The sequence below is a fragment of the Actinia tenebrosa genome, unplaced genomic scaffold, assembly GCF_029948245.1.
Source record: "Actinia tenebrosa isolate PJP-AT-01 unplaced genomic scaffold, QUT_ActTen_1.0 PGA_scaffold12__29_contigs__length_12842862, whole genome shotgun sequence".
NCBI lineage: Eukaryota > Metazoa > Cnidaria > Anthozoa > Actiniaria > Actiniidae > Actinia > Actinia tenebrosa.
In genome coordinates, this window is record NW_028292572.1 from 3413681 (window position 1) to 3484413 (window position 70733).

At 35.6% G+C, this 70733-nt stretch overlaps 8 protein-coding genes across 11 annotated transcripts in view; 4 read left to right on the top strand and 4 right to left on the bottom strand.

The window, feature by feature from the left end:
* Positions 1–9833: 9833 nt before the first annotated feature.
* LOC116303358 (uncharacterized) lies at positions 9834–20041 on the top strand. Its single transcript, XM_031712886.2, has 15 exons — positions 9834–10033; positions 10508–10619; positions 11308–11430; positions 12189–12259; positions 12694–12784; positions 12904–12967; positions 13250–13313; positions 14101–14198; positions 14588–14767; positions 15238–15399; positions 15644–15711; positions 16896–16929; positions 17673–17739; positions 18272–18348; positions 18840–20041. Exons 1-15 carry the CDS (start codon positions 9904–9906, stop codon positions 18873–18875), a joined length of 1377 nt encoding a protein of 458 aa, XP_031568746.1. The 5' UTR covers positions 9834–9903; the 3' UTR covers positions 18876–20041.
* A 10794-nt stretch (positions 20042–30835) lies between these two features.
* LOC148911980 (uncharacterized) lies at positions 30836–36018 on the top strand. 3 transcript variants are annotated; one of them, XM_089028436.1, is made up of 10 exons: positions 30840–31333; positions 31420–31955; positions 32032–32389; positions 32528–32725; positions 32915–33101; positions 33367–33618; positions 33888–34059; positions 34321–34469; positions 34556–34756; positions 35155–36018. In XM_089028436.1, the coding sequence occupies exons 1-10, from the start codon at positions 30980–30982 to the stop codon at positions 35319–35321; spliced, it is 2574 nt and encodes an 857-aa protein (XP_088884562.1). In that variant the 5' UTR covers positions 30840–30979; the 3' UTR covers positions 35322–36018. The 3 variants fall into 3 exon arrangements, with proteins under 3 accessions (XP_088884564.1, XP_088884563.1, XP_088884562.1); XM_089028438.1 differs by lacking the exon at positions 35155–36018 and having other exon boundaries at positions 30836–31333; positions 34321–34396; positions 34556–34750; XM_089028437.1 differs by lacking the exon at positions 34556–34756 and having other exon boundaries at positions 30838–31333.
* Positions 35533–37142, bottom strand: LOC148911981 (uncharacterized). Its single transcript, XM_089028444.1, has 3 exons — positions 36565–37142; positions 36204–36458; positions 35533–35931 (listed from the first exon to the last, which is right to left on the bottom strand). Exons 1-3 carry the CDS (start codon positions 36855–36857, stop codon positions 35775–35777), a joined length of 705 nt encoding a protein of 234 aa, XP_088884570.1. The 5' UTR covers positions 36858–37142; the 3' UTR covers positions 35533–35774.
* Positions 37143–42983: 5841 nt separating this feature from the next.
* Positions 42984–44652, top strand: LOC116303368 (thyrotropin-releasing hormone receptor-like). The gene is made up of 2 exons (XM_089028386.1): positions 42984–43922; positions 44575–44652. The coding sequence occupies exons 1-2, from the start codon at positions 42984–42986 to the stop codon at positions 44650–44652; spliced, it is 1017 nt and encodes a 338-aa protein (XP_088884512.1).
* A 5364-nt stretch (positions 44653–50016) lies between these two features.
* On the bottom strand, positions 50017–53195 carry LOC116303360 (uncharacterized). Its single transcript, XM_031712888.2, has one exon. It carries the CDS (start codon positions 53068–53070, stop codon positions 51517–51519), a length of 1554 nt encoding a protein of 517 aa, XP_031568748.2. The 5' UTR covers positions 53071–53195; the 3' UTR covers positions 50017–51516.
* Positions 53196–60845: 7650 nt separating this feature from the next.
* Positions 60846–65329, bottom strand: LOC116303361 (beta-1,3-galactosyltransferase 6). The gene is made up of 2 exons (XM_031712889.2): positions 64835–65329; positions 60846–61589 (listed from the first exon to the last, which is right to left on the bottom strand). The coding sequence occupies exons 1-2, from the start codon at positions 65317–65319 to the stop codon at positions 61031–61033; spliced, it is 1044 nt and encodes a 347-aa protein (XP_031568749.1). The 5' UTR covers positions 65320–65329; the 3' UTR covers positions 60846–61030.
* A 251-nt stretch (positions 65330–65580) lies between these two features.
* On the top strand, positions 65581–68737 carry LOC116303364 (TIM double twin CX3C motif protein). Its single transcript, XM_031712893.2, has 3 exons — positions 65581–65667; positions 66960–67100; positions 68233–68737. The coding sequence occupies exons 1-3, from the start codon at positions 65581–65583 to the stop codon at positions 68440–68442; spliced, it is 438 nt and encodes a 145-aa protein (XP_031568753.2). The 3' UTR covers positions 68443–68737.
* LOC116303363 (exocyst complex component 4) overlaps positions 68726–70733 on the bottom strand; it is a 35895-nt gene continuing 33887 nt past the window's right edge. For both annotated transcript variants that reach the window (XM_031712892.2, XM_031712891.2), the window contains 2 exons: positions 70477–70588; positions 68726–69976 (listed from right to left, as the gene is read on the bottom strand). In XM_031712892.2, coding sequence (XP_031568752.2) covers positions 69806–69976; positions 70477–70588 — 283 coding nt within the window. In that variant the 3' untranslated portion in view covers positions 68726–69805. The remainder of the gene's footprint in view (positions 69977–70476; positions 70589–70733) is intronic.

Below are 70733 nucleotides of genomic sequence, written 5' to 3' on the forward strand. Positions count from 1 at the left end.
AGTCGGGTAATAAAAAAACCATCGTGAAAGATCTTTCCGAGGAATCTCGCAAAAAGATCTACCAGGAGGCAAAAGAGGAGCTCCAAAGAAAACTCGCTCAGTAGACATCTGCTTCCAAAGAAATGTAGGTGGATTTCGACTGCACATTTCATCTTCTCGGAATCCATCCTAATAGGGGGGGGGTTGGAGTCAATTTTGTAAAATATTTCGTAAATTACGTCAGGGTAATAAGGAATATCCTTATCCAGCCGACAAAACATCCACTCGGCTCTGCTCATATCAGAAACCTCGGGAATAGACTTACCGGTAATTTCAGACAAAATGTAAGAGATGTCTTTGTAATATTTCCCTAGTCTTAATTTTTTCAATGTCTTCCGTAGACTTCGTGGGGTTGGCTCTTCTAAATGGTCTATGATTTTCTTCCTTACTTCATCGTCTAAATATACCGGCCGAAGACCTTGGATATGACTCATCCAGTCTCGGAAGTATTTTATCCTCTTATAAGGTGTTTTCGTACGACCTCCATTGGCGTAATATTGCTCTTTGGTAGCATTTGGTACGGCATTACGAATATTCTTACCACACTCGTAACACTGTGCTGACGTGTCGTCTTCTATTTGCATTTTTTTACCACAACACCAAAAGGGTTCTGGCTTAGGTACGATAACTTTAGGTCTTAGACAAATTATGCAAAAGTCATTGGTAAACTTTTTACATTCATGCATCGTATATTTATAAGATATTTTTAACCTCCGTTTGAGTTACAGCAGCAGTAAGGGACTTTTCGCGCTGCCACCGGATCGCGCAAGACCCCCTGTAGGGCCTCGTCACTGCGGGTTATACCCGTGTCATTTTTGGGGGTGTGCCGGCGATTCGCGTGTCCCCCTTACTGCTGCTTCTTACGACCTCCATTTGCGTAATATTGCTCTCTGGTAGCACTAGCCACGGCATTAGCAATGTTCTTACCACATTCATAACATTGCGCTGATGTGTCATCTTCTATTTGCATCTTCTTACCATAGCAAATATACTTATTTGGCTTGGAAGGCTTAAAGCGTGGTTTAAGACATTCCATACAAAAGTCGTAAATTGGACTGAATTCTTTACATTCGCGCATTGTATATAGAACGAATATCTTAATTCTTTTGCAGCTTAGTACTCTCGGGCACCGATGAAACCCGTAGAGAGCTTTTCGAATCGAATTACGCAGGCAATACCCAGACCGACCTTACGGGTAATACCCACTGCCGCAGCACGTACGTGAGCGCTGGTAGTACCCGCATAATTCCGGGAGGTGACCGCGGTTCCCCCTTACTGCTGCTTCTTCGAATTGAATACATTTCTGGTTCTTTGAAGGCTTGAAATATTGCTTTTTCTTCAGTTTTCCTCCTGCTTGTAAAACCACGAAGAGAGGAAGGATTTGCTGCAAAACGCCAAAAACAGAGCTGGTCATGCTGTTTCACAACGCCGCGTCACGCTTGTCACGCTTTTAGCAGACGATTTATCCTCAAAAAAATACTTCAAAACATAATAACTTTTTAAAACGCGGTGGTACCCCCAGTTTTTTTCCCTCCAAGATATAAGAGAAATATTCAGATAATTTTTTACACTAGAATTTCTAAAATAAAAATGGTTTTGGAAGCAAATGCAAGCAAAAATGTAGTATCCCTTCAGAACCAAACTTTACAACTTTGACATTGTTTCTTCTCTAAAATTAACGTAATTTCTAATTACTGAGTAAGTGAACTAGATTATGAAAGCTATAAGGAGCTTTAAACTTAACAATGAAAAAAGTAAATCGTGCAAATTGTAATTTTCTAAAAAAAAAACTTTCTCCACATGCAGAAAACGAGAGACACCTTTCATTCACAAAATAACATATTCCTGTTAACTGAAACTGTAACGATTGAGGTTATAAGATATCTTTATAACCAACTTGGTCCTATTTTACAAAAGCATCTCTCCAATAATTTAATGACTACGATAGTAATTACGATGTAACACGCCATCCTTCTCGGATATTTCAGTTCGAACGTGTTGAACTGCGCCACTGCTGCTGTATAGATGGTGGTGAATACCGATAATTTAATTTCTTTTTTATTACGAAAACGTCATGGTTTACAGAATAAACTTTAACAAACAAGTTAAAAACTTACCTGTCTTATCTGCTTTAAAGATGAGAACGATCAACGTTAAATAGAAAAACAAGGTTATATACATGTTTACAATAGGAAATTCTCTATTTAAGCTTGGATTTCCAAACTTGTACAACCGACTGAGGTGTCGTACGCATCCTAACTGGCTCAACGCAAAGGCGGAAGGATTTAAAATACGAGATAAGGGAGTAAATAACTTTAAATATCAAGTCTTGATTACAATATGCCAGGTGATTTGACAAAATATATAGATAACTAGCAGGTTAAGCTTGTCGTCAGGCACCCGTTGCCATGCAATACATTTGAACGTCATTTGGGGTTTGTTCTACACCCGTGGATATTTGCATTGGTTTAGAAACAATTCTTAGCATATTTTTGAAAACAAATATCAAGGAAAGGACATAAAAATTTTAAAAAAAACTCATGAATAAGTCGTCAATCAAGCTTTTCTTCAAAACAAAAAAAGACGGTGTAAAGTAGGTTCGTAGTTTTTGTTTTGTAAGGACGACAGGTATGGCGTGACACATATTAATGACAATTGTCTCTTTCATAGTTAGAGACCCTTTTTTACAACTTGGATAGCTATTTACATCCCTCTATCATCGCAAGGTCACCGCCGTTCTCTCTTCAATGCACAGGCACGGTTACCTTTCTTGGTGGTGCAGAGAACTGCTTCGGGAGATTTTCTCCGTTATTCACAAAAGTGATACAGCTAAATAAGGACATTCCTAATTGATGTTTCCCCACTTCAGATTGTATCTTATGATTCTTGAAAGTCAAATATCCAGACATTTTCTAAATTCCAATGGACTATTTCGACGATACGGCGGCCATCTTGCCAGGGGGCAAAACAAAACAAAGGTCACAGAGAATATATAGAGTTTTGGTCTTTGTCTTTCTTTTTTGTGTAAAAATGATCGATGTACCGTCTTAAGGAAGTTCATGGGCATTGTTTGCGCGCAGCCTTTCTAACCTCGAATTTAGTGAGCGCGCGCTTATCGTGATGACGTCATTCCAATGTTTTGATAAGAAAAAAATGTTGAAAACGTCTTTGATCTCTTATAGCTCTAAAACAAAGTCGGGGATCCCCCTTTTTCACTTCATTTTTTGAAAGTACTTAATGATACCCAACTTTAAAAATCGAAATTACATATTTTATGTATAATTAGAAAAGAATTTCACGTAACGTGAAGGCTTCATGTCCACACTTGTAGCACAATAACATATCATAATCATAATTGCTAACACAAATGCTAACTAGGAATTAGGTTATTTTTTAGACTTCTGTGAAAGATGGCTACGATACTGGTTAATTTTTTCAGTAAAATATATTTTAATATCAATCGACGTTATTACTTCAGCAAAGCTGTATTTTCTCTCTGAACGCCACATAACGGCCAGCAATATGTGACGGTCATGTATCGTTGAAGTAGGACGTCCATTGCGCATGGTAATGTAATCCGAAATGAAGGGCAAATGAAAACAAGGAAAATTTTTTTTTTCTGGTTTCATTAGGTATATGCATTTTTATGGTTGGATTGAACTTCTTTGTTTATGTGAAATGAGCTGATTTTGCTGTGATGGATGAAGTAATCATAAAAACATTAAGGGAATAAAGTATAATTTTGCATTTGGCGGGACTCGAGCCCACGCATTCTATTCCTATCGTTGCTAACCACCAAGGACAGACTAAGTATACGAAGTTGGACTATCAAATATAGGACAGCTTTGGATATTCCAAGGCCATACTTTACTTTAATAGAATGTACTCAGAATACATAATTGTCGTTCGAGATCACGAATCGAGCTTGACTTGAATTTCTAGCTATTCTTTCCTTGCTTGTTGCCGAAAGGTAGTCGTATATATTACATTATTTTACTCCTACCGATGAGTGTATTTGGAGCTCCATGTATTTGAAATATTCATGGAGTACTCAGTGTACGACTAAGACTTCGCAAGGTCAAGTTCGAATTTAAAAGGGACTCTGAGGTGCCAGACACATCATAGCTTAAAATGTACATCAAACCTTGTTGATTTTGAAAATCGAAATGAAAATTCCATGAAATGCGTTTTTTGGGGTGATATCGTCCGTCAAAGTTGCGAAATGACTTAAGCTGGGCTCCCTGTGGAATATCGCGGATTTGATGGCTTGGGATGCCAGGGCTGTGATGACGTCAGATAGTGGAACGTGTTGGATAGCTGGAGCTGAATCAACCAAATTTCGCTATTGAAGTATGGCTGTTCTTTATCAATTTGAGCCGGAAATTGCTTGAGGAGAAGAATTTTATATAATACACCCGATGAAAGTGTGAGCGAGGACAGTGAGCTAGAAGAAGTGGCGAACGAGGAAAGGCTTCTAGGAATCGATCTTAAAGTCAACAATGTGTCGTGATGAAAACAGCTAGCTGATATGTGTTTATGTTGTTAAATGAGCTTATTAGGTAAAAGATTATGAGGTAAATGAAACATTTTATTTCACTTAAGATTTCAATATTTTCTGATGTTCAACTCAACGTAATTATTAGACATGACATGCATCACGACTATTGTGTCTGAACCGAGATGTGCTTAGGACTGCATTTAATAGTTTCTCTTCATGACAGAGAAGGCTCATTCCAAATTGAACAAATATTACAAATAAGTGAGTTTTTTTAAGTATTTTCTATTACGTTCTTATATTCCAAATACGTTCAATGCATATTCATTTCGTTGAAATGATTTTTCAGCCCTCTGCGTTGTGCTAGTTCTGATATCGCCAATTTATAATTACATGGTGAATGCACGGTTATCTTAGCAAAAAGATCAGCATGTGTGGTATCTAAGATATTAAAGATCTACCTTCCCTGAATGGATGAGGAAGATACTGGCTTTAAAGAAGATGGAAGTGAAGATGAAGTTGCTGACACGTACACCACATCGATTCCTAGAAGCCTTTCCTCGTTCGCCACTTCTTCTAGCTCACTGTCCTCGCTCACACTTTCATCGGGTGTATTATATAAAATTCTTCTCCTCAAGCAATTTCCGGCTCAAATTGATAAAGAACAGCCATACTTCAATAGCGAAATTTGGTTGATTCAGCTCCAGCTATCCAACATGTTCCACTATCTGACGTCATCACAGCCCAGACATCCCAAGCCATCAAATCCGCGATATTCCACAGGGAGCCCAGCTTAAGTCATTTCGCAACTTTGACGGACGATATCACCCCAAAAAACGCATTTCATGGAATTTTCATTTCGATTTTCAAAATCAACAAGGTTTGATGTACATTTTAAGCTATGATGTGTCTGGCACCTCAGAGTCCCTTTAAGATATTGATATTGATATTGATATTGATATGGATATTGATATTGATATTTGACGGGTTACTTTCGATTCCACGTACTGTTATTAATTATAAGGCTTGATCTGGGTTGACCTTTGCATTTTATTTAAATCACAACACTGATGAGTGATTTGAGGATTTGAGGACGAAAATCCAAAGAGAAACAGTGAACAAGAATGATCCTACCGGAAGTGTAATTAATTGCTCTTTATTAGTCTCATGTAAAAAGAAACAAAACATACAAATATAAAAAGAATCAGTTTAATAATTTACCTATAAGATTATTTATAAACCCCACAACGGTATAAGTTATATTGAAATTGCAATATTTTATGAAAACTGCAACCATGTAAACTCATCTGTATTGCTGAATATGGAAGATACGACGATAAACTTTTAAAGCACCTAGCTTATTAAGCTTTCGGCTCAACGCTAGTCACGATATCTTGGCTTTCTCAACCTTGAAACACGTGACTGCATGAACTGGTCCCAGATCAGGTGAGGATGTTGATGGCTGCCTTCTTCCCGATTAAGATAAGGACTTTCTATTCTGATTTGGAGGGCCTATCAAAGTCCGAATTAATGAAAAAAAAAAAAAAAAAAAAAAAATTTAAAGCATGTCGTATTTAATTTAGGCTAACATTAATGTCTTAAATTATATATTACGGTTTCTTGTTTAGGGAGAATAGATGATTAACATTATTTTTGAAATTACTAAGGCCACGTTAACATTCTCCCGGATGTTTTGCCTGGCCTTTCGTACACAAAAAACGGCTAATACGCCACTTGAAAAAGCAACTTTTCGCCACGTTTACGATATATAAAAATATAAAAAACAATATAAAAACCTATACGTGTTGACGAGAGATTATTTTGAAAACGCATATAAATAATTCAGAATATTCGTATACGTTGCGTAGATGGGTCCTAAATATCGGATTTCTGACTATTTGATATGGCTATTATTGTTTTTAATGCCTTTTAAAACTTAAAGTGCCTATGACACCTAACTTAAAATGCTTGAAGCATTGATTCGAAATGAAGTAAAAAGTTGTAAAATAGTAAAATATCTTTATATGGTTTGAGTAATGCATCTTGGAGATATCAAGGTTTATACTTCCAATATGTTAATGATACGACGTCAAAGGAGGCACCATTAAATATTCAAATCGTTTCTGGGGCAGCAAAATGTCCTTTATAAAACATCATTGTCTTAATCAAGATTTAAAGAAAGGTTCTAGCAAAAAAAAAAAAAAGAAAAAAAAAAGATAAATAAATAAATAAAATATCATTAGTAATTAGTGTCGGATTTTAACATGTGAAGGCAGATAAACTGTAATGGCTCTTTTGAAGTCACGTCATAAGAGAATACTATTCAACTCTTCACTTTCTTTAGAATCCATATGTAATGCTGAAAATCTTGAAATTAATGCCATAGGCACTTTCAAGGCATGATTTTGAAACGTGTTTTTGTGAAAAGGAAGTTTTAACGTTTTATTACCCTCAGGGGACGTGTTTTTTTGTCTTGACAGGTTTGTTTAATTGGCCCATTTTTTCCGTTTGCGCCAAGGCAGATCTGTCACTTTATTTCTTCATTTACATGAAAACATTTTATGAATTTTAAAAAATATATATTTGTTATGAAATACTTTCCATATTATTGACGAGTATTAGATTTGTTAGTTGGTTCGGCTCTTATTTAGTTTAGGTTAGTAAATTGAATATATATATAGTTTTTACTTTTCATTGGAAAAATTGCCCATACATTTGGAATATTTGCAGTTTTCGGTCTTTTTCCTCTCTTTCCAAAGCAAAAGGTTGTTCTTAAAAGTAAAGTTATATAGCACAAGTAAACTGCGTGACGAAACATCCTAAATGACCCTATAAATCTTCTGTTCTTCGCGAACTACTGTACTAAGAAAACATAAGAGGCGAATGTATAGGCCAACAAATAGTATGAGCTTATAAAATCAGCAAAAATACGGTTCTAAATTTTAACAAATTCCTATGCATTATATACCAAAATGTTCAGGAAAGCCCGGGGTTTTTAAATCCACTTCTGTTTTTTTGACAGGTTCTGCTTTATATAAAGGAGAGACGATTTTTTAGCTTGACCCCGGTTATGCCATGCATTTTCTCTTGAAAATACTTCCAATAGCGTACATTCAACTCAAAAAGTACGGTGGTTTTTTTCAACGGAATTCAATCTAAACCATATCATACAATCCGTGAATAGTTGAATTAACTGAATCGATTTCTGTTTTTTGCCTAGATAGCCATTATTTTAAGAAAATATCCATGAGACATAATTTGTATGGGCTCACATGAGGGGGCGTGAGCTTGAAATCGTAGCTGACCAAATGTTAACAGATTTTTTCTGATGTATAAAGCTGGCGAACAAGCGCACTGCAAGCTTAGTAAGAAGTTCGAAGCTCGATTCCCACTGCTCAGGTAATTTCACATTTTTTCAACTTGCTTCCAATCCTGGTTAAGCAGGACTCGGAAATACCCTTAAAATGGCATTTTTGCCAATTCTTTCTCTGCATGTCATTCACTCCAAAACTATAGATTTGCTTGAACGTCACCCTAAACGCTTTATACTTTTAAAAGAATGTTGTTTTGACACATGTCAATGTTGGGTCGATGACCCGAAAGCTTGGACAACAATTATGGCAATTATCAATTGCCTAAAAAATTTGAAGTGAAGGGACCAAATAAAGAAAGCTATAAAGGAACCCTATAACGTTGAATCCTACGTACGAGAATAGATGATTCCCAACCCTATTAAAAAAAGAAACGCCATAATGCCGGAAACGCGCCCAAAGAGGAATACGACGACGATGATGATGAACAATGAATCCTTAAACTTATACGTGAATAAATCTAAAGTGTTGTGAGCAAGCTCAAAATTAATTAGTTGAATTTTGGATTTTCTTTTAGGCACTTTGCTTGCAGTTTTTTTCTCTTCCATATCTGTTGAGGCAAGTATTTATTCTAATTAACTTTCGAGGTAAGCATGTACTACACAATAAATCTAAAGTGTCGTGAGCAAGGTCGAAATTAATTAGTTTATTTTTGGATTTTCTTTTAGACACTTTGCTTGCAGAATGTTTTAATTTGGTTAAGCTTGATGACCATCATGGCGTCGATAGCCGGATATAGCGATGGCTTTCGTTAATAGCAGTTCAACAATAAACTTCCTTATTCGCTTTAACCCAGTTATTAGGTATCAAATTCCTACATAAGTACAACTCGCAATTTTAGCAGCAATACCATTTGTTAATCCCTAAATGTATTTAACCGAATGACCCTTGGGAATATAACATGACTGCTTAAGTACTACCTCTTCTCACGTGTATATTAATGATTTTAAAAGTGACTTTAGTATTTTCTGGAATTTTTCTGTTAAAACAGGTTTGACGAAGTCTCATCTTCTTCTATATCAGTTGAGGCAAGTATTTGTTCTAATTAACTTTCGAGGTAAGCGTGTTCTTTGAAGGAGTCTCGCCATCAACTGTTAAACGGATTTGTTTGTTTGTTTAATTTGGGGGTGGGGGTTAGACTGTTTCACAAAATTCCCAGCAAAGTAAATTTGGGTAACTAAGCTATCCAGACCTTGCGTGTTCCATTGAAATATGGAAATGAAAATGTTGTCAATGTTTATACATTTTCTCTCTTTTTTCACATCATTTGAGTTGCAAAAGCTTTGGTTAGCCTATAGGGCTGTTATCCTTTAGATATATTATTAAATTGATATACTTACCGCCTAGTTTCGTTTATTGTGAAAATAATTAAACCACTAGCCGTTTACAGCAGACTTTAATTATAATGATATTGATTTAGGCTCATACAGGCGAGATCACTACCCGGAATAAAAGAAGAGCAAAAGTAAAGGACAAAGAAAGCCGTGAATGAAAGGAATAAGATTAAGGAAAGAAGCAAGAAAAGAAAAAGAAAAAGAAGGAAAGAAGAAAAAAGGGGGTACCCTCGAAGTTATTATGATAACGTTAACTTCCATTTCGGGATATAAACTAGCAAAGCCTAATTTCGCAGACCCCGAGGGTTGTTCACTTCAAATCGCTGTTTAACAAGAAATGAAATCGATATGACCATATTTCGTTTCACTCAAACGGCAATTAATGACGACAATAAACCCGAGGCCAATTGAGGGTTAAGTACATGATCAAACACGCTCGGCAATTAGAAGGAAACCCCGCGTCTTTTAATATTTTCTTCCGCTCTTTTTCCTCTACGAATCATTCATCACCAACTCCAGTATTTGGAAAAGTGCCTACAACGTGACTTGCAAGAAGCCCATAAATATCGCGAAAAATCGCCTTCTTATTCAATTCACAATTGCAGGAATAGAAGACTCGTTGGATCTATCGAAGTTTTGCTTATTCTAACAAGTTTGCTCAAGCATGGTCAGGATGTGGCTGATAGTTTGTTTAGTCTTTCTTGGTGTTTGTTTTGACGGAGTTCGTTCATCTTTGCCTCCTCCATCTAAGGCTAGTGTTGGTGCCTACTTCACCATGAAAGGAGCAGAATATGGTAAGAAATGGTATATCAACAACTCGTATATTAACCCCTCATAACTTGTCTTTAATTGTTTGATTCTCTACTTGTTCATTGACGTTACAATTTTACCGTAAAAAAATTGCTTTTAAGACTCTCGTTTTACTATTCCTATGTACACCAGGACCTACGTTGAGTGATTTACAAATTCCTAGTTGTTATATCTACTACAAAAGCTAAGAATGCCTTCATCGTGCAACGCACTGATATCAACAACTTGGCTGACCTCTAAAAGATCAATTATCATAATTGATCTTTTAGAGGTCAGCCAAGTGGTTGATATCATTGCGTTGCACGATGAAGGCATTCTTAGCTTTTGTAGTAGAGCAAATATGAAATTTTATATTTTATAATTTCTATAACTATTATTATTCTTGTTGTTTGTTCCGTTTATATATCCCCTCCTCGTATGCTATCTGTTTTATTTCAGTTCTTTCCTTTGTCTTTCAGTGAACCTCATTCTAGTCAATAAGACCAAATCCACAATGGAAGGTCAAAAGGTCCCCCCTGTAAGCATAAGCAAGTCTATATGGTGGAATACTATCCGCCTGTCTCTTGCAAAGTAAGTACCTACTTTGTTATGTTACTTTGTCTTCCCCTTTTCTTTTTTCCTTTTTTTAAATTTTCTTTCTCTTTTTTTCTTTTCCTTTTTCTTGTTCTCTTTTTCTTGTTCTTGTTCTTTTTCTTTTTTTCTCTTTTTTCTTTTTCTTTTTCTTTTTCTTTTTCTTTTTCTTGTTCTTGTTCTTTTTCTTTTTTTCTCTTTTTTCTTTTTCTTTTTCTTTTTCTTTTTCTTTTTCTTTTTCTTTTCTTTTTCTTTTTCTTTTCTTTTTCTTTTTCTTTTTCTTTTTCTTTTTCTTTTTCTTTTTCTTTTTCTTTTTCTTTTTCTTTTTCTTTTTCTTTGTCTTCTTCTTTTCCTCATGCTTTTTTCTTTCTTCTTGTATCACTTCAAAGCAGAAAACAAAACACGAAAGTATAGTTTACATTTGTCCAACTGTCATCGTTTTGGCACTTGATCATATCACACTTACGGCTCCAATTTTCTTCGGATTTTATGGTTTCTGATTTGTATATGAGATTTTTTTCCAATTTGTTTTCGACTCTAACGACTTTCAAAGCAGACGTGAGCCACTCCATTTGTCATGACTTTAAAAACCTTATTAGTTGTTCACTGAGTCAGGATACACTGGCAATAGAACACCATTACCCGAATAATGATAATAGTAATGAACTTCTTTTTTGTTTCTACACAGTTCCAAGATCAGATCTGTGTCCTTGGGAACTTCTTCAATCCAGTTTCAAAAAGGCTTCATAAAGGTGGTAATACACATAGACTCAGCTGAGGTTGCTGGTGAATATAATTATAATGGAGGCATGTAAGTATAGAGAATGAATATGATGTTATATTATGATATACACTCAATATACACTCAATTGCAAAATCGTATCACTGTCGGGTTCAAACGTATACATAGAAGCCGAGATCGAAAGGCATGCTTGGAATAATAGCAAAATTCTCCACTGTAGTATTCATTTAAGATACACAGACGACATGAAACATGTTATAAACCTCCATGCTCTCTGTCCGTGCTACAATTATTAACATTCCACGAGTCGTATCACTAGTAAGCTCTAATTACTGTGCGACTACACCAACCAATGCACCCAGGAAAATTTTCATACAAATTAGCCAATCACGGTAGAGTATTTAAACAATAGAATTTATACAAATTTCCACATTTTCCTCTTTAAAATCATATATTTTACTTTATACGAGTGTGTGTATGATTAAGAGTGAACAAGACAAAACAGTTTAAACTCCAAAATTCTCTAATTCATCTGTTACGCAGCGTTGAAAATATAATTTGTGAATTTGATTTAAAATTTGCTAGGATGACCTTGGTTGATGTAGTCGCACTGTAACGTATTTCTCAGGTATCATTTTTTTGTTTCGGCTTCTATTTTCTATTTTTTTCCCCTCGATAACTTTAAGTGCGATTGCCTTTTTCACATCACATTCCAATCTATTTCAATCATATTTCTATATACGTATGTATTTTGCTTGATGCTGAAAACGGCCGATGTCGATTAATGTAAATGATTATGACGATTCCATATTGTTTGTGGTTTTAAGACTCGGCAGTGGAAGAGGAACGTACGTCGTTAAATTGAAGAATGTTTGGATCACCAAATATCTCTCCGTAGGTAAGGGAAAAAAATTATTTTTTTAAGCGACTTCCGTATGAGTGAAATGCTTAAAGCACGTACGACATACGACGTGCCATAACATTGAAGGGGCTTCTCCTTTAGTTCAAAGTGAACATCAATGAACTATGATATTTCATTAATATTGTAACATACGTCTGGTATTTATTTTATTTCTTATTGTGAAGCGCCATGAATTTTGATATGTGCGCTATATAAGTTCCATTAATATTATCATTATTATCATTATTATTATTATTATTATTATTATTATTATCTTCCAATAATTCAAACAATCAAAACGCGTAGTTACGGTTACGGAAACGTACGGTATGGCAGATCTACGTATTTGACGTATCGTTCCCTATATACTCATACTAGAAACCACTCTATCAATAAGCTAAGTCTTCAGTACCCCTTTTTTATATTTAAAGGTGTTAGGGCTGATGGAAAACCAATTTTGATAAATGGAAAATGTTCAAACTGGATAGAAGACACATCTCCAGAATTTACAGGTGGATCAAGGTATGATTCTTATTATCACTGATAAAGGGTTTCAACACTTAACCTCTTGGCTGATGTACTTCAGGACATGGTATACTTAGGTGTCTCTTTCTAATGCTTTCATTTTCTTCTTCAATTAGTTTTATCATCAACCTGCTTGTTTCTCTGGTGAAAAGCTCCGTTAACAATGACGTCAGGAAAAAGGTAAAAATTTGAATGCACAAAACACGTCCAATGGCGGGCCTTTTCCTTTCTTATTTTGTTATACTAACTAGAACTAGGTTTCAAATGCCAAGCAGAATATGTTAATTATACGTGCGTGTACATATATGCTTTCACTCAAAGCCAGCCAGAGGGCAATTTGTGATGGAAGCAAGATCGTTCTGCACAACCTTGGACATTTACGGGAAGCCCGAGTAACCGCATTACTATAAAATCCGCCGCATAACTTCATTGTTTAGGCTTATCGGATTTAATTTTTTTTAGATCTGTACCTCGATCAATGAAGCTATCCAAAAGAGAGAGAAAATGTTAACAACGTTATATCCAGGTAAAGCACAATATTATATACTAACTTAATAAGTTTTGCTATTAGCTATTCCGAGGTTGAGGGGAAGAATGCGTCGAGCTGGCATTGAAGGGCATTGTGGGACTGTTTTTGGCATGCTTGCAAAACAGCATCGGTTTTTTACCCTAAAACAACCCCAAAATGCACTGCGATTCAATGCCAAATCGACCCAATTTTTCTCAATCTCAAAATGGCTAATAGTAATTAAATTCTGTGTCGGGGAAATTCTTAGGTTCTGAGGAGTCAAATAAAGATAGCAAACATATAGTGCATTGTGACCTAGCTTCTCAAACACTTTTTAAACACATAAGGTATCCTGTGAAGAAGTATTCACACTCATGCACGAAGAAAAAGGGAAGAGAAAAAAGATGGAGAGAAGTCGGAGAAAAAGAAAAAAAAAAGCATGACATGTATAGCTTTTATATGGGTAGCATGAATGGCGTAGTGATTTACCGCTCACCTCTCAGTGTCATACGTGAGTTGAGTTTGTTGGATGTGTTGTTCTCTCCCTTGCCATGAGGGTTTTTTCGGGATCTCCGGTTTCCTCCCTCCTTCAAAAGCAACATGTAAGTTGTGTGTTTGTATGTTGGAAATATAGAATGCAATGGTAGTGTGTGTGGAGGGAACCTCATGGAAGAGCCCCGCATGAGGAGTGGCGGTTGTAAAATATGCGTTTTTTTTTTTTGTATCAACCGGCCACTACCTCTAAATAATGACTGCTCCCTTGAATATACTGAACTGATACGAACAATTGCATTCCCACTTTTAGAAAGATACAACGTCAGTCGTGTCCAGTGCGCACAAATCAGAATTCCAATTTTGCAGCAGCCTTTGATTCTTACAAGCTACATTAAGGTCTTGGTGGAGGTAACAAAATATTTAATTCTATTTCTCTAATTCACCAGTATAATGGTGTAATCCGGTAATTCTTTGATTGTTAGAAGTGTAACAAATTCATGCAACCCAAGTTGTATTATTCTTTTTACTGATTATGTCTGTTTTAGTGGTAAAAATAAATTAAGGGGCCGAAAAAACATACAAAAAAGAATAAGAAACGAAAAAGACACAGAAAAAAAGGAAATAAGAAAAAAATTAATGCGGATTTTCATGGTTATTTACTAATATTAAAAATGATAATTAATAATTCACGGACTGCAACGTTAGTATTAGACGTGTATTAATGCAGAGCTTATCAATCCTTCATTAGAAAATCAACAGCCCTGACGTACATTTTTTCTTTTTGTCGTGTTTGCCAGGGAGGTATTAACTCAAGTTGTTACCAACTCAATAATTCTTCCCGAGGAAGAGGAGTTCATCAAATCAAGTACATCCCAAATCCATCCAAGATGATAAGTGCCGTGCTGTCTGATCGAATCATCAACTCCATGGCTGATTTGTATTACAAGGCTGGGCTCATGAAGCTGGTTGAAATCCAGGTAAAACTCCGAACGTTTGAATGAATGATTTTATGATAATAGGTTGCTATAGATAGACTACATGTTCAGTCTTGCATTCGATAAGCATGTCCATGAAAAATTGAAAACAAATAATAGGGATCAGTGTTTGCCCTTCAGCTGATTGATACCAAGCAATAGAATACTCTCTGGCTGATAGCACGTGACGGACAATTATTGCTCTTCACTAACGGCTGGTAATGAGATTCATGAGATTCATCACCCTGGTCGATACAAAGCAATAGAATACTCTCTGGTTGATAGCACGTGACGGACAATGATTGTCCTTCGCTAACTAAGTAATAGAAGCTCTCTAATCGATTGGCAGTGCCTTTCATTGCATGCTGGTGTGCTAACAAATACTGTATGCGTAAGTTGGGTTATGGAATAAATAGGATGCATTTATATTTTATATCTTTTGCATTGTTCTCTTTATGTTTATATGGCTACAGTCTAAAGATTTGTTAGATCCACTACGAGTTGCTCTTCACGTGACCAGCCCACCACGGATCAACACAACAGACAACAGTTCACTCGCTGTCTTCAAGATGCAGGCAAATTTGACTACCACGTCTGCAGTCGATGAAACTTCTCAAACATTCTTAGTGCCAGTGGTAAGTACAAAAACGAAGAATTTATGCTTTGCATGTGAACATCAGCAAGATTTTTGATTTCGCGAGTCAACTACAAATTTATACTGATTACCTTATAAGAATAATTAGACAGCTCGTACTCATTGACTGAACAAAACGAAGACGTGTGCATGAGAGTATGTAAGTGGTAGTAAATGAGTAGTTAATTTGTTTGCATTAGCTTTAATAATAACTTACCAAATGTACGTTTATTTCTTTAAAATAGGAAATGACTTGTGATTTCTATCTGGAGAAAGAAGAAAAGGATATCTCAGGAAAAGTAAAGAACCTCAGGTTTGTGACATTGTGACTATGCCCGCCTACTTCGATTCAAAAGCCACATGGTTACATAACACTTATTGACTGGGATTGAGGGACACTTTGTGTTTTGTGGCCACGAGAAGCGCAACGCTGAAGTAACATCGCCGTCAAGCGACCACAATGCACACAGCTTTGCAGAACTTTCAGTCAATAGGTGTTTTGTTATTTACCAAGTGTAATACCTAATACCAAGCAACCAAGCAATTATATATATATATATATATATATATATACACTCGATTGCAGAAACGTTGTAGCATGCATTTATACATTTATACAAATACCTAATGAGATGCATATGCAAAATAACCATTTTCAGCGCTTAAAAACAACTGATTTATAATCTGTACGATCTAATAGACAAGAAAAAAATATTTTGACAGTCTTTGAATGAAACAAACAATAAATAAAGCGATTTTTCTGTTTTGCATATCATTAAATATACTGAATAAATTAGATATATGTATAAATGTATACTACAACGTTTCTGCAATCGAGTGTATATATATATATACACACCTATCCAAAATAACTGTAACTGTAACTGTAACTTCAGATATATATATGTCTTCTGTTCTCGAGAGACGAAACAATAGAGGAACAAAAGACATATATATATATATGTATACAGCCTTTTGCAAAAATTATGGCTGCTTCCAATATATATACAAGTATATCAAAAGCATATCAAAAATTATGGGATATCATCCCTGATATTTTTTTCGAGTTGTCTATCACTAGGGCTTTGTGAAAAAAATATCAAGAAAGATATCCCGCCCTGTCTGATATACGTTCGATATACTTGTACTTATATTTGAAACGGCCATAATTTTTGCAATTGGCTGTATATATATATATATATATATATATATATATATATAAAGTTGCAGAAATGTTTATGGTTACTTATATATATATATATATATCGCTTGTAAAACTTAGAAAAACTTACAATTCCTGTGAAATGCCTTCCGATTTTGTTATCTATCGGGGAATACCAAAGCTACGTTGCCCACTCAGAACATTGCCCAGAAAATAAAAGTAAAATTGTATGACAATCACGCAATCACGTGGCACCCACTTGGGCAAGAAGAAGATAGAGAAAATGGACTTTATAACACAATTTATATAGCAACAAACTATATTTTACGTTTCAGGTTCCAACTGTTCTTTACCAAAGATATTCCAGAGGTGAGTGAAACAAGTTTACTTAGTTCTTCGAAGTTCTTCATAATTAATTCGCTTTCAAACCTCTTAAAAACAAAAATCTTTGATTTTCTTCTTACAAGGCTACGCGTAAAGAAAAGAAAATAGTTCTAGTGCAGTTTTCGTATGACTGTGAAAAGTTCACGGCACGAACACGGTCGTGACACAGCAAGGGATACGTCAGACAAATCACACTGCACGAGAATTTACTCTCCATCCAATCAAATACCCGGAACATGACATAAACACGGCGCGGACACGGTCACGCCAAGATCACGGGAGTTTTAGGCCAATCATATTGCGCGTGAAAAAAATCAGCCAATTAAAATTCTAGAAAGTATCACGGTCACGGCACGTCACGCTTACGGCACTGAGCTTTTCACAGTCATACGAAAACTGCACTAATCTTTGGGTGTATGTTACGTCAACGCCGCCTTGTTGGTTGAAGATAGCAAATCATTGCTCATTAACTTAGCTTTTTTTAACAACATCACGGCTGCATGTTTCATAGCTATTTACATCTCGAGGATTTTTTAGTCGTGTGGTAGCACTCCTAGAATTGGCCGGGAATTTGGATATTATTTTTATGAACGTTAATACCTATGATTTATATTTGCGTGTTTTATATATTGTGTGTTTTTTCTTCTTCTTCTTTTTTCGTTTGACGGATATATCATTATAATAATATATACGTTGCCTTTCTTTAATCGCTCTAAATTTCATTTTAGGAAATCAAGTCCCTTGTTTTACCAGTTTTAAAAACCCACAACAGTCAAATTACCAACAATGTCAACGGTGAGTTCGATAATCAAAATTGCAAGTTTTGGTTATTTTGTTATTGGGCCAAATACATTTATACTGGATAAAACGTGGTGAATAGTTAAAACTCGTATGTAGTGCCTCCAAAAGCCCCTTCATCGATAGAGTACCTCGAGTCACCAACTACGTGATTGGCCTTTCTAAAATACTAATCAAGCTCGTGTTCCAAGCATGGGTCACTGAGAGCTATTGATATGCTAGACATAAGCGAAAAACTTCATGCTTTGTATACAAATTAGTCCAAAACGTCTACTATGATACTCCATTTCCATCTCTCAATAGACCCCTTGCATGTGACGTCAAAGCAGCTCGATCTGAGGTATAAAACAAAAGAATTTCAATCTCCTGAGAATTGGAACCTATTGTTTTGTCCCCGCTCAGATTGAGCTGCATTCCAAAGTACTGCAAGGGGTCTACTGGAGGGCATTGGCCGAGAGATGTCTGATAAAATAGTAATTAAAAAAGATAAAATCAAACTTAATATGTTCTTGGTCGTAATTTTTTAAAGGATTTTTCAACAAATTGGTACCTCTTCCAATGATATATTACATACACTTCACCAACAAGCAATTTATACGTAAAGAGGTGAGTCTTATAGGAATGGGCGACTTGTACTAACACGTCACGTGACCTTGCCCCAGCAATTGACCTTGACCTGTGAGTGCAATTGCCTGCCAAATAACAAAAGACACAGCGGCCATGTTGGTTGTTTATAACAAAATAATTACTTCATTGTAATGTCATTGATAATTCTTTTGTTAAATGATAATATGTTAATAGGTACTAGTATTAGCAAAGCATAGGGACCAAAAATGACATCTTTAAACTTTGGAGGAAATGAAATTGCAGTAGAATCAGTGCGCGTAATATTCAATGTTCAAAACCAAGTCAATTCTTAGATTGCACGCTACGTCATCGCGGCCTCTCGGGGAATCGTTGATGCTATTTAACGAAAGATTTCTTATTAGCATCCATTGTTAACGGCACCAACATGGCCGCCATGCTTTTGTCTTTTAACTCTATTGGGAATGCTTGCAAACCATTAATTGATAATATTAATACTATTATTATTTCAGGGTTACACGGTCTTCGAGTCAGATGTTACAATGTAAACAAGTGCGCCCACAGTGCTTCGAAATTCATCAATTCATTTTATTTTCATTTTGCTCTGATTGGTCTGTATGATTGGACTTTTTCCAGTTCGTAAAATATCACTTGTGATTACAGTCTAATTACTCGGGGTTAAAATCATTTCAGTGTCAAAATATTTACCAAGTATAGAATACACAACTATGATAATACGAACACTTTGAAATTAATTCCACGGACCTTCACTGGAACACATGCTTATTCTACACAGAATTTAGATTTCGTACATGACTGTAACACGGTATGGTACACAGCACGAATACGGCATGGAAGTGGCGATATATGAACCAATAACAGAACACCAAATCACTATTATCCTATTAAAAGGCATATGTTTGGAAAGCGTCACGGTCAAGGAACACGTCCATACCATCCGACAGTAGTACGAAATCTCCTCTAATTGTATCTTGGATGCAGTTTAAATTTCGTCTTACCCTACTCCCCTGCATCAACTAGCGCGCGCGCGCTCTTTCCGTTTGTTGTTTAGATCACCAAAAACGAGATCAAAATAACAAACGAAAGCGGCGCTTGTTGATGCACGGAACTAGGAGGGGGAGGCATCGTTTATCACTGAGAGTGTCGATAAAGACAATAGCAGATATCAGAGTTACACTCTATTCGCTTTTGGGCGCCAGTTTCTATAATATTCATCGAATAGACTTATCCCAAATTCGCTTGACTGACCACAAAACAATGGTTTGAAATCGGGACTAAACTTGATTCTTTTATTCATCAAGTTCAACCTCGACTTGAAACCATTGTTTCGTGACCAGTCAAGCGAATTCGGGAAAGGTCTATTGACCAATGCTTCGAATTGATTTGAAACATTTGTTCGGAAGTAATAGAGTGTAATATCATCCCCTATTTCATCATTCTGGTATACAAATAAGCACCTTGTTTACTGTATATAGCATTTGAAATTTAGTCAAACCAAATTCTAAACTTTAACTGTATCAGACAAATGGGGACTTATTAGGGCAACTGTAGCATTTTGAGACAAAAAAATTCCATCCGTACCATACTTCAACAAATATTATATCATATTTATTCATATTTTTTGTATTATTATGTGAGCATGTTTTGGGGTATACATCAATTTACTATCGGGTTAAAATGATTTCAAATATGAACCACATTTAATAAAAGTGTTTTAAATCAAATTTAGTTTTGGAACTGTATGGATTCATAAATGAAGACTTCATTAAAAAAAAATTGAATTTGAAAGTTTTTTGTTTGTTTTTTTTATTTATTTATTTATTTATTTTTTGTTTTTTTGTTTTTTGTTTTTGTTTTTGTTTTTGTTTTTTTGTTTTTTTGTTTTTTTGTTTTTTGTTTTTTGTTTATTGTTTTTCGTTTTTCGTTTTTCGTTTTTTGTTTTTGTTTTTTTTGTTTTTGTTTTTGTTTTTTGAAAATTACCGTGAAATCAAAACTCTTAATCGAGTAACTAAAATATCAAAAGAAAAAATCGAAACATTACTGCTATAATTATAATCTGTTATTTTGAAATGCTTAAACTCAAGAAAACTAGCTTTTGACAAAAAGTGCTAAAGAATAAATAAAATAATAAGAAATAATACGTTTTCAACAGACTTTATTCTTAAAGAGAATCTATATTTTTTAACAACCAGGGTTTTATGAATTAGGGAAATTCTGTATTCCTCACCAGCATATCTGCATGTTTCCTGTTTCTCTACTCTCTCTACTCTCTCTCTACTGTCTCTCTACTGTCTCTCTACTCTCTCTCTCTCTCTCTCTCTCTCTCTCTCTCTCTCTCTCTCTCTCTCTCTCTCTCTCTCTCTCTCTCTCTCACCCGCACACCCGCATGCACGCATGCACGCACTCATTAAAAAATATATAAAGTTCTGAGTTTTTCTTGTGGTAATATCAGTGCCTCTTTTCTTAGCTTCCACAGTTAAACTGAACAGTACACCTTCTGGAATTTCAAAATACATAAAAATCATAAAAATAGGTATCAAACTTATTAATTAATAATATTTATTTTTTAAACTGGTATTCCAAAACCTATGTCAGTTGTACGCAGAAAGACAAAAGACTAAGATTCTGGTGTGTTGTACTTGAGTTGAAAGTGCATGTAAAACGAAGCCTAATTGATGCACATTTCTGGCTTTCATAATTATTGAAAATGAACAAATCGGTTCAATATTTTTTTGGAATTTTCATTTTTATAGCTCGAAGCTTAAGACGTCTTATTTAATGTGAAGCTATAATGTTCAAAACACGGAAACAAAGATTGAGTACCTCAAACAGATGTTTCGATGGCACCAAGTAGCACTTCCATCGCCATGGTGATATTATCCAACAAAGAGGTTCTATGACTAGATGATCGTTCCTTGATCAAATGACGTCGGTGGAAAGCATTTTCATTCCTTTCTTTGTCATCGTTTGATGGTAAAATCACATTCTTGGCAAACTGAATCTATAAAGACAGTTCAAGCAAAAATTACATGACTTTCATGGAATTTTTTCAATCGTTAGATAAAAACTAGAGTACAAAAACGTTCTTGACATTACAAACGTTCAACAAAGCCGATTGAAAGCTGCCGGCGTACATTATTTATCATTTTTTAACTCGTGGATACGCGAATCGTAGAAACGAGTTATTCAGTGTGAAGGATCTGAATATGCAAATGTGTCACTCACTCACTCACTAAGATATTAGCAAATCGATAATTAAACGTTTATCGATCGTATTATGTCATCTGCTTACGAACGTTACACGACACTAACAAGTACAAAGCTCTTATATTCAGATAGACTACTTTTGCTATTTGCATGACGAAATGAACTGCTGTTGTTTCATGTGGGACATTTTTATCAATTTGAAGACTCGTAGGTCGAAAGATTCATGGGAAAAAGCATTCTTCAGTAGATATTTAAAAAATCTCCAGACTTCATCTTTTGGAGGAATTTGGTCTTCATTGAGAAAGGTCAGAAAGTCACCCTTACAATGAGCAAAACAAGTGATAAGCGATCAGAGCCGTCTATCACACCAAGTGTGAAGTTCGATTCTGAAATATCGATTTATTTATAGGATTTGCTTTAAAACTCAATAAAATAACAAAGAAATAAACAAAGTACAGATTGGAAGCAAAATATACGGTCGATTACCCATCTTTTTACCAGTTAAATTGAGCATTTAAATCAAGCGAATTACTTTGATCTGTATAATTACGAAGGTAAGTCAACAAAATGCACAGAAAGGGCACAGGGTAGTGTCCACGAGTTCGCCAAAAGTCAGATTGATTTACGAGGGCAGCACTTGATAGCCAGTGGATAATAAACCTGTGGCTATCGTTCCATGAATGAATTAATTTTACGAAGGTTGAAGAATATAATGCCACAAAGGAAGCTTATTTATATTAAAAAAATGTGTCATAGTCATATAGACAGATTATGTTACCTCTTCCAGAAGTGATGCCCTCCTCTCGTTAGCAGCCACATTCTTGATGACTTTTCTCCTTTCATGGCCCTTTGAGAGGAACGAATTGAACCATTAGTAACTATATCATTTAGGAAGCAACGATACTTCTATTTAAAACTTTTTGATAGACTTTTGGAATTATAAAATAATAAGCGAAAGTAACCCACCCCTTACTTTTAATTAGTAGTTGGACTGTAAGATACCTGAGAGATAGTAAGAGATTAAGGGGAGAACGAACAAGCACAATAAACAGCACGTGCGAAATCATTAAAATTCAAGAAATTGTAGGTTCATTGTGTTGACTTCAGTAAAATGGTACACCGCACTAAATACAGTAGTTGCAAACTTTACACCTCTCAGCAAATCATCGGAGGTACTTGAATATCAACTTGATTGCATACATTTTCTGTAAAGCTTTTATTCTATCTAACTACGTGCCTTATCGTTGGACGCTCTTCTATCCATGATGACCTCTTTAGCAATTTCAATTTCATCGAGTAGTGATGGTCTGCCAATGGAAGACGAAAGCTTTCGGATAACTTTCACTTTCTCTGAAGCTCGTCGCTGTGATGTTTCCATATCGCAATCCACGTCACTCTTGAATGTAACCTTTTTGGTAGTCATTTTCGCGGAGACATGTTTTTCTTCTTTTTCAAATACCAAGATTTTGGGCATTGGAGGAAGTAGGGGAGGACAGCTCGTTAAACCTTCTTTTTCTATTGTCTCTTTTTGTGTGGTCAATGAAGGAAGGCTCGTTAAATCCTCTTCGTGAATAGTCTCTACATGACAGTATCCGGTTGGTCTTCTATCATGTTTTTCGTAAATCGACACTTCATTCTGTTTGTTTTCGGTTTGGTTTTCTTGTCCCGATTCAAGATCTTCCATGTGACGTATGCAACGGCAAACATGTGCCCCTGATGTATCTTCATTCTCACACTTTCCGCGACAGATCCACCTGCACTCGGTAAATAAACACAAGACAATCATACAATTATTACGTTCATAAATAATTATGGAATAAATGGAATAAATTATTAGTCAATGCTAAAGTATTTTAGGCTTTTCTGAAATTTTCCGTGCTATATCTTTGTTTGCTTCCTTCTATGACTGATATTATATGACTGAGAATAAATGGAATTAGTGGAATGAACAGAAATTATTTAACGCCCAGGAGTTCCGGATAAGGTAGAAAATATTGGCCCAAGCTCTTGATATACAAGGAAGATTTTCAATGCCGAGGGCACAGTTTTTTTCCTTATCCGTACCTTACTAGGACGGTAAATAACTTATTTTAATGTTCTCTCAATTTACGTTTCTACTTTGTTCTACTATTTGTTTTGTTGCTTAACAATCCGTTATCCAATGGGATGGCGTCAGAATATATTCGGAGCGCGGATAGAGATAAAATAGCAACCGCTGGCGCAGCTAATCTGAATGCACGATTTGGAGGATACAGGACGCTATTTTTATTAGTCTAATTATGAAGATTGCTTTTTCCCCGGTAAATTTACAATGTCATAAGTATTATTTTACTTCATCAGTTCTAAGGCCAGTAAACAAACCTATATCAACCACAAAGACTGTCATGTCTATGTCTTATATTTCCTTAGGAATGATTTCAAACTTAACGTTCGAGGCATGACCGTCACGTCATTTATAACATCTTACCCAAACTTTAGGCAGCATACGACCATCATGAAGGCAGCAAATAGCCATCCAGTAATGGCCAAGACTACGTACACAGTCCTTGACAATTCGTTATAGCAATCATTCTTGGTAAATAACGATAATAATGATAGTAATGAAACATTTGATTAATAAATGACATTAAAGATAACATTCCATATAGCTTTTTTCAACCATTGTTTAAAAGAAGCAAATTTTTTAAATTTCGATTCAAAATTGCTAGATATGGTTTCTGATATTGTGCCTTGTCTCCGACGAAGGAATAACGCCAGAGCCGTCAATTAAGGCTATCTCTTTTATTTCACGGTTTTCTAGCTAGCCATGTCATTCATTATATTACTTAATATGCACCGACATAGACTTGTTAGACATGGTCGAGCTAAGTAACTGCTCGTAATTTGCATGCCTGCAATTCACTTGCCTATCTGTAGTCTTCTGAAAATTTCTTACCGCTCTATTAAAGTTTATCAAGCGATACCTGGACGATCTCCTTACATCTTCATTTTCTTCCTAAAACAAATGACTGGGTTATCTCTAAAGTATATTTATTCCATAAGATCACTATTGGGTGTGCCACGCTTAATACTGGAATAGAAATTGATGGTTGGTCATGTCAGTGAGGTGGGAGTTGTCACTGAGGTTGGTCTCGCCAGTGCCTAGCTTTCTTTGCGTCCTTATGAGTATTTCTATTACGTCTTTTATATTGGAAAGTGATGATGGAGTGTAGAGGGTCTTAAGGTGGCTGGACCCCCTCACGCTTGACCGCTACCTTCCACTTTTGGAACGCTGGTGCATAAACGTCTTTTATCCGATTGCAAATCTTTTTTGCACATAAGTCACATAAAGATTGAATTAATGTTTGATGCAGTTTTTAGTGAGATCGGACGTCATAACACGTGATTATGATGAAATATTTGTTTTCGTTTAGAAAATAATTTTAGCCTTGCAGAGCGTTCAACACTAAAATGCTTCGTACCACATAATTATATACTGGATACCTCCATTTGTGGGGATTTTTGAAAAAATCTATCTAGCTGATTACGAGATATTTGAGATTATTTAAATATAGTGCATAATCTACTTCAAAACTAAACAATGGATTTCATACGGCCGAAATTAATATTTCAGAGCTATATATTCACAAAAGTTATTGCTCATTTAGTTTTACTCTGTGTCTAGTTTTATAAGGAACATTTTGAAGGTAATCGACTTATGCGATTTTGTGAAAACGTATAGTGCAGTAGACGGGGTAAACATTTGATGCGCACTTTTCATCGTAGTTTTCTAGTCAATCTTACTAGGTCTTCCATTATTCTAAAATTCGCTGATCATTTCTCTCAAAACTACGTCAGGATACAAATTAGAACTTAAACTAATATTACACAAAATTGCAAGACTAATGAACTCATTTAAAGCCGCTTTCCGATTTACTCCCGAAGCATGGTAATACACAGTTTTTTTTATTCAAACGTGGGACGTTTGTCAAAACTGTGTATTACCATGCTTCGGGAGTAAATCGGAAAGCGGCCAAGCGAGATCAGACCGTGCATGGTGCGAAAGAATTTGGTGTTATGGTCATTAGCAAACAATAGAATTCCCAGAGCATCAAATCGTTGGAAAACGATCAATGTTTTCTGTATTTCTCGTTCGCTTTAGACAGCTTTAAATGAGTTCAATAGTCTTGCAATTTTGTGTAATATTAGTTTAAGTTCTAATTTGTATCCTGACGTAGTTTTGAGAGAAATGATCAGCGAATTTTAGAATAATGGAAGATCTAGTAAGATTGACTAGAAAACTGCGATGAAAAGTGCGCATCAAACGGTTTACCCCGTCTACTGCACTATACGTTTTCACAAAATCGCATAAGTCGATTACCTTCAAAATGTTCCTTATAAAACTAGATACAGAGTAAAACTAAATGAGCAATGACTTTTGTGAATATATAGCTCTGAAATATTGATTTCGGCCGTATGAAATCCATTGTTTAGTTTTGAAGTAGATTATGCATTATATTTAAATAATCTCAAATATCTCATAAATAGCTAGATAGATTTTTTCAAAAATCCCCACAAATGGAGGTATCCAGTATATAATTATGTGGTACGAAGCATTTTAGTGTTGAACGCTCTGCAAGGCTAAAATTATTTTCTAAACGAAAACAAATATTTCATCATAATCACGTGTTATGACGTCCGATCTCACTAAAAACTGCATCAAACATTAATTCAATCTTTATGTGACTTATGTGCAAAAAAGATTTGCAATCGGATAAAAGACGTTTATGCACCAGCGTTCCAAAAGTGGAAGGTAGCGGTCAAGCGTGAGGGGATCCAGCCACCTTAAAAGCCACTCGAAAGTCGAGCCATTGGTAGATCCTGACCGTTGGTAAGGCCGGGAAATTTAAATAAAACAGAGAATTCATTGCTGATTCTCCCTTGGCAGACGGTGATGTTCAAACGTATTCCACTCTCCACACCCACTATATCTACCACTAGATTTAATGTTTTAAGCACACTCTCTCAACTAACATATTGATTTAACCGGACGAAGAAAAAATTGGTGAAACTGAAGAAAAACTCCTTTGGCTTGCCGGGGAAGAACGATACATCATACAAACCCTATTCACATGTGGCGTGATCGTGGCCATAGCCTCCTGAACAACAACTGAGGCCTCCATTAGAAGGCTATTAGAAATGAGCAACGTAACTCTTTAATAAATGGTTATACGGGATCTACAGCTTGTTACAGCGTAGATGTTGCTGCATGATACAAAGTTTACAAATACCCAAAGTTTTTGCCCTTCTTTTGTTTAGTCCTTGGTTCTTGTGAGGGTAGCACTTAATAGCAGCTAATAAACTTGTGCCCGTCATTGTTACGTGATCGAAAACCAGCCAAGAACCCGGAGAAAAAACCGTTGAAGCACAGGGAAGAACCATCTAGAAACTCTACTCAATCAAACTACTTTCACACGATAGTGCACTATGTTATAAAAAACATCAATAGTTAAATAAAGTGCTAAAACAATTGACTTACATCTGCAGAACGTCTTCTACGACGCAATTTATATCGACCTCGTGGTGAAAATCTTGCAGAAGTTGACGTTGGAGGAATCAACACTTCTGGATTAAAAGAGATGCACAAATGTGAAAAAATATCATTCTGGGGTATATAAATTGTATCGAGAGGAAAAAAAAGTTTGCAGGTTTATATAGCGGCAGAATATATTATATGACTTACAAACCTTTTTGGTGGATATGATTACATTTTAAAACATCTCCGTGCATCCGTGTATACACAGAACATATATGGATTTATATATGACCTTTGATTTGTATTGTGTATTTTCAAGGGATTGTCATTTGTATCTCATAAGAAATGCAAATATAACATAAAACTGAAATGGTACTTATGGATTTCCATAAGATAAATCCTCTCCCCTCTCCACCTCCTTCGCCACTCTAAATGGCATGGTGCCCTGTTTCTTAGGATGTGTGTGGGTCCCCTAGCCTAAAGGCTGTACACTCATACGCTAAGTGATCATGCCACCTGCCCATGCATGCACGAATACATTACCGTCTGAAGAAATTTCTTCACTGATTGTGGGTCGCATTTCTTTGAAACTTTCGTCCTTATTGTCTGATTCAGTGATGACAGAGCCATTTACTTTCGGCAGAAACCTATTATGCGTTGTGTCATCTTCTTGAATACCAGGAATTACAGCAGCACTAGTAGAATACACACTTCCGGTTTGCAAGTCGTCGTTGTTGGCTGCAGCTTTTGTGGCTGCTTTTATCTCTTGGTGAACCATTGCAACATCTTCAACGCCGTAGCCATTCATTTTTTTCGCGGAGATGTTTTCTTCTACGGGGGGTTTTGTAGGAGCACTAAGCAGTTTTCTTTCGTTGTTCCCAACTGGAAACTTAGTCGGCAATTCTATTGGTTCCTCGACATTTTGTGGCAATTGGGTAAATCCTGTTGATTCTCCCAAAAGTTGAGGCGTTGATATGGGAACCCCTTTAGGTTTCCTGTTTTCATTTGGCAAAAACTGGGAAAACCCTGTTGGTTTTCCTGTGTTTTTTGTCAAATCAAATGAATCCTCAGATCTTCTGTAAATATCATTTTTCGGCACTGATTCGTCATTGACCCCTGCAAAGTGTTCTGGTTTCGGGCTCCTTTTGAGCTCCTTGTCATCTACTTCCAAAAATGACTGACTTGAATAAGATTCTTGTGTGGTGCTGCTCTCGGTAATGGCATTATTAATGTTTGGTGGTTCGTTATTACGTTCCTGTTACAAAAGAATCAAACAAAGTTCTAATGTTCTTTGTCAGGAAAACATGCGGAATTTATTTCAAACACCGCTAAATACAGTTTGAGGAGGGTGAAGGAAGGTTCATTCTGTGTGTCTCACATAAAAAACACGTTGCATTGGCTACTATTAATTCGGTTCTTCCAGACTAATTACTTTATATCTATTTAAAAAGTGCAAAACAAAAACAAAAAATGTTAAGTATATTGCATTCACCAATGTTATTAAAAAATAAAGCAATATTTGGACTTAACTGATAATTCTTTGCTTGGATTCCAATAAAAGATTAAGTTGGTTTTATGATACGAGGTTCTAAACCTTTTCAAATCTTTTACGCATTAAAAGTCAATATTCTTCTTAACACGATAAGCGCTCTTCTTAAAAAATACACCGAAAAAGAACTCAAAATGATAATCACAAAAAGTAAAATAAGTTGCTGCAAACAAATAAAAGTTGCTGCAAACTGATAATGCAAGTGATAATACGCGCGCAGACGTTTTTACTTATTGTTTACAGCAGCTTTTGGTTTTTTTTTTTCTAATAATTTGTCCTAATGTTTTTTCTTTTTGCAGCAACTTTAAATTATTTGCAGCAACTTTAATTTATTTGTAGCAACTTTAATTTATTTGCAGCAACTTTAATTTATTTGCAGCAACTTTAATTTATTTGCAGCAACTTTAATATATTTGCAGCAACTTTCATTTATTTGCAGCAACTTTCATTTATTTGCAGCAACTTTCATTTATTTGCAGCAACTTTCATTTATTTGCAGCAACTTTCATTTATTTGCATCAGCTTTTTTTTCATTTGCAAAAGCTTTTATTATTTGCTTGCAGTTGTTCCCTATGGGCCACCGTCCTTTCAAATTCTTTATGCTTCATTGGAAAAAATTGTCCATACATTTGGAATATTTGCACTTTTCGGTCTTATTCCTCTCTTTCCAAAGCAAAAGGTTGTTCTTAAAAGTAAAGTTATATAGCACAAGTAAACTGCGTGACAAAAAATCCTAAATGACCCGTAAATCTTCTGTTCTTTCGCTAACTAGTAGTAAGCGTGTTTTCGAGGCTACGAAACCTAAGAAACCATGAGAGGCGAATGTATAGGCCAACGGATAGTATGAGCTTATAAAATCAGCAAAAATACGGTTCTAAATTTTAACAAATTCCTATGAATTATATACCAAAATGTTCAGGAAAACCCAAAGTTTTCAAATCCACTTCTGTTTTTTTTTTTTTACTGGTTCTGCTTTATTTCAGGGAGAGACGATTTTCTAGCTTTTCTCTTGTAAAATACGTCCAACAACGTACATTCAACTCAAAAAGTACAGTGGTTTTTTTTCAATAGAATTCAATCTAAACCATATAATACAGTCCGTGAATAGTTGAATTAACTGAATCCACTTCTGTTTTTTTGCCTAGATAGTCATTATTTTGAGAAAAGATCCAAAAACCGTGTATTTGAGACATAATTTGTATGGGTTCGGGAGGGGGCGTGAGTTTGAAATCGTAGCTGACCAAATGTTAACAGATTTTTTCTGATGTAAGCGCATATTCTCATGATTTCTTTACTTTAACTTTTAGTTTTAGAATTACAAAATGAAAATTGTTACCTCCAAAGTCTTGAGATAATGAATATTGGAATATTCATATTAGGTGAAATCTCGTCAAGCGGCGATTCTTTAAAAAAAAGACAAAGTATATAAGTAAAAGGCTGTGCGTATAAAACATCTGTATAGAACATGTTCAAAATATAACGGTGTAACTAAGTTCGATATTAAAAATTGAATCAATTGAATCAGTAAGAGTAAGCATTTATCAAGATTAATTTTTGCCCCAATAATAAATGACACCTTTCATAAAAATGTTGATAAAGAGCTATTTTATCACTTGATTTCCCAAACGTGTGTTTAAGACGCAGTTTCTTAATATTTAGACGGTAAACTCTTTATCTCTAGCCTTGCGCAAGTTATGGATTGTTTTGTTCTTAACCGAAAGTTATTTGATCAATTGTATGATAAAAATTACTAGTAACTTTTCATCCAAAATGCGCGCGCGCTTCCTGTTGAATACGCGAGCAAAATCTTAGAATCATTCAAAAAGTTTTGAAATTCAAAGTCATGATCATTCGACTTACCGCGTGAAGAGACGCCTTGCAGTGCAACAAGAAAAAAGGCTAAAAAAATTAGCCACTTTTTCATATTTTATTTTAAATAATTCAAATCTCTCATAGCGTTTCCTCGGAATCTATCCATCGTGAATAGCTGGATAAATGGAATAATTAGCTGACGTCATCAAATTAAATTAAGCTACTTAATATTCTAATTACCACTTTTAATTTGATTTGATTACGTCAATCGTATGGAAAACGACTTCCGGACCCAAAACTTAAAGTGTATATCAGGTCTAGAATTTTTTTACGGTTTTGTCATCTCTAGATGATATAGATAAATATTCCAAAAAAAAATTTTCGATTTCGAATTTTTTTCATCTCGAAATCAGCCTTCAAAGTTAGATTTCTGGCGACGCCCAGTCGTGTTGGCCGTGTTTTGGGAGACGCTAATGGACTGGCACTAGTTTTTCTGTGACGTAAATTCGGTGACACAGTTTAGATCGGCCTTTCGAAGTATTGTAAATATGCCTAGTAGGTGCGTGGTTGGAGGGTGTTCAAATATAACGAAGAAAGGCATAAAACTTCATACGATCCCTTATTTTAATGATGACCGACCAATAGCAAAGGCTAGAAGGAAAAGATGGGTCGATTTTGTGTTGAAAAGAAGAGCAAAATGGACGCCTACGGCGACTTCGGCAATATGCTCGGAGCACTTTTCTCCAGAGGACTACAGTCAGCGTTACTCTTTCGGAGAAGACGACAGAAAGCTGGCACACTTAGTAAGGGATGAGACCGGAATTGTGTCATACCCAAAACTTTACCCAGTTCCATCGACTAGTTCAGCTGAAGCCAACAATTCTCAAAGAAATCGCCGAAAGGTAAGTCGTCGATTGATAATAAAAAAATGTCACACATATTGGACTATATGCCCCAACTGTAGCACTATCGTTTGTTTACTATATAGATTCTTAGAGACATGATCGCTGCTAGTACTGGTGAGTCCAGAGAAGCCATGGGACCTGTTAGAGAGCTTGAGAATGAAGACAGGTTACCTGTAGACAATGCAGAGGAGCCTGATACAGTAATCAGTGCCGAGGATTGTTCTTCAGCGCGGGATTTCAGCACCCAGACTCCAGATTGCTTGGCTTGCAAAAAGCTCAAAGAAGAAAAACGATTGCTACATAATAAATGCATCGATTTAAAAAACAAGATCGATTCTCTGGCAAAGGAACCCACTCCAAAATCGTCCTGTGGTATTCAGTGTAATTTAACACAGCTGAACGACCATGAAGAAGGTCTTGGAGAAAGGATCGGAGAGAATTTGGAACAAGACGATGAGTATGTAAATATGGAAGTGGAGGAAGATGATGAGGACACAGTTGACTATGACATTACAGAGGAAGAGCCTGAGAGTATCCCTGATGACGTTGACTATCACCCCTACACAGATACAGAGACAGAAACTGAAACGGAGGATGAAGAGCATATGACAGGAAAGAGGTATGGAATAAATTTGATCTTTATAGTTTAAATCTTGACAAAAAATAATTTGTTTTGCTGTTGTTTTGTCTTACAGATTCAATTCAAGCAACTATAGCACTAGAACTGAGCCTAAGTACATTGTCTTCTTGTCCAAGCTGTTATTGTTGTTCTCCTTCTGCCACTCCTGCAAGACTGAAAACCCTGTTGTGACATACCGAGAAGTAGGGACTATGGTCAATATCACTACTACATGCCAAAACCCCAGATTCCCAAAGAAGGAAAATACTTGGAGAAGCCAACCCAACATGACAGGCACTAAGATCCCAGCTGGTAATATTCTCCTGTGCTTTGCTGTCCTAACTGCAGGTGCTTCTGCAAGCAAGGTTTTCAGGCTATTTCAGCACATGGGAGTTGCCTGCATCACACTTACTACTTTCTTTAAACATCAAGGGGTACGCAATGTTTACAAAATGCTTTATTTATAAAAATGATCTATCATAGTTGAATTTAGTTGAGTAATGCAAACAAGGGCTCTGTACCTGAGAAGTAGGAGAATTATTTTCCATGTAAATTTATTTTTTGAATTTTAGGAAAAGCTGTTTCCTTCCATCCTGCTGTTTTGGAAAAAGTACCAAAAAGTAATGCTAAGTGAAGTAAAGTCACTGCCAGAGCCCCTAACACTATCTGGAGATGCCAGGCATGACAGCATGGGGCACAGCGCCAAATTTGGAGTATACTCAATCTTCCTTTGTAATTTGCCGAACATTATTCATTTTTCCCTCGTACAGGTATGTTATCATCATTGGATGTTATGATTCTACTATATCTGTCCTTACTGCCAAAACAGGTAGTGAGAATTAAACTTGTAAAAAAGCACTTTGTTGACTTTACATTCATTATGTTCTGTACACACATTCTTATTTGACTCTATAAGATAATTAATGCTAATCTTTGCATTGTGCCATTGTTCCTTTTAGAGAAATGAAACTGGTAGCAGTACGGCGATGGAGTACGTTGGTTTCAATAGGAGCATCAACTTCCTTCTTCAAATTGGCCTTACAATTGGCACCTTCGTATCTGACAGACATCTCTCCATTGCCAAACACATGCGAGAAAAGCTGCCAAATATTACTCACTATTTTGATCTTTGGCACCTAAAGAAATGTATGAATATCTAGTGGTATTATTATTAATATCATATTTTATTAATTATTGGTGTGACATATTTTAAACCTCTACACCACTTATTTAATGAAGGCAAAGCAAATATTAGTAAATATTTACTACAGTTATCTTTGAATATCTCTTGGTCAACTATACCTGTTTTCATGTCACCTTTGGAGTCAGAATGATTGTTTATGAATACATTTATTCTAATGGCATATGTATATTATGATAATAATAGTAATATATTGCATTTAATTTGCAGCTGTCAAGAAGGCTCTGAACAAAGTTGCAAGAGAAAAAGGATGTGAATTAATCAAGGACTGGATTCAGCCTTGCTTAAACCATCTCCATTGGAGTGCGACATCAACTGTCTGTGGAACCGGAAGAATCATCTGGTCAAAATTCAACTCCTTCAAAAGCCACATTCTTAATAGGCATAAAGATCTACCTGACCCTCTGTTCAATAAGTGCTCACATGCCGATGACATAACACCTAGGAAATGGCTTATCCCTGGTACTCTTTCTCTATTTTTATGTTGATAATTTCAAAATTTGTCACCACTGTTTTGTTCACACGGTTTTGGAAGAGTGATCCAAATTCCATTTCCTGGCCAAATCCCATGCTCTCAAATTAGTTATGTTTTTGAGCAACTCCAATTCCCACTTCTTATTTGCAAATCCCAAACCTGGTGCATAAAATTGAATTTTTCTAGCCCAGAAAAGTTGACTCCTAGTACCTAGCACCTATTTGACTGTTATAATTATGTTATTTTTCTTTATTAGATTCTGTGGCATATGAGAAACTGGACAAAGCATTGAGCAAAAAAGGAATTGTTGCTGGCATTAAACAGGCCTCTCCTTTATCGCAAACAAGTTGCCTCGAGGGATTTCACTCGCTACTAAATCAGTTTTGTCCCAAAATGATTGCATTCTCTTTCCCTGGAATGTATTGCAGGTATCTAGTACTGTGTATAACTTGTATTAATATGTATTTTTGCTATATATATTTTTCTAATATTATAATCATAGTATTATTCTCATATAAAAGCTATCAAGAAATAAGACATAAATGCATGACTAAATATTTGCATTCTTGCAAAAACTTGAATTGCAATATGCAAAATAAAGAAACAAATGAAATCAAACTAAGATATTCAAATAATAATAAGAATAATAATTTGTTATAATCATTCTCTTTGTTTTCTTTCCTTCCAAGACAAATACTTGCTGTAAGCCACTTCAACTACAATATCATTAGAGAGACAAAAAAGAAGCCAGATGGATCAGACCAAGTGAGATTTATTTATCCGAAGTTTAAAAATGGGGAGGCTACTGTAAGAGATGTGAGAATAAAACCAGATTATGGTAAGAATTGCTATTTCGGCACATCTGATTTAACAAAAAGTCAAAAAATACTTGTATACATGTTATTGTTTATCTTTTATCAATAGGGTATGTGGAAGAGATATACATCACTTTTCTCGAAGCATTGCAGAAAGAAGACATGTTAAGAGAGGCACAGAAAGAATTAAAAGAAATGACCCCACCATCAATGAACACGATGCTGGTAAAAGAAAGTAAAACTGTGGCTTTGGAAAAAAAGGAAAAAAGAAAGAGTATGGTTGTAGACAATGTACCACCCACAACACCATGTGAGTAGGATGTTATTTCCCATTGATGTTTCTAAGTTTGAAGAGTGCCATCATCATACCTGTGAAATTTGCTTAGCTGAATAGCACTGAATAGTGCTAACCAAACAAAAGAAAACAAATGAATTTGTGCTAATTATTACTACTATTTAGATTTTGTACTATTTCACTGGTTATACTGACTGCACTCTGTTTCAGTGTTCAAATATCACCAAGTCCTTATTCAGTGCTTTCACTATAGATCTTTCTTCATAATTAGACTGTTGTGTCTAAGTCATGAAGGTTTATTTCTAATATGTTGAATAATCTAACAGTCATAACATAATAGAAGTATAATATAAACTAACAATTTTGTCATCAACTACTTCACTTCATGCTAATTTGTGCATTACTTTTATCAGTATCACAGGTACTTGAACAAGAAGCCAAAGCTGCCGAAATGAAGAAAACAAAGAAGATTGGAGAAGGCAGGATAGAGAAATCAATCCCTCATTGCACTCATTGCAAGAATCCCATGAAAGGACACAAGAATGTGAAAGACTGCCCTAAAAACCAGAAAAGCAGTTAATACTCTCTTGCTTTTAGAGTGAAGTTACTAAACCCGTGAAATAGAAATTACTTGTTAAGGTGTAATAGTCAAATAGACACAAAAGAAAACAATGGCATTAGAGTCTCAGTGCTAAGGTGTATTAGTCTACTATCCATTTCACTGGTTTAGTGACTTCACTCTTATATTAATATGTAGAAATGTATCATTTTGTAATACTTTTTACAATTAATTATTTTATAATTTTTTATTATAGTTGTAAGTGCAATACAAAGTGACAAATACAAAACAACCCTCATAAAGGCAATTTGAGTCATTTCTATTAGACCCATGATACAAAGTTGTATAATTAGTGAGGAGAGTCGAAGTAAAACAAAAGAAAACAGTGAATATCTACTACTATGTAGTGCAATTTTTTTCATGCTTCGAGTAAAATCACTCTAATGCAATGTTCTGTTTATAATATAATATGTATCACTCGTTATCTTCGTATCCACAAAAATCGGTGCTAGGAAACTGTTTTCTTATTGAGTGGTATGCACAAGCAGGCAGTGGGATTCTCTTGGATCCTCCTCCTTGATAACCATGAACCAATTGGGTGAATTCCCTGTAAGCTGTTGCACGGAGAAGCCTAAAATATGAAATGATAATTTGTTAGTATATAAACTTATCAAACAAACAAGAATATATTCTTGAAATAAACAACTGTCAGTTACAATTGCTATTTACATCATTATCATGGAAATAAGTAATACTTTAAAACGGCATGGTATGACTTGTAAAGCACGTGAACAGTAAAAGATATAAGAAAATAAGGAAGAAAACATTAGTCATAGTTATCTTACTTGTTCTGGGCCCATGTAATTAAAACTAAGCTTAGAAGAAAAAAAAGGATTTACTCACTCTTCTTCACTGCCAGTTTGTCTATACTTATATCCGTCGATAGTGCGGTACTTGGCACATGATGAACGTAGGGACCAGCGATTTAAACAAACAGGCTCAAACCCTGGATGTAAGGTCACACAAATGGGAGGTACTTCCAATTCTTCGAGCACTTCGGAAGACTTCAGTGACTCGAGACAACCCTCTATTTCGTGACAGCAATTACACTCTTGAGGTTTTTGAAGTAAGTCTTTCTTGCAATGACCGCATCTACACCTAAAAGAGGAAACGTTTAGATTTGCGAGTTAGTAAAAAAATCAAAACGAAACTAAATATTTTGCAAAAAGAGTGAGCTTGTAGCTAGATCTTGATAGTTACGTACCAAGCGCTATTCGGCGTGACGCCATCAAATCTTTCTTGAAGCTTTTCATTTCTCTTCTCGATCTTTGAAATTTCTTCGTTATATTCACTGAGCCAGTCCGCATCAGCAAGTGGTTCTGAAGAATATGGTCCTACCAATTCGTGAGATTCAGACCTGGGGTAGCTATCATCTGACTCGTGTGTTTCAGCATGTTGATGGCATTCGTCCTCTATTTCTCCATCCTCTTCCTCTGAATATATACTTGAAATCTCGCTTTCAGAGCTGCAATCACTCCCGTAATAGTTCGTAGCCATCTTGTGAAATTATATATTGAAATTTATGTTTTTTGAAGGAATGAAAGTCACTAACGGGTCAATGTTTACAATACTTTGTCTACTCGTATCCTTGACAATCGCTTTTCTCGGTTCTCGAATTTACGTCACTAGTTACCAGTCTCCTAAAACACGGCCAACACGACTGGGCGTCGCCAGAAATCTAACTTTGAAGGCTGATTTCGAGGTGAAAAAAATTCGAAATCGAAAAATTTTTTTTGGAATATTTATTTATATCATCTAGAGATGCCAAAACCGTAAAAAAATTCTAGACCTGATATACACTTTAAATATATCCATGACATTGCCTTTTACTGAGTTATCCAATAAAAATATTGCACTCTGTTTATTAAAAAAATTTTTTTTGAAAAGCAATCTCGATCAAGAAGTCATACCTAAGCTGGTATTATCTAACTGGTTTGTTATATATTTTTTCAAGTACCGAACCATCTATATTGAGTTATATAAAACGGTAATTGACCAATCAGAGCGCGTTTAATTTACACCTTGGTATTTTAATTGCAACTTTAATTGTAATTATATTAATCAATATTTTTTCTATACAAACATTGTAATCGATCGTTTTTATATTATAAGGAAATAAAATGTATTTATATTGATTTTAAAAGGGAAAAAATGTACATGGTCATTAACATAGAATCACTGTTAATTCAAGGTTTTCCTTTCCAAGCAACCTATCTTTTTTTTAAATTTTTTTTTAATTTAATAAATTTAAAGTATGGGTTAATAACCTTGCGGGGATGATATTAGGGTGAATCGTATATCGCATTACACACCAATGAGATCTTCTAATATTCTTATGCGTTGTGTGGATCAGACTATTTAATAGAAAACCTGTGAAAGGCCAGTTTAGAATTTGCAAAAGCGATTAGTCAAAACAAGAAAATTGATTTTAAAAAAAACATTGTACGTACTGGTTGATATTTGGGAATTCTGAAAAGCTTTCTTATCTTAGCTGGATTCTATTCAAACATTAAGAGAGAATTCTTTACGTATTCAAGAAGTGAGTGCCAAAAACCATTTAAGGAGAGAGAAGCCAATATAAACCCGTGTTGTCGGCTCAGAATTACTGCGCGTAATTGGCTCCATGGCATTTAATTAATAAACGGTGAAATTAACACTTCTCGGTAATGAATGCAACGGTTTACACTGGATTTACTCTTGGCGGTCTTTCTATTGTGTTTTCCTTAACTTTTATGAAAACAATAATTTCCTGACAATGTGATACAAGGATAAGGAACAAGGATAAGGTATATCTTGCACTTTCTCCCACAGGTGAGTGAACAAATATCGTACAAATCTTGATTTTCTTTCAAGCTACGCTTGTTTGAATTGCAAAGAAATTGATGAAGCAGTTATTATTTTGTTGAGGCGAATTTCGTTACAAAGTAAGCGATAAAACTAATCACAGTTAACTTTTACAATCGCAATAACTTTTTAAGAAAATTTTACATCGGTTTTGAGATTCGTGAATTTCCTCGAACATGCAGAAAAGCAACGTTTACAATGCATAAAAAGAAAAAAATCCTGTAAACAGTTCCAGCTATAAAATTCTTTTAGAATATTGATGGAGAAGAAGTTCTCAAAAACGCCGAGCGTCCATTTCCTAGAACAGTCCAGAAACCGTCGCTACTGAGACGACTGTTAGGTACAGTAGTTACAATCTCAAGGAAACAAGGTCTTTTTTCTCTATAAACCCTTTTTGGTGGCTTAAAATAGCCGATATGTTATAAATACATCTATATGGTATAATAGTTTTAAAACGTTAAAAAGAGACGGAAATCTTTCAAGCGTTTGTAATTTGTTCTTTTGAGTTGACTCAAAATGTATTAGCAAGGGCAAAGACATCACGTGAAATTTGGTCCGATGTTCGAGAACGTTTTTTTTTTTTTTTTTTTTTTTTTTTTGCGTTTTACCTTATTTATTATTCAAAAATTATACCTTTTTTATACATCAATTGTAAGTCCTTCGTCGTAGTAAATATGGAAGAAGGAATAAAGAGAAAAGGCTCATATAGTTACATGTTGTATTTAAAGGAGAAATAAAAATGAGCTAAAAAGAAAAAAAGAAGAAAAAGAAAAAAAAAAGAATAGAAAAAGAAAAACTGTTAATTAAATTAAATTAAATTAGAAAGAACATCTGGCAATAAAAGCAATTCGTTTTATTATTTATGAGAATTCATGGTTTCTTTCTTTTAATTATCCTAGCAAATTTGATTGTTTTAAATGCCACCCAGCTCAATATTCATGAAGCAATATCAACAAGAACATTAAAAAAACGTACTCGATGAGTACAGGTTTCTATAAATATAAAATATTCAGTTGCAGGTATGTCATTGTAAATACTGCGGTTCTGTAACAATCGTCCATGCTAGGCATCATTGACATGCTTCGTCTTGGCACAAACAAAAACACATCATTGTATGTCTGAAACTTTGTTTTTGCAGAAGTTGTTCATTCATTTCTTTGGGATATACTCTGCTATACTTTGTTGGTCTTCTTCACGGGATCTGGCTTTCTTAAGGTGGCTGACTACTTTGGTAAATATTAAACAGAAAATTGAAACTTTTTTAACCTGAAATTTAATGCTGATTTCAAAAATGCCAAGAAAAATGAAAAAAAGAAAATCATAAAACCGTAACTAAGGAAGAAACATGAGTAATTTTCTCCGAACACGTAACTTACACTATATTTATAGAATACTGATCAAAGTCGGTTTAATAAACTATTGTAGACAATGGAATAACTTTTTCTTGTTCAGGGCCAGTGGATAAGTCGATGCTGTTTTGCAATAACTTTATCCACTGGATAAGATTTATCCGTCGGATAGCGCTATCCAGGCTTCGTACAATCGGGCCAAGGGTTCTACTGTGTGAAAGTTATCGTAAAAATTTAGCACAAAACAAACGGAACGGTTTTTTACATTGTTCTAATAAACAGAATTGTCTTTGAAAAATAATGGGATATTACCTGTTATTCTGGTAAACAAACAAACAAAATTATAGAGTCCCGTGCAAAATTTGAGGGTTTTGCCCTCTTGAAGTGCAACACGTGTATGGTTCACAATAAAATCGTGAAGATTTTTCAGCGGTTTTTTAGCGCGCGCACATCGTCGGCTCAAATCGAATGTTAAAAAGTAGTCAGCCACCTTAAATATTTTTTCCAAAAACAAGCCAAATCGATCATTTGTCGACCATTGTTTTTCTCTTTTTATTTGTTTATTATTTTTTTCTCGATAACTTCTTTTTAAAATATAGCAAATACCTGAAAGCATCATGTTTTATTAAACGACACTTGACTCCCCCACCCCCCCTCTCTCCAAAACAACAACAACAACAACAACAACGACAACAACGACAACAACAAAAACAACAAAAACAACAAAAACAAAAAACAACAACAACAAAAAAACAAAAACAAACAAAAACAAAACAAAAATAAAAACAAAACAAAAACAAAAAAACACAACAACACAAAAAAAAAAACAAACAACAAACAAAACAACACACAACAAAAACAACACAACAACAAAAAACAAACACACACAACACAAAACAACACAAAAACAAACAACAAAACAACAACAACACAAAACAACAACAAAAACAAAAACACAACACAAAAACAAACAAAACAAAAAAAACAACAACACCAAACAACAAACCAACAACAAAACAAAAACAAAAAACACAACAACAAAAACAAAACAACACAACAAAACAAAACCCAAAAAACAAACAAAAACAAAAACAAAAACAAAAACAAAAACAAAACAAAACCAAACAAAAAAACAAACAAACCAAAAACACAACAAAAACAAAACAAACAACAAACAAAACAAAACACAACCAAACAAAAACAAAACAAAAAAAACAACAAAACAAAAACAAAAACAAGAAAACACAAAAAACCAAGAACAAAAACACAAACACAAACACAAAAACAAACAAAAAACAAAAACAAACATAAACAAAAACAAAAACAAAAACAAAACAAAAACAAAAACAAAACAAAACAAAACAAAAACAAACAACAACAAAAACAAAATCAAAAAAAACAAAAATCCAACCCCACAAAAAAAAACACACCCAAACCAAAAACAGAAAACAAAAACAAACAAAACCAAAAACAAAAAAAAAAAAACAAAACAAAACAAAACAAAAACAAAAACAAAAAAAAAAACAAACAAAAACAAACAAAACAAAACAAAAACAAACAAAAACAAAAAACACAACAACAAAACACAAATCAAACCAAAAACAGAAAAAACACAAACCTCCCCCAAAACAAAAACAAACACAAATCCAAACACAAAACAAAAACAAAAACCAAAAACAAAAACACACCCCCACCGCCCACAACACCCAAAAACAAAACACAAAACACACAAAAACAAAAACACAAAAACAAAAACAAAGACAAAAACCAAACCCAAAACAAACAACAAAACAAAAAACAAAACACACAAACAAAAACAAAAACAAAAACAAAAACAAAACACAAAACAAACAAAACAAAACCACAAAAACCACCCAAAACCCAAAACACAAAAACCAAAACTCAAACGCAACAATAACCAAAAACAACAAACAAAAACAGAAACACAAACCAAGACAAAAAACAACCAAAAACAAAAACCAAAAACAAAAACGACAAAAACAAAACCAAAACAAAAACCAAAACCACAAACAAAAACCAAAACCAAAACAAAAAAAAACACAACACAAGAACCCACCAAAACCAAAAACAAAAACCAAAACAAGAACAAAATAACAAACCCCAACAAAAACAAAAACCAAAACACAAACACAAAAAAAAAAAACAAAAAACAAAACACAAACACAAACCAAAACAAAAATAAAAATCAAACAGATAAAATTCATTACTACCTCGTAGAAAGCATTGAATCCTACCGAATTATGGTTTGAAGCGTCGGCAAAACGTTTCCCAGTCGACGAAGAATCGTAAGCAGTCGCAAATGACCAGTAAGTGCGCCGGCCGAGTTCGGATAACATCTTCTATCGTTGCTAAGCACCGCTAGCTGTGCACGTGAAATCCGAAGTAACTCGACGTTTTACATCCCTTACACCGGGATAGGCTTTATGTCAGTAATATCATATGTCATTTAGCTATAATTTTCGCTAGTTAAATAGGATATGAAGTACAACCGCGTAAACTCGATGGCATTGTGTCTACTGCTTGCTAATATGCAGTAGACAAAAAAAGTTGCATCAGAATTGGTCGCTAACTAATTTAACGATGAATTTAGATGAATTTTTATGACTTTCAATAACTAATATATTTTTTAAAAAATCGGTATTTTAAGCACGTATCACCAAGAGATTGGGGTTTAAAAGCTAAAATAGGATTCTTTATCCTCCACTTCTCAATGTGAAAACAATATGTTGCTTGGTGACTATTGGAGCCATATACACTCAATTGAAGAATCGTTGTCGGGTTCAGAAACATAGAACATAAAAGCTGAGACCAAAATGGCACATGGGAAATGACATAATTATATTATAATTTATTCATTTGCACCATCCATTAGAATGCCAAACGCGTATTAAAAATAGTGGATGAAGCCACGGTTCGCCGGTCACAGCATGCATCTAATTAACGTACTTTCCATGTGCCATATCGGTCTCAGCTTCTATGTTCTATGTTTCTGAACCCGACAACGATTCTTCAATCGAGTGTATCTAAGTTTAACCAAGTTTCAAGGCATTTCCAATTCTCATTCGATTGCGCTTTTAATTTTTTTATGGTACCACGGGTGGCGTGCGCTGACCAACAATTTGCAATACGACCTTGGTTCCATTTCTGCTGGGCTTAGCGTCGTATGTAATTAGTCTAGAGTTGTTTGCGGATTTTCTCCTTTGTTTAAGGGTTAATCTCCAAGTTCTCTGGTTTTCTTCATTCCACAAAAACCGATTTCCATATTGCAATTTGACCAGCAATCGAGGACCAGAATGGAAGCAAGCCTCCGTGATTCGTCGGCTCTACCCTCATCAAATTATACAAAGCCTACAAAGAGTTTAACAAAACTTTTACTTTTTATTAATATTTTCATGCAGAATAGTCCAACATGTCTGGGATGTACGCTAGCAACAGTGCTCTCCATGGCCAGCTCGCTGTTACTACGACAATATCTATCCTATTCCTAGCTGACCTGATAGGCAACACCTTTGTTATACTGATCATTTTGACCAATAAATCCATGAAATCACCAATGAACTACCTTCTCGTCAACCTTGCTGTATCTGACATCATGGTTGGGACATTCTTCTCTCTGCAATATATCTTCGGGGATAAATTCAATCTTCCTGATCTACTGGCAGGGACAATGATGTGTAAGTTGTTCACAGGAGGGAACTTTGCATGGGTTGGTGCTGTTGGCTCTTCAGTGTCTCTTGTCGCTGCCTGTTTCGAGAGATACTTTGCGGTCGTGCATCCCTTCTCTATGAAGCTCAAACTTACCTTCGAAAAAGTCAAGAAAATAGTCATGTTTACTTGGATCTTTGCATTGGTCATGAATATTCCTTCCTTCATCACAACAGACTATGACCTCGAGCTTGGCAGGTGCGAGGAAATATGGCCAGCTGAGCATACGTGGCTTGCAAAAGCTTACAGCACTGTGTGGACTCTTTTAGAAGGGATTACTCCCACCACCATTATGTTTGTTCTGTACACCAGAGTCATCTACGATCTTTGGTTCAAGCAAAACCAAGTACAAGGTGCACAACGCGCGATTTTGAAGTCAAGGAAAAGAGTAACCAAGATGTTGGTTATTATCAGTGTCATCTATGCAGTCTGCTGGCTACCTGATTGCATTATGTATACTCTTCACCATTATGGCATACACTACAGTTATGTAAATTCCCTTTGTACTATGCTTCTGATCATGTTTAACTCAGCCATCAACCCATTTATTTACAGTTTGCAAAGTGAGAAATTTCGACGCCATTTGAAGGCCCTTGTCTCTTGTAAAAAGCTTCGCCAAAATCAAATACGAGGTAATGATCAGGTATTTTTCTTAAATAAAATAGCTTGACTAGGATGTCAAATACAAAATTATTTTACTTCTATTTCAGGGACAGATTTCTCAGCCTCACGAACCAGAGCTGCAGCTTTGTCGGAAAACACAAAGCTATAAGGGCACGTGCCTATAAAATGTCATGGGAACGCCTTGATTGACGTCCACGAAAAGCTTCTTCGTCGCTACAGAAACAATCGCTAGAGCGGCACGTGTGATTGAGAATGGCTGTAATTTGTGTTTAGGAATTAAGGCCAAACAGATAGTCTGCAGAAAAAACCTCGCAAGTTAGGAAAGAACCAACAAATAACTTTATCCACATATGACACGACGCTTATTGGAGGTTCCATGATATGTAGCATAAGGAAAAAAATGGTGACATGCGCTGCGATGTACCGACACATGCGGGCCGATCAGCGCGAACAATGATACTCTTGTGATAAGATTGCATGTATCATGCATATTGTGTTTGATTTAAGCAATAGAAGCTAATTTTCATGACTCTCCCGATAAAATAGAGCACGCAGAGTGTTGGGCGAAACACGAGATAAGTTTAAAAATCACGAGACAAAGGCGAAGTGCTCTACGTATGTTTCACCGGTATATTCATGATATGAACGTAGCTTCTGTTGCTTTTCTACAGATAGCAAAAGACATTTTAAGATTTGAACAATTGTTGCTTTATGATCAAAATAACAATTCTCCAAACTATGGCAAATAAACGAATCACATTCGTCGTACTATTCCCATTAACAAAGCGTGTTTGACAGAAAGATCGTTTTGGAAAAAAACAACATTAAAACCTAATAACATTGTTAAATGATTAGCGTGCTTCCATCGAGTCATGTTTGGGTGCTTAAGCAACCGTCCCAGTGCACCGGAAACTCGACAAAACCACGCTAATCAATGACCAATGCTTTTATGACATAGCAAAACCGTAAAAAATTGTTGTTGATGGAAATCAGTTTAAATTTTATTCTAACGCAATCTTTCTACATATTGCTCGCTACTCAATCACGTCAGCGTGCAAAATCGATTTGTTATTGCACTCTCGCGCACGCCATTTAACCAATCAGAGCGCGCGTTATATCGAGGCTATATTATAAATAAAATTAAATTGATTTGTGCACACATACAGTTTATTACATTTAAAACACTCATTAATAATTCATAAGCTTATGGTCCAATTGGAGCCACCATACACGTCACGTGCATGAACCTTTATCCCGACAAAGTCCTCTTCATTAGTATTCAAGTGATTTTATATAAAGACACATGTGTCTTCATATAAAGACACATGTGATCTTTATATAAAGACCACTCGAATACTATGAGGATGACTTCATCAGGTATGAAGTATGCATCCAAGTTTAGATGAAGACATAGAGCTTCATCAAGGCCATAGTCAACCCTAAAGATCTTTGACTAACGTGCCTGTCTTTGCCTTGGCACGCAATATCCAACGTGTGGGAGCTTCTATTGAATTTGGTTGCGCATGCCCGTGACGTCAAATCTCTATCGAAGTATAAAAATCTATGTTCGTGACGTGTATGGTGGCTCCAGTTGAACCAAAATCTTATAAATTGTTCATGAGTGTTTTAAGCAGTTAAAAAACTCGTAGATCGTGTTTTATCAAGTATAAATGGCGGGAAACTGATTGCAATCATCTTTATGATATTCGCAATAACGATCCCACCAAACCAGTTTCCCGCCATTTTAATCTAGCTAACCATTCTCTTTCTGACTTCATTGTTTTCGGTCTTTCTTTGATTAACGGCAACAATGATTGTCGCAAGACCAAAGAAACGCGGCTTATTCACCTATTGCGCACTCTTAGTCCCAACGGGATTAATGAACGCTTTACTTTCAACTAACCTTTCCTTTTGTCTTTTGATTGTTTGTTTTTGTTTCCTTGCCTACCTTGCTCTCATTGGTTTCTTTTGTCTTATTCTATCATATATACACTCCTTTCTACCAATTCTTAAATCAGAATTTTCTACCTTTAGCAATAATTTCTTACTATCTTTACAAAGTTATTATTTATTTCCTACTATTGACAAACCAACTCGAGTCACTTCTAGATCGGCCACCTTGATTGATAACATTCTTACTAACAATCCTAAAGTAACGGTTAGTGGCAACATAATATCTGATATAAGTGATCATTTTGCACAATTCTGCATTAATTTCAACTCACTCACTAAGAACGTACACAAACCTCATCATGCAACCAAATTACGTGATTTTTCACGATTTTCTGCTGATCGCTTTAATGATGAGCTTAAACAAATTAACTGGGCTTCCGCTTTCTGTAATGATGATGCTGATAAAGTTTTTTCTTCTTTTTACAAGAAAATCAATAACCTTGTAAATAAGCATGCACCTATGGTAAAACTTTCGCGCCATAAAGCTAAACAATTTTCTAAGCCTTGGATTACAAAGGGATTAAAAACTTCAATTAAGATTAAAATTATCTTTTTCATTCGGGGGATCAAGAAAAATATAGGCTTTATAGAAACAAATTATCAAGGTTAACTCGAATTAGTAAGCAGCTTTATTACCAAGCTTATTTCGATGATAATGTGTCTAATATAAAGAAAACTTGGCAGGGAATTAATAGCATAATAAATCACAAAAAGAAAAAGTTAAAATCTATATGTGCTATTAAGGAGCTTAGTGGAACTGGAATAGTACGTGACTCTGGGAGAATTCCTAATATTCTTAATAAGCATTTTGCATCTGTTGGTTTCAACCTAGCAGCAAAATTACCTCCATCAACAAATAATTTTTCTGACTACCTTCCTACCGTCCAAAATTCAGATTCCTTTTTCTTTCAACCAGCTACACCTGAAGAGGTCGAGTATGAAATTATATTGCTTTCCAACAACAAATCTCATGGTCTATACTCTTGTCCTACTAGAATTTTGAAGTGTGCAAAGAGTTTCTTCGGCAATGCTTTAGCAAAAATAATAGATATTTCAATTCGGTCAGGTAAATACCCAAAAAAACTCAAAATTGCCAAGATTGTACCTGTATATAAAGATGACGATGAAACTGATCCCAATAATTACCGGCCCATCTCGTTATTATCAAATTTTAATAAGATTATTGAAAAAGTTATGTATAAAAGATTGATTAATTTTATCGAGGAAAATGACATTTTATTCGAATCGCAATATGGCTTTCGTAAGGATCGTTCTACTCAACATGCTGCTCTGGATATCATAAATGCCATACAGAGTAACATGGATAAAAAACTGTTTTCTTGTGGTATTTTCATTGACTTAAAAAAAGCATTTGACACTGTTGACCATTCGATACTTTTAAGTAAGCTTTATCATTATGGGATTAGAGGTATTATTAATGATTGGTTTGCATCTTACTTGAAAGACCGATTTCAAACAACACAGATTGGAACGGTAACTTCAAATAAAGAAACCACCTTGTGCGGTGTCCCTCAAGGTTCTATTCTAGGTCCATTATTATTTTTGCTTTATGTAAATGATATCTATAAATGTTCTAACAAATTTAAATTTTATCTCTATGCTGATGACACTAACCTATTATATGCCAATAAAAGCTTAAAAACTCTTGAATTAGATGTTAATATTGAACTTGCCAAATTAAGTAGCTGGTTAATTGCGAATAAACTAACCCTTAATATCAAAAAATCCAATTATGTAATTTTTCGTCCGTATCAAAAGAAACTCCCTTTTGAACCTATTGTAAAGATTCTAGATAGCAATCTAAATAGATTCCTTCCTTTGGAGCGAAAAGACTTTGTTAAATACCTCGGAATTCTGATAGATGACAACCTTTCTTGGAATCATCATATAGATTATATTGCACTAAAAATAAGTAAAGCTGTAGGAATAATTGCGAAACTAAGACATTTCGTTCCTCTCCATACTCGCCATAATATTTATCGATCTCTGATTCACCCTTACCTTACTTATGGCTTAACTTTATGGGGACAAGCTGCACAAATTCACCTAAACAAAGTTCTTCTTCTACAAAAAAGAGTTCTTAGATTAATGTACTTCACTGATAGATCCCAACATGCCATTCCTCTTTTTATCAGAGCTAATACACTACCAATTAATTTCCTCTACTATGAATCGGTCGCCCAGTTAATGCATGATATTGAAAATAAGCTTGCACCTCTTAATATTCTAAATCAATTTACCCTTGCTACGAGTGTTCACTCATACAACACAAGATTCTCATCATCAGGAAATTTCTATATTAAAAAATCTCAACTGGAAGTACAAAAAAAAAATCATTCTCAAGATTTGGAGCTAGGTTATGGAATACGGTACCGAGCAATTTGCGTAAATTAAAAAAGAAGAAGTTTAAGTTAATATTACGTAAAACACTATCTGATTTTCTCCTAAGAGAAGATAGCTATGTTGACACTTCCACTATTGTAGACAGACTACATTATACTTTGAACGTCTCGGACTGAGTCTTTATATATTGCGACTATTTATAAATAATTATTTCTTGATTTTCAATACTTGGTTAGTATCATTTTTTCCTTTTTCTCTTTTCCTTTTTTTCCCTTTTCGTTTCTTTATTTTAAGTAAACTGTTAGTTTTTCATTTATTTATCGTCATATTTTATTTGTAAATCTTCTAATATTTATTTAATGTAATATATCGCCTCCCGCCTAGATTAGCTTTATGCTATTTGCGGGAGGGTGATAAATTGTGTATATATAGTCATTATTTTGTAAAAATAAACTTGAAACTTGAAAAAACTTCTTTCTCTTTTACTCCGACGAAGGACTAGAGTCCGAAATGTCAGTAAGTTTTTTCATCTTTTCACGGTGTATAATTTACCTTTTCATCATTACTGTAATGATATACATTCTTTTCTAAAAATAACATACGACGCTAATGGGATTAGCGAAGGTATTAGCGCTGCATGAGAATCCCATTATACTTGGAGTATAATGTTTGGCTTTTAAAATAATTTGCTGTTCCACTGGCAGCCAATGTAAGTCGTACAAGATAGGAGTAATATGATCTTGCTTATGACTCAAAGTCTTGGGACGAGAAAGCTGATTGATCAGTTGATTGATATTAGCATCAGCATTAGTTTTGCTTAAACCCAGTGTCTTTTAATTTAAAATTTAACTGAGGAAAACACTTTCACGTGGCTCGGATGACCAGGTAAAATGACGGTGCCGTCTCTCTACGCTAAAATCTCACGGAGACATGATGTAAGAACTGTTGAGGACGTGACTAAACCCTGGCAGTGATCATCCTTAGTGTGGTCATCACTAATGATTTCTTAATTAATGGGTTGATTGTGGGATGGAATGGGACTTTTTAATGAGGTTAATAGGTCCCATTGTACAGGGGAAATTGTACTTGGGTTTGTTAGTTAAGTAAACAAAGAGATAAAGACTGAATGAAAAAGGAAAGGAAAGCAAAGGAAGGGAAAGGAAAAAGGAAAGGAAAGGAAAGGAAAGGAAAGGAAAGGAAAAGGAAAGAGGAAAAGGAAAGAAAAAGGAAAGGAAAAGAAAGGAATGAAAGGAAAGGAAAGGAAAAGGAAAGGAGAAGGATAAGGAAAAAGGAAAGGAAAGGAAAAGAAGGTAGGAAAGGAAAGGAAAGGAAGGAAAGGAAAAAAGGAAAAAAAAGGAACAGGAAAAAAGGAAAGGAAAGGGAAAGTCGGAAGGAAGAATGGAAAGGAAAGGAAATGAACCCTACTAAACCGGAGACTTACAATTCCTTTTTTTATCATTTGATGAGACTTCTGGAAAAAGCATTGCATTTGGAAATAAGTTCAACATTTATATTATTTATTTATGTATCCATATTTGAGTATTGCTCACCCTAACATCAATATACTTGGGTCTGTTAGTTAGGTAAACAAAGAGATAAAGACTGAATGAAAAGGAAGGAAAGGAAAGGAAAGGAAAGGAAAGGAAAGGAAAGGAAAGGAAAGGAAAGGAATGGAATGGAATGGAATGGAATGGAAAGGAAAGGAAATGAACCCTACTAAACCGGAGACTTACAATTCCTTTTTTATTATTTGATGAGACTTCTGGAAAAAGCATTTCATTTAGAAATAAGTTCAACATTTATATTATTTATTTATGTATTCATATTTGAGTATTGCTCACCCTAACATCAATATTTCTCTCCATTATTATTTCATAGTTATGCGAATAATCCTTCCCTTAACGCGCAATTCAAGCACGATGATCTTATCTAAATATAGGCGTATAATGTAACATGAATGGTTGGCTCACGCCATTCTTATGACGATAAACTTGTAAACTCCAGAAATTTTTTACATGTATATTTTTAGCCGTCATTTAACATTTTGAAGTCGACTGCTGTAACATACCCATCTCCAAACGTTCATGTAATAATCTGCTGTTTGATGTGTAATTATCGATGAAATAGAATGTTTATAGATCTTTACTATTCAGTGCGATTCCTAATAATTCTTACCAGCGGTGTTATCTTTACATGTGGATAGAGTGAAGGTATTCAACACGTGAAATAAAAAATACTATTCAACGTGGAACGCGTCAAATCGACACAAAAGAAACAATGGAACTAAGGTCTACTAAAGTATATTAGTCTAATATCTATTTGTATAGGTAATCATACGGTTTCGAGTTCAATTTCTTCGTTTCTGTTTTTGCTTTACTTCGGCAAAGAATCGCTCGAGTATTTCCTTTAGATCGGCTGGCTCATTTACCTCAATTCAGGTCATACTTCGTTTCCTTTTCACTATTTCTTCCATATATTCAGCCATAACGATGTAATTTTTACTCACTTGTGTGTTTTTTTTTTTTTTGTTTTTTTGTTTTGAACTGTTTTTTTTAGTTGTTTGATAGTAACATCCGTAAAATCTTTCCCTTGATTTGCTTCAAATTTTCCTCTAATTTTTCTTCACAATAACCTTTCATGGCTAAAATAATTTTCTATTGCTTATTATCCAATCAAAAGCGAGAATTCCATTTGTAATTTGCACTGTGTTACACTTTCTGTACTGTATTACACTTCTCTGCACTTGAATTTTACATTTTTGCACTGTATTATGCTTGAACAACAATGCTTTAAGCCAAATAGAATCATAGGTAGAATTGAGTAATGTTTTCATGTATGTTATTACACGAGTTAAATACCGCTTCACTTTTTATCATGCAGTACGTTGATATATGCCGAAGATAAATCAATTTTTCATTTATTTTTGTTTTTTGTTTGTTTTTTCGTTTTTTGTTTTGCTTTGTTGAGAGAAATATAGAGGATATTTCATGGAGGATTTTATATTAAATATAATTTTGTCAATGGTCTATCAGTGGCAATATCTTGAGCAGGGAAATAAGATTTTGATAATTTTCCGAAAGGATTTCAAGAACTGTTCGTCTTTATAGCTGAAGATTATTGGATTCATGGCCGAGTTTAGATAGCCAAAGACAAGCAGAATCTGAGAGGTTTTGTAATTAGCCTGGTTGAAGCACTCTGTACAGAAGTTCAAGATGACACTGTGTGTGGTAAATGGAATCCAGCATAAAAGAAAAGCGCCCACAATTACTGCAATCGTGCGAGCAGCTTTCTTGTTCTTAACGAAGATTTTTCGTTTTTTTGGTTAATTCTTTATCCAAATCTTTATCGGAAGAACATAGATTGTTCTCTGACGCAGCACACGAGCTACGGTGTCCCTCTTGAACGAAGCCTTCATCCAATTTTGATTCGCATTTTGAGTGTGATGAACATGGAATAATGAGCTCTGAGATGTTATTGGATGCTTCAGAAACACATTCATCCAATGAGCGAACAGTTATTTGGTTTGATTCACGCCTATTTGTGCCAGACGTCGAAGGTGCTATCATATTAACAGCAAGTACTGGCGCTCTAATATCTACGAATTGTTTATTTGTAGAAGCTGTTCCTCGTATGACACCATCATTTATAATGGGGAAATCAAAGCTCCGATCAGGCGTTGCATTGCGTAGTTTGGAGTTAGTTTGACCTCTTGTAAAATGATCGTTATCTCCTCCCACATCACACAGAAAGTTAGTACTTGTGTTCTGGTGAAGTGACGAACATCTGAGCTTACCATCGTTCGTTTGTGTTAGTTTGCTTTGATTTTCTTGTTCTTCTCTCCAGTTGACCATGCTCTTGTTATTTTTGTCAAGCTTTTTCGCATCCCTTTCCTCATGTTTCTTCCACGAATAATAACCGCTGTCTGCACAAGTATTTTCCATTCCTTCAGTAGTTCCATCATTGATTGTTGCGATGCCCTTTTTGTCTTTATGATTCCCCTCTAACCCTTGGTTATCTACAATTTGAGTATTGCCTACAGCCAAAACTAAACTGGTCTTGCTAGAGGTTTTAGAGTCATTTTGATGTCCCTCTTCTAGGCCATGTACAAAACCTCGTGAAGGTATCTCCCGCTCTACGGCAGATATGTTTGGTTTCGTCTTGAGGCCAGTGGGAATGACGTATTGTGTTTGAGCAATCATATAAATTTTGTAATAAATATAACACATTGCAAACATTGGAAAATAAAAGCTTAAGAATGAGACAACATTTGCGTAGATTGGGCTGATGTTGAAAATACAATAGCCATACATGAGCGGGTTTTCAACGTACTTGACTCCCATGATTGGGATCAAAGCCAGGGCTAAACAGAAAACCCACAACAACATGATCACAACTATTGCTCTCTTAGGGGTCAACAGTGGTGAATCTCTAAATCGATCCCATGGATTTTTAAGCATCTTATACCGAGAAATGCTCAGTACGAAGAGAGTCCAAATCGATGTAGGTACAGTTATCAAATAGGCTGTAGTCCAAATTGAGCACAAAGCTTCACTGTGGCGCCATTTTCCATACGTTATGAACGTCTCCAGGTCAAACGGCATAGAAAAACAGGCAGTTGAAATGTCTGTAAGAGCCAGAGAAACTACAAAATAGACCGATACGTTTTTACGAAGGTTTGGGTTGATAACGACTGCTATACAGACCAAAATGTTCCCAAGAATAGCAGCAATGATGATCAAGGAATAAAGAACTATCATCGTCAAGGTGTAGGCATTGGAATACCACAGTGCTAGCTGAAATGGCTTCTGCAAATTCGTGCTGTTTGATGTTGAATTGTAAGACCTATCCATTGCAATTATGTTCTTGTCTTTTTAGGTAAATTGAAAGAAGGATTTTGAGCACCTCATGGAAGAAATGTGGCTTTTGAGAGTTACTTCAGAGAGGCACTTGCTTTTGTACAGACAGCGACGAGACAGCTGCGTTTGAATCGATCGACATAAATGAAGTTATGGTGGCATATTTGTATCGATATTGACACCGAATAGTCACTCAATACATCTAATTAAACCGATTAAATGGATAAAACGACCTCAGAGAATTTCGTTTCAAGTTTCAAGGTATTATGTACCGTAATTCAAACAAAGATAACAAATTTTTATTTTACTTTATATTATTATTTTTATTGCTGTAATTGCACACGCATTTTAATCCAGTTGCTGAGATCAACTATCTTACATTCGTTATATTCAAAAGGATTTTAGTTCAACGATATTAGATTTCATTACTCTTATTATCTGCCGGTTGTTTCAAGACAGCGTCAGCTTGTCTGGCAAAATTCTAATTTTTATATTTTCATGTGGCTTCAAAGAAATGAATTAAAAAATTTTAATCGCTATGCTTGGTTATAAAGTGAGTATTAAAGAGGTTTTGCAGGATAAGTTAGGAATCAAACACTTATATATATAATGTCGAATAGAAATACATATTTTACCTAAACTTGATCAGTAACTTTTGGGTTTTATAATGGATCATCGCTTTAAAATTGAAATCCTAATTGGTAAAATCGACCTTTGAATATCCACATAATGAGAATTTTAACGCTCTGATGGAAGCCGCTTATAACATGAAAATTAAACGTCCATAAGGGTACATCTTTAGATAATAGATTGACCCGCGGCACATTAAAATAATTTTCTTCTTAGGGCCTTTTCCGATTTACTTTTGTAAAGAAAATACCTCTCACCGAGAGATATATGCTTGCATTTCAAATTTTATTCCCAAGGTCGCCTCTGATTTTTACATAGTCTTTTCGTAGGCGTCTTTTTTGGAATTTTTCCTCGACTCTCCCAGTTTTCACTCAAAATTTTTCCCCGGAATATTTTCTCTGGATAACAATCTTATTTTATGCCGTGTTTCTATCTACCCCTGAAGCTAGCTGTTGCTTTCTGTTGAGACATGTTCAGATCATTTCAATTCATATATCATTCAGCAAGTCAAGATCTAGATTCTTCTCAGGAATTCTTTTCGGCTCGGACCTTTCTTATGGATTTCAAGTCCATTGTACATCCCAAAAGTTTCCCCCTCTCTTAACAAGACATTGGTCATGCTGGTATTTTAAAATTTCTTCATAACGTCACTTCTTGATTTCAAAATTTCATCTCATCCTTAGTTTTAACCATTTTTCTATTCGTAAATTTCAACTTTTACAAGGACCTTCCAATAGCTTTTCAAGTTTTTTTTGAAGCCACTCCCTTGAATATTCTGAAATATTGTCTCTTATTCCTATATGTTAGTTTTCAAGCTATTTTTTCCATCCCAAAACCTTTTTCTGCCCTGAAGCGACGTTATGGCACCAGTTTGACGCTCATTGTCAGTGCACTTTCACAAAACCGATATGAAATAATTATCAAAATAATGATGTTGGCCTTCATCAATCTCCGGTCCGAATATACCGAGCAAATTATATATGACAATCATTCAAACTAAATTGCTTCCCAAATGTTCAGCTTTCTGCGTGCAAATGTTACTTTTGATTTAAAACTATATATTGGATTTTGGGTGGATTTAGAGTACCCTTTTAGAGTTTGCTACGCGTGCTATCGTGTGTGGCCATCCAAATAGAGTGGTTTTACTCGGTCTATAATTAGTGATAGTACTTAAAGTAAAACATATTAAGAAAAATACAGGTTGTAATATCTACGTACCATAGGGCATATAAAATTACGTGTGAGTTTTGTGCATGTATATACTGTATGCTAACAAACGTACCACTTGTTTTGACGGACACAAACATTCCTTGTTTGTTGAAGTAACAACCATAGCATTAACAAAAGACACAAAAGGAAATAAATGAACGAATAAATGATTTATGTATTGAATAAATTGAATAAAAATTGAGAAAATATCTGTTTGAAGCCGTCGAGAAAAAGTAGATATCGTTAGACGTCAATCTGAAGGTGTTTCTATCACACCTCACAGTTCGCATGAAAATGGAAATGACTAAGGTTTTCCTGCAGTCGATCTTGCTATTTTCTTTACTATTTGTTTTTGTGACCATACAAATGATTGGTATATATTGTAAACATTTCTCCCCGGATATTTGAAGAGGAAATTTTGTTGAAACTTGGTGTGGCTGCAATATATGCTGGTTCATCATTTTTAGCCACTACAAACAAGTTGATATAAATAATGCATTGTGTTGTATCTGATATTGCTTGTTGTAATACACAATTTAATGGGAGTTTTTTAGAAGCCCTTTACTAAATAAATTTGATTTCAAACAAGTCAAGTCAGTGTTGTATTGTTCTTTCATATCTTCAAGTACTTATTTGGTGTTTTTTTTTTTTCTTAAAACAAATTAGCCGGTCGTAGAAAAGCAATACATCGTAGTTGAAGGAAAGGCAGAAAGAAAAGATTTAATAGATGAAAACGAAAAAAACCTAGCGGTAAAGGGAGTGAGTTAACGACTACATCCCTATATTCGTAGTTCCCCTATATCGACGTCTGACAGATCGATATGGAAGATGATTAATTAAAATGTCCACGAAGACTAGAAGTTATCATTTCCATGCCCCAATGATATAGATGCTAGCGCATAATGATAATACTGTCACATCGAGAAGCGTCTTTCTGTCAACCACGATTTATTTCCAAATATGGACACTTGTACTTGGCTGACTTGATAGTCTAGTACGAATTGTTGTCTTTGTTGTCGAGTAAACCTAAAGAATCGTACCTACGTACTTGTAATCCCTGGACAAGCAGTGTCTTCATAACGACTATCGTTCCAGTGTGGCATTTGATTTACCAGACAATGAACCACGACAAAAACTAACGAGCGAACACACGAAGGCGTAACAGTGCTTCGAAAACGTTGCAAAAAGACTAGCCTTTTTTGGCGCCAATGAAGTTGAATTTCCAGCTAAATTCTTTAATACATCCCAGTATTTTATAAACCGAGTGTTCATTGGTTATTTCGTGATTGACAAAGAAAAAGATTGAGTTTTCAAATTTAATACTCCGCGAACGCGATGGCCGAATGGGAAATATCCGCGCGGTTATCATGTTCTGGAAACATGTTTCCTCGTTTAGCCAGGGCCGTAGTAAATGATGAATAACTTTATTTTTACATAGGCAGCCTAGTCTAAAATTGCGTCGCGTGTCTCCGTATTTTCCTGTGTCAGGAAATGCCAAAATTGCGCAATAGTACCAGAGTTCTTTACGGCACTACCCAAGAGTCTTTTGCAGACATATGGTAACAGAGATGGCGTATAAAATCTACTGGTTTATACTTAAGTGACGTTTGCCAATCAATGTCTAATTTATTAAAGTGATTGGATTGGGGTGGGGCAGCTTATCACGTGTCGGAAATAGATCTTTAATTTTCGTTAGTTGCTGAAATTCAAGGCTCAGTGCAGGATTCTAGGAAATAATCGGGCGTATAAACTGGCTAAGAAAGTTTAAGACGCTGTGAAAAGATATTTCTTTTATTTGTCTACTCAAAATTTTAATCTAGTTTCTTAAAGCAGTATTCTAATATAAAGGACGAGTTGTAGAAACTTCACTACAATTTAGAAAAAGCTCTAGTCTATTGATGTAGGAATTTTGAAGATAACATTTGAAGCCGTTTTGGAAAACGGTGAAAATATGATTTTAGAAAAACTCCCATATTTGAGGTTTACACGACCATTAGTGAAAAAATTCTTTATTCAATGAGTTTTCGAGATTTGATGCTAATTTTTCGTAAAGCTCATCCGCAATACTTGAGAATAGATATGTGAAAACTTCAAGGCAATCCATTTAATGGTGATAAAGAAAAATCGTACCTGAGAATGTGGAGAAAAAAGCCTAAAACTAAAAATATTATGGATTGATTTTCGGTCGTAATAGGCTAAGCACTTAAAAAATCTTTAAGAAAATACACTGTAATCAAAGCACATCATATGAAAAATCCAGTTTCATTGACGCACTAGTTTTCCAAAGCGAGCGAGAATATGATTTTTCAACATTCTCTCTGAATTATTATAGTTTGCATCCACCTTATTCACTATATTTACTTGCCAGATTTTTACTTGAAATTTGATAATGCTAGCGCTATAAATATCATAGAAAGCATAAAAATTTTTTGTTAGACTTTTAAGTTTGGTTTGCATTATATAGTATGGATTGAGCTGGATTTTTAAAAATAAATGGAACTGCCGGCCATTAAGAGTTTTGAAAATGTTGAACGGTTGCTGGTCATTTAGATACTCATATACAGTCAATTCAAAAAATGTTGTCGTCGACCCTCTCAAGCCTACACGACTGGACTGAAAGGAACTCTGGGTAGTAATCATTGAAGCCGAGTTGACTCCATAATTTTATCTGACTAGTTATGCCTGCATGGTTTACAGCACGAACCTTCGTAGGCGAGCGGGAAGTGTTGAAGGAGACGTTTTTTTAATGCCTTAATATTTTCGAAATTGTGAACTACTTTGTTTTCTATCCCTAAACCCAAAGACATGCATTTGATGGATTGTTTCTCGCCATTATTATCTTATTACTAGAGGTAACAATCAATTCAGAACGAATATTTAACCGCTTCAGTGATTTTTACCCATATTCCTTTTTGACTGTATAAAAAACAAAATGGCCGGCAGTTTCATTTTTTTCAGTGATTTTCCTTTGCTAGATTTCAATTTGATGACTTTGGGTAGACAGGAATAGGTTACTCAAAATATTCTATATTCTATTATTTTAAAAGTCAAAAAAGCTTGAGTAGGTACAATGTTTAGGTCACCCATCCAAGTACTAACCCTCCTCAGAAGAGCTTGACTCAGTATATCGAACGACAACGATTTATCCACTGGACCACGGTTCCAGTTGAATCAGCATAACAATAGCCGTGAAAACAATGCACCGAATAGACTAGACTTTTTGATATTAAATTTTCAACCGATTCCGTGCGTGGCAGAGATGCAAGGGATTAGCCGATATGGTCTGGGGGCCGGCTGGTCTCTCCCCTGATGCTTCGGCTAGAACATTTTCTTGCGTAATTCGTACACCCAAGGGCAGAAGGATTTAATCGCCGTCAGGTCCGAAGTCCATACGACGCCTCAGCTCTGCGGATGTCTCGGGGGTATGGCAAAGTAGAATCGCATTTTTTGAGTTTCTTTTGGTGGGTTCGAATCTCACATCTTATCCACATATAAGATTTTCTTTAAAAAAAAAAAAAAATCATTTTTACTAGATTTAAATCTTCAACAACAAGGTAATCTTTTTAGTGAAAAAAGATTGTTTTCCTAGTCGGTTGCTTATGAGTCTGTATAAGTTCGATCTGACGTTATCAGTCATATAAGCAATATCGATCCGCGAAAAGTAGAGCTATGCTTTCCAATCTTTCCTGGCACAGTTTGCTGACAAGAACATTTACTGCACTTGGACCTATATCATATGACCGCAAAGGATTAGTGAGTGGTGCCGTGAAGACTTCTGGGTCGCAATTACTGAAGGATAATAAACAGCCACTCCAGTAAATAATATAATAAAAAACGATGGTAAGAAGGTAGGAAAATTAATTGGTAATTTTGGCTGAGAGCATTGGGATATAGTTTGACATGCATAACGCAAAACTGTTTATTTTATATAGCCTAAAAAAGGGCAGGACCTGCAATTATTTTAATATTATGTAAAGAACACTTTAAGGGAGAAGATTGACGAGTTAAACGAAATCATTCTTTTCTATGAAATATTCCATTATATTTTGGCTAATATTCGGCAAACTTTTTCTGCGCTGTACTAGGCCTATGCGGATGATACAGGCAACCCAGTGAACAGTCATAGGTCGTCTTGTGATGATTAGTCTTGATTAGTCAGTTTGATTAAATAGAGCGAGCAACTGATGGTAATTCTTTTAGGATCAGGATTGGTTAGGTCTGTAATCGGCTATAGCTAAATTGTGTGGTGAAGGGATGTTTGGATGAACTGTCACCTGCCATATCGTCCATTTTGAAACTATCCCTTGAAGAAGGTCACTTCCCTGATAAATGAAAGGGAGCCCGGCCTAGTCAAGCCGAAATTGAAAAGAAATCTACTTTGGAACTGATAAAGAAGAACGAGCTATCAGTCTTTAAGCTATCTTCACTTCCTGTCCAAGCTTACAACAGTCAGTTTCTCACATAACGACATGCTGGCTTTTCCTTGTGGTGTAATCAGCTTATTGACAGTTCCACAGCACCGAGACGGCCTTACTTCGAGTTCGTAAAGACATACTTAACATGAATAATGCTATTAGTCTTTCTAGACTTAAACGCTACGTTTGACACTATTGACCATACGATATTGCTTCAGCATGTTGAGGATATGTTTGGATTTAATGGTACAGCACTGAAGTAATTTCGCTCCTATTTATCGGGCAGATTCCAACAAGTCGTAATTGACGGTTTCAGGCCAGACAAGTTTGACATTAATTTTGGGGTGCCGCAAGTTCCTGCCTCGGCCCATTGTTTGTCTCACTCTACACAATTCAGTTGCTTGATGTCGTCAGCAAACATCAACCTGCAGTGCATTGTTATGCCTATGACACCCTGCTCTACCTGGCTGTCGTCCAGACGATGGAGCCACTCAAGCTTGTCTTATACGGGATATTAGGAAGTGGACGATAAGAGACAGCTCTTCATCGATACCAACAGTATTCGAAGGATGGCAAGAGCGCAAGTACATTCTATCTGACAATGAACGGTATGAAAATAAAACCAAAATATAGCGATCTGATTTTGCAACTTAGTTAAACCTTTCCTAGTAATGATTTGTCGACTAATTGTGTACTTATATTTGTTACCGGCTGAGCGGTGAATTTTGTTTCAGCCAATCGCAGCGCGTTTAGCTGTTTTGCCGCCGGCCATCAATCCCAGGCCACTTTTGCTACCCATTTTTTGCGTATTTTCCTATTTCCCAGGCTACTTTAACCCCACTTTTGCGCATTTTTCTGTTTCCCAGGCCACTTTTGCTACCCATTTTTTGTGTATTTTCCTATTTCCCAGGCTATTTTAACCCAACTTTTGCGTATTTTTCTGTTTCCCAGGCTACTTTAACCCATGCAACTTTTGCGTATTTTCCTATTTCCCAGGCTACTTTAACCCATGCAACTTTTGCGTATTTTTCTGTTTCCCAGGCTACTTTAACCCATGCAACTTTTGCGTGTGTTTCTGTTTCCCAGGCTACTTTAACCCATGCAACTTTTGCGTAGTTTCCTGTTTCCCAGGCTACTTTAACCCAACTTTTGCGTGTTTTTCTGTTTCCCAGGCTACTTTAACCCATGCAACTTTTGCGTGTGTTTCTGTTTCCCAGGCTACTTTAACCCAACTTTTGCGTATGTTTCTCTTTCCCAGGCTACTTTAACCCAACTTTTGCGTATTTTTCTTTTTCCTAGGCTACTTTAACCCAACTTTTGCGTATTTTTCTGTTTCCCAGGCTACTTTAACCCAACTTTTGCGCATGTTTCTGTTTCACAGGCTACTTTAACCCAACTTTTGGGTATGGTTCTGTTTCACAGGCTACTTTAACCCAACTTTTGCGTATTTTTCTGTTTCTTTTCACTAAAATATAATATATACGTGCCTACAAGAAGAAATACGTAAAGAAAGAATAAAAACAATTTCACTTTACTCTTGTTTTCTTTCATGATAAAGCTCCAAAAAAGCTTAGGGTGGGTCATTTTATCCACTCATGCTTTGCGCTCCTCGTTCACCACTCAGCTTATGCCATACCGTGACCAATGGGCGTGCCGGATTTATTATATTCGCTGGTGTAAAAGTACCGTACTACTCATTACTAAGGGGGTATGACAGGCTTATCACCAAGAGGATCCAATACATTCTTATCTATAGCCTTGGCTCCTTGTTTACCTATGTACATCTTGCCTAGCGATTTCCAAGTTGGTTTTCGCATACAGCGGACTGGTTCAAACCGATGTCCAATGGCAAAGCTTTTCCAGTCTACATGCTTCGCAAGATTACATGTCTTCTCGAAAGGAAGGATTTTTGGGATCTCAAAATTTGTTCTTGATTCTGATTGGACTTTCGTCCAGTATAGAAGTGTGTCCTTTTTATAAGCGCTATTTAAAGCAAGGTAGTTGTGACATAGGCTGACATCGTCGACTAAACTAGACTTAGCTAAGCCTGCTTCGTGGTAGATTCTTTTGTCGTTAAAGTAAGTAACATCGTCAACGTTATTCACCCACATAGAAACAGAAATATCTCCGAAGGGATTGCAAAGCAAAGAATCTTTTTTATCGAGGAATTCATGAACGAGGTCTGCTGATAATAGAAGAAATTCTTCATCCACACGAACTTGTCCTTCCTTCTCGCAGTGAACATACCCCCAGTACAATCTGAAGGAGAAAAACAAAACGTTCATAATTTGCTGGGTTTCCATTGAATCCAATGATCTGCTATTTGTTGTCACCCAGATGAATAATTAGCAATTATTCGCCAAAGGCGAAGTGAATATCAGGGAATATTTACCGAGACGCGAGTCTTCGATTGTTTTAGCATATACCAACTTGTATACAGAGTAACTTATTTTTATATACAATAATTCAATAAAAACAAACAAACAGAAACTTTTAGTTTGCGTGACAAATTTACGCAAAGCTTTTAGCAAAACTTTTAGGCCATACTTCGTTGTCTTTTTAGTATTGATAGGAATGGCATTTACTTTCATTTTTTTAAAATTTCCTCCTCGGAAATTGTAGCAAAACGATTGCCGGAAGATGCCATTTTGTTGCCGACTCAATATTCCGAGATTCAGAGGTGAATATCGTACAATATTCGCCTCCAATTAACCAATGAGCGCGCACGTTCTTAGGAAGTACACAAGTTGGTATATGCTAATACCAGATATCCAAATTAGGCTCTCTATATTCACCTTCAAACAATAGAGCCTTTGTACCATCACGTGATGGCAGCCATAACAGTAGGCACAACAATAGTCTTTTTTCCCCAGGGAAAGTGATTTCTTTCTCATGTAAATTAGACTAGACCAGATTCAATTGTTCCTGCCTCCTGTCATGACTGCCATCACGTGATGGTGCAAAGCCTCTATTGTTGTTTTTGGGTCTTTTTTAATATATTTAACGCATGAAGGCCTAGAAGCCTCGGCTTGAATAAATTACTTGAAAGTAATAGAGTGTAGCTCTGATATCTACATATTACTAGCCATTTAGAGCTCGAAGAAAACGCTGGGTCGAGTTGGCATTGCAGTGCATTGTGGACATGTTTAGGGGACTAAATTGAAATTATATGTATTCTAAAACAGTCAAATCTATTGAGGTAGTAATTACGAGAAAATAGATCGCTCAGCAGTAACCATTACTGCAATCTTCATAAACATGCGCACGCTGTGTCTGCGAGTTGCGCGCTGAAATTTGGTTTTTCGCTGCAGATAGTCAAAATATGAAATGTACCGACTAATTAGGTTTGATTGACGGCAGCTAGCAAAAAACTAAGGCCCCGTCCACACGCATCCGCAAATGTTTTTTTGCGGATACGGGTTGCGTCCACACGTGCCCGGAAATTTTTGTATCCGTATCCGGAAATTTTCTAAAACGGTCTCCAGAGTGGAAATTTTTGAATACGCTCCGAATACGGATACGTGTGGACGGTCGTATCCGCAAATTTTCAAATACGCTGACGAAAACACGATTTTGCGCATGCTCAATAAGAAAAACTATCCGTCAAAGGAACTAGGCACTAGCGTGCATCAGGGCGGATCAATAAATTTCCGGATACGTGTGGACAGCGAAAACGATTCGAAAACGATTGTCATACGCTGCGTGTGGACGCAAACATTTTCGTATCCGAAAAAAAAAATTTGCGGATACGAAAATGTTTGCGTCCACATGCATCGTATTCGAATCGTTTTCACCGTCCACACGTATCCGTTTTCGCAAAATTTGCGGATACAGACACAAAAATTTGCGGACACGTGTGGACGCAACCCGTATCCGTAAAAAAAAAATTGCTGATACAAAAATTTGCGGATACGTGTGGACGGGGCCTAAGTTGCATATAACTTGCAGCGTGGAACTTATGCAGCCAAGGGAATACTTCATATTCTCTTGATGCACCACAATTCGAAAAATGTTGCAATACAAGTTGCAGTAATCTTTGCCGATAGTAGAATTCGTTTCTACTTTTGGCAACGATTGAAACTCCGTTGCACTATGCAGGTAATCTTGCAACTTGTCTCACAGCGCTGTTGCAATCAGACAAGTTACAAAGAAAATTGCTCCCTGTAATAGCGCCTTTACTGCGATTCCCAGTCCCACGCCACCACCTAGAACTTCATCATAAGCGAAAAACTGAGTTTGGGTAGACGTCAATCAAAAGGGTTTCTATCGTTTCTTCGGGTTTCTACACCGGGGACACTAGAGAAAAACGTTTGCGCATGCGTGCATTTTAGCACGTTTTCTAAGAATTTTGAACGGTTCGAGTGAGAAAATAAATGCTTGTTTTCTCCAAGTATACAAATAAATTCGAGAGTATACTTTTGTCAGACCACAATACTATATTAAATAACACAATATGAAAGAATTAGCCTTAAGTTTCAAGCATGGACACTAAGTTTTGGCATTTTGTGAAGTCCAATTTATCAAGAAGATAGAAGGCATGTTTGAAAGTCAAATTTTCATGTTTTGACTAATTTGCATAAGGATTCAGAGCATGCGCAGACGCTTTTCACTCGTGTCTACATCGGGACTGGCGTTGAATGCTTTCGTGAACACGAGCAAACGTGTAAAAACCCTTGCCCTCATAGTATCTCATACTTCTTGTTGCTATGAATTTCTAGAACATTTCACAGCCGGATTCAGGCTTCTAATCTCAAACGCTTGACTGCAAAGCTATCGCTATGACTTTGCCTTGAGTTTCTTCGAAATCAGATAAGCCAATACCAATGATTTGCAGTTTATAAGCGTTTGAAATTCGGAGTCGGAATCCTTATTAGACATGTTTGAAAAACTCTTTTGATTGACGTCCACCAATACTCCATTTTTCGTTTGTGATTTAGGTCTCAGTTGGTCGCGTGTGACTGGGAATCGCAGTAAATGATTTGGATGAGCAACCGAGACAAAAGTCATTTACATATAATGAAATTCAAATGAAGGCGTAATAAGTCATGCGCGAAAACCATTCCGTTACTCCGTGAATAATCGATCTAAAGTCCGTGAAAAGATCATATCAAAACCGACTCTAAATTTAGACAATTAAAGTTCAATAATACTTAGATAGCATGCTGTTTGTAAGGGAAATAAACCTTTTTTCGGATATTTTTTTAAACTGTTACAACGCGACACTCAAAAGTATGACCACATCATTAACGTATTCGCATATTTCTTTTTATGTATGTTAAACCGGCACATTTCGCTACGAAGCTGGCCAGTTTTACCAAATAAAGCGTGTAAACGCCTGTTTGACAGCAAAAAGCCCGTGCATATAGAAAGTATATAAACATTAAATGTGGTCATATAGCGCGTTGGTAAACTCCAGGTTTTTATATGTACAGTGATAAATAAATTACGGTATTAATCGTATTCTGAAGAGAGCATTCTTTTGTCGTAATATTATCATACAATACCTTTTCTCAGAACGATATGGCAACTCTAAGATTAGTCTTTGAAGACACACAAACATATCATCATCAACTCGTAAAACAAAATCAAAAACGTAATTTTTTGCAGCCCATTCCAGAATCCATAAAATCCTCCTAGCAAAGTTGACTCCGCGAGGAACTGCCATATATTCAATGTCACCGTATTTCGCATTCTCGTCCTTGATTACTTTATCCATCCCTTGATCCATGTCGTTTAAACTATCCAAGAAGAACTTGCAAACAACGTCTGGTCTTTTACAAAATGCCATCCATGTTAGTCTTATCCCTTCGCGACGATGAGCAAGATTTGGTGCACTTATTACTCCTACAACTAGAATAACTCGTTTCTTTCCTAGTATTAAAGTCGAAAAGAGGTTTCGAAATGTCAGGGAATTATTAACACACAAGATCAGGAAAAGAATTTCGAAGAAAACAAAAGCTATGGCGATCAGCAAAAGTTTTCTTTTCATACTGAATGACTGTTCATACACAACCTGTTACACAGGGATCCCGGTTCAAGTGGTTTTGCTTTTCTACTCCGGCGAATATTAATGAATAACGTCCAAAATATCGGTACCGTTATGTTGTTTTTACACAGCGTTTTTAAAAGTTTTTTTCTTATTCGCTTGCTGTACTCGACATACCAACTTAGTCCCAACTAGCTAGGAAACCACTAGTCATTACATGGTTTTGAAAACTGGTGTTGGGTTTCCTGTGTGTATTAATTCAAGATGGCGGCTGCAGCAGAAGCACGTGTGAAGCAAGAGTTAGAAAGATCTTTAGAAGTGATCGAACGAGAACAACTAAGACCAATACAGGTTGGTGAGATATATTTATTCTATGCTTGTCTTAATAGGTCTGTAAAGGACTTAATTATTAACAACAAAATGCTTTGATAATGTAAAAGTCAATAAAAGTGTGTGCATGTATGGCCTCGAAGCTTGAAAGCTTTTATACTTGTAAGGTTATTTAAGCTTATCTAAGCTTACTTTAATATAAGACGCTTTTTCATAGATAATCTCTATTAACCTCTATTAAGCAGACACCCTTTATTAAACTGAGACAACTCGAGACCAGGCAATCCAGAATGCTTCCCCGGTCCAAGTTTAAGTTTAAGTCCAACAAATTATAAGCTACTAAGTCTCCTAATGCAAATTACCCTTCTAGTTATACATCTTACTCTCCAAAAAAAAAAAGAAAGAAAAAAATCCATTTATATGCCCCCTGGTTATAATTTCAAAAGACAACGAAGGTATACATATAGACTATTGATGGTTTTCACAGCCTCCATGTTGGATGAATTTAACAAAAGATTCGTCGTTAGTCTCTTTTGTTATATCCAACATGGCTGCCATGTCTTTTTCTATTTCATACTCTTGAGAATGATTGAAAACCAGCAATAGGGCTTTTGTTGTTTTTTAAACAAATTTTTTGGGTGGGGGGGGGGGGGGGCTTCATACCATGTTTGGGTGTCATTCATTTTCAAGGTATGTTTTATGAGGAAACTCATTAGATTGTAAATAACATGTGACTTTGATTATTTAAATATTAAGATAAGTATCGGTGTGTTTTTCGCACGGGTTTCCGGTTTGCTTGGGAGGGTGGGAGCCAGATGGTTGTGGTAGCGGTCTGTCTGGGTTCTCCTCTCCTCTCTTGAGGCTGGCGGTTCAGAGTTCTGCATGAAAGCCGCACCATATATGATATATTATATGTTTTTATATCATGTATACTGGTATTTGTTTATCTTTAGATAGGTGTCCCCAATTAGCCTACTTTAATGTAAGCTGGATACTTATGACACATAAATAAAAGTTAATTCATCATCATCATCATCATCATCATCATCATCATCATCATTATTACTATGACCGTGATTTTATGGCATGAGAATTACAGCACATCAAAATAACTTGTAAAATCATATAAGTTTCTTACGTGACAAGATAGTTGTGATGGATATAAAAACCTTGATCAACTTCCACCAAAACCTTTCCTGTGAAGATTGAAAAGTGCTGTGCAGTGACTGGATGCTTTTTCAATGTCACATAATATGATCATTCTTGAGTAAACCTAGTTTTAAAACAAATCTCTTATCTCTTTTGTAAATCAGGGCAAGTCTCATATATGTGCTTCTAAATGTTGTGAAAATAAAGTTGCCAGTAAAGAGAGTGCACAGCAATGTATGACTAGATGCTTCCAGCCACTACAAGAAATGCACAAATATATCGAGCAAGAACTTGGAAGATTTCAGGTCAGTGGTTGCAATATTTACTTTAGCTGGAGGAGCAGAATTAACAATGAGATAGGTGGCTACTGTACATTAAATGTATAAATTTTATAGGCTGAATGCATATTGTGCTAAAAGGGTGATAACAGGCCCAACTTAGTGGCCTGCCAATGGTCAACATGCAGGTCAAATTTTGGCACACTAAACAATTTTGAACTACCAAATTGAAAATAAAATGTCAGGGAAAATTTTTCTAGATAAGAATTATTTATCCTGGCATGGTTTAGCATGGAATGTTCCCTGCAAATTATTTTATGCACTTATATTTCCATTGTTGATATGGGAACATGTGTTTCCCAAAATGCAAGTGCAAGCACTGCAGACCAAAGACTTGTTTGAGGTTATCATGTACTTTAAGACCAACTAACACATATTGGTCAGCAATCACTTGACTGTCTGCCATGCATTGGCCGTCTGTGAACCTAGTGTTGCCCAACTGTTGGCTGTGTCTTGATGGAGCATTGATTGGTCAACAGCGGACTGATTGTAAACCAACACATGTCGACTGGTCATACAGTACATGATTACCCTCTTTCCATTTCTAATTCATTCTATTGCACATGCATATCTTAATATCTTACTTGCATATCTATTGTAACTGATTTGGGGTAGTAGGGCCACTAAAATAAGGCTGGTCATCTGACAATGTCAGGCCAGAATCGGATCCTTTGCCTTGCTGGTGATTTTGACCTGTAGCCTTGAGCTACAGTATAAATGAGGTGTGATCATAAAGTAGTTAGCTATGGTCAGAAACTCAAAGGTGGGGTGGAATTTGTAACAGCCACTCATGACAGTATTTTGTACAATACTCCAGAATATTAAACATATTTCCAGACCAATTTCTTTCCAGCAAATCACATCCTCTTGCTTCGAAAATTCTCAAAACTAAATAAAAGAAAGATATCCCAAAGTGCACCAATAGCAGGGAAACAAAGATTGAAAATTGATTGAAAACATTCATTAATCTTCTCTGAAAATCAGGAAATTCAGTGACTGACGTGACTAACCATTATTTTTCGCCCCGAGTAGATTCCCATGCTTTTGGCAGCTGTTTAAAATGCCTTAAATTAACCTACAACTTTGTTTTTTTCTACAGGGTAGGATAAGTAGATGTGCCCAAGAATGTCAAGATAAAGTCCAAGATAAACTAGATACCAATACAACCCAGTCACAGGTAGCAGAGTACCAAGGACAAGTAGATCAATGTATAGAAAGCTGTTGTTCCTCACATATAATCATAGCACAGCAAATGTTTGAGAAAATGAAGAAAGTAATTTCAGAATCAGCTCAGGCAGTGAATAAATAATAACTTCATAACATTTACACTTTTCACATGTTTTTACAGTAAATTTATTCGTTGGGGGGAAGGGGATCATACTGTATCTTTTAGCCCTTTAATGTAAATGTTGCTGGACAACAAGTGATTGTAAAGATAAAGGGTGCCTTATTTCTCTAGGATAGAATATATAAGAGCCCTAGCACCTCTCTATATTTCTTCTTTTCACTTCCTGTTCCAAGGTATGCAAGGTGTGTTACTCAAATGGGGGGGGAGGGTTCTAAGATTTGTTTTGATAGGTAAATAAAGACAATTTTCAAATGAAGTTTATTTATTTATTTTTCCATAATGTTTCATTGAAATTTATGTGCAATGAGAGTGCAAACAAATTAATCCGTGAAACACTAATTGCTAAATAGTAAAAAATAGTGCTAATTAAACAATAGAAAACAATGGTATTTGCATGAAATTGTGCTATTTAGTATTACTAAAGTTTCACGATTATATTGTTTGCACTCTACTAATAACTTCTAATATTTCTAGTGATGTTTCTTATGTCATTTATATAACTTTTCTCTTTCACCTCTGGACACTCATTTATTTATATATAACTAATTATTATATTTTGCAATTTTTAAGAAGCAATTAACCTTTAACTTGAGCTTTTATAAAATCATTAACTAAGATAGATGCAGTGCTTTACGAGGAATTGCAAGGATTGCCAATACATGGGATGTGCCCCTGTAAAAACCCCTGCTTACTGCCAATGTTTTCAAAACACTGTCATGGATTGACATCCATGGCAAAATATAGGATTCTGCATGTGCTATTGAGAACAACTGAAAAACGTTTTAAAACTTCACTGATATACGTACTTTGAAAATTTGCATTTTGCATCCAAGAAATAGAGTCCTCTTAGGCCTGGTTGGGCATAATATATCCCCCTCCTAATTCAGATTGTGTCATTCATTAATTAAGCACAATAATGCAGATGAATATTCCAACAGACCGTTTTCTCAAGGTTGCGTGCGCATCCAACTTGACGGGCCACAAAACTGAAAAATGCAAATTCAGTAAAATTGAGAACACAGTTTAATATATAAAGATGAGAATTATTGATTTTATGAATTCTTATAGAAAAATCTCATAGAAATGTATGATAATTCTCATTATAAAGCTCCTGTTCTGGTATTGTTGCTCGTCAATTTTCTTTTATTTGGATGAGTGTGCAACCTTGAGAAAATGGTGTATAAGATATGACTAAAATAAACAAGCCTTGTTTAAAACTTAGAATGAAATGGAAAAAAGAGTGCTCCTGACCAAAAGGTCTGTTAACAAGTTTTATATATAGTTGCCAAAACCTTTTAACATTTGAAATTGGACTTGCACATTTTTAGGTGGTGGCATTAGTGGGTTCCTTGACAATGTCTTTCAGTCTTTTCAATCTCTGTTCTAAGGCTGGATTATCCCTGACTGTCATGCTTCTTGCTTGGAGCTGTAGAATGTTGGTGTATTCCAGCTCTGTGTACTTGGCTCCTTGCTCAACTATGAGTGTCAGGACACCCTTTGGAATATAATGAGATCATTTGAATGACTTGTTATGATAGGGACACGATAGGGAGTTTATTAGGACTATGAAACTAATAATGTATGGTGATTTTGTTCTGATCGGGACACTTACTGGAGGTCCAAAAGAGGTATCCGTAATATAGGTGTCCTTAAATAAAGAGTTAATGACTATGAAAAAAATGATTGATTTTGCCAGGACCTAAATATCTGCCTGTAATAAAGAGGTTCCATTTTTAGAACACTAATTTCTTGATACATGTAGTGCGCACAAGCAAATGTAACGCACCGTGGCGCCAAACGTTATTTGTCGAGAGCGGCTGTCAAAATCATGACAGTGTTGCTAAGTTACGCCACACAGGCGTGACAAGTATAACGTCCTACATCGGCAGAGTCTATTTTTCTCACTCCACTGAAACAAAAGGAAAATAGGCTCTGCTAGCAGGGAAGCGAAAGGAAAGAGTTTTTACAGTCTAGTTTGGAAAGGTGAATACTTACGTCTTGGTTAAGATACAACAGTTCATAGTACTGACGTGCTTTGTCTAAATCACCTTCTCTGGACAAGGTGATGTTGGTTAGATTTTGCTGAAGAGCAAAGATGTTGCGGCACCTGTGGTGAGAAATGAAAAAAAGAAATGATGATAATGGTGATGGTGACGTTGATTGATGATGATGATGATGATAATAAAAATGGGAGGTTCTTATATATCGCATTTCACATGGCCTCATTGCGCTTTACAATTATGACCAGTGGT

Excerpts from the sequence above, each read along its gene's own strand:
- LOC116303358 (XM_031712886.2), top strand. The coding sequence starts at position 9,904 with ATGGTCAGGATGTGGCTGATAGTTTGTTTAGTCTTTCTTGGTGTTTGT. Across the intron at positions 11,431-12,188 it reads TATAATTATAATGGAGGCAT|ACTCGGCAGTGGAAGAGGAA; the intron begins GTAAGTATAGAG and ends TGTGGTTTTAAG. Across the intron at positions 15,400-15,643 it reads AAACATTCTTAGTGCCAGTG|GAAATGACTTGTGATTTCTA; the intron begins GTAAGTACAAAA and ends TCTTTAAAATAG.
- LOC148911980 (XM_089028436.1), top strand. The coding sequence starts at position 30,980 with ATGCCTAGTAGGTGCGTGGTTGGAGGGTGTTCAAATATAACGAAGAAA. Across the intron at positions 32,390-32,527 it reads CTTTCTTTAAACATCAAGGG|GAAAAGCTGTTTCCTTCCAT; the intron begins GTACGCAATGTT and ends TTTGAATTTTAG. Across the intron at positions 34,757-35,154 it reads TGTACCACCCACAACACCAT|TATCACAGGTACTTGAACAA; the intron begins GTGAGTAGGATG and ends TACTTTTATCAG.
- LOC148911981 (XM_089028444.1), bottom strand. The coding sequence starts at position 36,857 with ATGGCTACGAACTATTACGGGAGTGATTGCAGCTCTGAAAGCGAGATT. Across the intron at positions 36,459-36,564 it reads GTCACGCCGAATAGCGCTTG|GTGTAGATGCGGTCATTGCA; the intron begins GTACGTAACTAT and ends TTCCTCTTTTAG. Across the intron at positions 35,932-36,203 it reads CAAACTGGCAGTGAAGAAGA|GCTTCTCCGTGCAACAGCTT; the intron begins GTGAGTAAATCC and ends TTCATATTTTAG.
- LOC116303368 (XM_089028386.1), top strand. The coding sequence starts at position 42,984 with ATGTCTGGGATGTACGCTAGCAACAGTGCTCTCCATGGCCAGCTCGCT. Across the intron at positions 43,923-44,574 it reads AAATACGAGGTAATGATCAG|ATAGCAAAAGACATTTTAAG; the intron begins GTATTTTTCTTA and ends GCTTTTCTACAG.
- LOC116303360 (XM_031712888.2), bottom strand. The coding sequence starts at position 53,070 with ATGGATAGGTCTTACAATTCAACATCAAACAGCACGAATTTGCAGAAG.
- LOC116303361 (XM_031712889.2), bottom strand. The coding sequence starts at position 65,319 with ATGAAAAGAAAACTTTTGCTGATCGCCATAGCTTTTGTTTTCTTCGAA. Across the intron at positions 61,590-64,834 it reads CCATATCGTTCTGAGAAAAG|ATTGTACTGGGGGTATGTTC; the intron begins GTATTGTATGAT and ends TTTCTCCTTCAG.
- LOC116303364 (XM_031712893.2), top strand. The coding sequence starts at position 65,581 with ATGGCGGCTGCAGCAGAAGCACGTGTGAAGCAAGAGTTAGAAAGATCT. Across the intron at positions 65,668-66,959 it reads AACAACTAAGACCAATACAG|GGCAAGTCTCATATATGTGC; the intron begins GTTGGTGAGATA and ends TTTGTAAATCAG. Across the intron at positions 67,101-68,232 it reads AAGAACTTGGAAGATTTCAG|GGTAGGATAAGTAGATGTGC; the intron begins GTCAGTGGTTGC and ends TTTTTTCTACAG.